Source organism: Pinus tabuliformis, chromosome 3_1 (assembly GCF_031772625.1).
Source record: "Pinus tabuliformis cultivar Carrire ecotype Pingquan chromosome 3_1, CPIR1, whole genome shotgun sequence".
Taxonomy (NCBI): Eukaryota; Viridiplantae; Streptophyta; class Pinopsida; order Pinales; family Pinaceae; genus Pinus; species Pinus tabuliformis.
This window is the reverse complement of record NC_142301.1, coordinates 660,053,702-660,125,790: the sequence shown is the minus strand read 5'-3', so window position 1 is coordinate 660,125,790 and position 72,089 is coordinate 660,053,702. Positions and strand designations below refer to the sequence as shown.

At 39.6% G+C, this 72,089-nt stretch overlaps 4 non-coding genes across 4 annotated transcripts; 1 reads left to right on the top strand and 3 right to left on the bottom strand.

The window, feature by feature from the left end:
* Positions 1–38,305: 38,305 nt before the first annotated feature.
* LOC149188822 (U6 spliceosomal RNA) lies at positions 38,306–38,408 on the bottom strand. The gene has a single exon (XR_016256617.1). It is a non-coding gene; the product is annotated as a U6 spliceosomal RNA (small nuclear RNA).
* Positions 38,409–38,773: 365 nt separating this feature from the next.
* TRNAG-UCC (transfer RNA glycine (anticodon UCC)) lies at positions 38,774–38,845 on the top strand. The gene has a single exon. It is a non-coding gene; the product is annotated as a tRNA-Gly (tRNA).
* Positions 38,846–39,119: 274 nt separating this feature from the next.
* On the bottom strand, positions 39,120–39,192 carry TRNAE-CUC (transfer RNA glutamic acid (anticodon CUC)). Its single transcript has one exon. It is a non-coding gene; the product is annotated as a tRNA-Glu (tRNA).
* Positions 39,193–39,444: 252 nt separating this feature from the next.
* TRNAQ-CUG (transfer RNA glutamine (anticodon CUG)) lies at positions 39,445–39,516 on the bottom strand. Its single transcript has one exon. It is a non-coding gene; the product is annotated as a tRNA-Gln (tRNA).
* Positions 39,517–72,089: the final 32,573 nt, after the last annotated feature.

Sequence of the window (72,089 nt, the reverse complement as noted above, 5' to 3'; positions counted from 1 at the left end):
AAATAATCAACATTTAAAAAAAATTGGGCATAATTAAGACGTAAGAAAATTTCAAGTGTCATAAATATGCCTTAAAAAAAAGGTTGATGCTTTTGAAACCCTGCATAAGCCAGCATAAAAATTAGAAACATTTAAAAAAATATATCTATACTTAATTATATCAAAAAATTTAAAGTGTCAAAAATAAGCCCTCTAAAAAAAGGGGTTGATGTTGCATCAACACTTTTCAAAATAAGCATGAAAATCACTAACATTAAAAATAAATGTTCATACTTGATACATAAGAAAAGTTGAAGTGTTAAAAATATGCTAAAAAAAGGGTGTATTCTAAATCAACACTTATAAAAATCGGATGATTTTTTGCTACCTCAAAAAAATGAGAACTCGGTATAGTTCCCATTTGAGAGTTTACAACATTGGTTTTATTTGCAACTTAATAATGCCTCATTCTTCCTAATCTTGATTTCTAGGCAGTGCTTCTTGGTGTTGTTTTATGTTTTCTTGGAGCAGAACTTCACAAACGTCTTCAACAACAACATCAATCTTGGAAAGATTTTCAATATTAAAATGTTCACAATAATCTTCAAACAAATATCCTTGTGAATATAATTTTATGTAAAAACAATTAAATGCCACATGGAAGTTCTTTAGAAAAGATATATTGTGACAAGGCAAGTTTTTAAACCAGACCCTAGCTTCCTGGTCCAAAGAAAATATAAAGAACTTCATTTTCACATATTCATGAACAATACCTTGTTGCTCCATGCAATCATGCAAATCTTTGAGGTGTTGAGTTGGGCTTTCATTTGCATTGCCTCTGAACCTTGGCAAATAAATATTCCATTCAAGAAAAGAAGGCACATAATGAGGACAACCATCAATACCAAACAAATCTAATGGTGCAAATTTGTTAGCTAGAAATGTAGGGATAGCTATTTGTAAAACCCAAAAAGTTAGGAGTACCCAAAGTGAAGCAAATTGGTGAAGACTTACAGCCAATGAGTAGTCCTTGTCACCTTCAAGAATCATTTCTTAATACCCAGGGAAAAATACCTTCGTTTCTTCATACCCTGACAACGACACCAATTTTATGTTGTAACCCTAGAGACAACCTCTAGTTGGAGGAGTGCCCAGGACATCTGCCAGCTAGTAAAGATTTAATTATAAGGCCAAATGGAAAGAATGGTTGGAGAGATAGATTATGAGAGTTGTAATGATTACTCTAATTCTAAAACCTGTTTTTGTAAATCAAGATGGCCATGAACAATGAGGATTGAAAATTTTAAATTAAAGAGGTGATTAGAGGAAAAGTAGAAACAAACAGGGTTTTAGCTCAGGCACTTAAGAATATGAACCTCAACTTTGTAGAAAGAATGGTGAGTAAAACGAGAACTTGTGAGTGAATTTGTGGAACATGGAGTGCCTATTAAAGGTTTTTAAATCAAGAAGTTGAGTACTAACAAGTAAATTCAAAATCATTAACTTAAATAACCCAAATGCATCATACATTATTCCAACAGAAGAATTACACAAATGAATTGAAAAATATAGAAAGTGGAAAACAATTTTTGCAACTTGCCCAGAGATGGAATCAAACTGGTCTCTATTCCTCGATTTCAGAGAGAAATTTCATTACAATTTTTTATGCATATTTAGACACCTACATCTCCCCCCCCCACCTTCATCTTATGAACACCAAACCCCCTTCATTTGGTTCTTCTATCTCCTTTTTTAAAGAAGAATATTACATGCAAGAATAGATACATGTAAATATCAAACTATATAGTTGTCTCTGTTTTAGACTTTTATTCTTCCCCTGGACCTAACTGTTCCTGTCACTCTCAAAATGATTCTTGAAAATAGTTATATGATTGTTCATTTCGAGAGAATTTACAAAAAAAAATAAAAAAAAATAAAAGATATATATATATATATTAAATATAAAAGTATGCTTTTAATAAAATAGGACTCGACCCTCTTAAAAACATTTACAATGTTCATGCATGGCTTTTTCAATAGTTTAAATAAATGAATAACATCAAATGGCCCCAAATAATCTATAACCCAATCTAAAGATCATTGTGGGCTCATGATCACGGTCTTTTGTCACATCGGAGTTGCACTAGATGCATGTCGGCCTTGGTGGAAGTTAGAAACTGTGCATGGGTCCTAGGTTCCACTAGGCATACGCTAAGGAAATTCACAACTGGTTTTAAAAAACCATAAAACCACTTTGCACCCCCTCCATTAGTGGTTTTTGAAGATTGAGGTGAAGGGTGGTGCAATAAATCGGAATCGTCGATTTTATCTATATATGGTTTCATAATATAGCTTTGAGCCTCTCTCTTGCTAATTAAAAGGTGATTACATCAACTCATTGTATTTTGTTGATTTTGGACAAGTAACATGTGGATTGTCAATATTTCTCAGATATGTAGTGGGTATAGTCTTTAAATTATTTGTTAATCTTCCAACCATCTTAGATGTTATTGTTAGACTCACAAGTTTTGGTAATGGTAAAGGAAGGGTAGCTATTATATTTCCTCTTATGGCAAGGCTTTATATACCAACACCAGTAGAAATCAATATATTCCTTACCTCAACTTCAATCAATAAAATATTTGTAGTCGAACTTGGCCAGTCAGTTCCATTATGTTGTTTGCAAATCAGATTATATGCCATCCATCAACTTCAACAATGTCTATCTCCCCGAATGAAAGTTTCACGTGTAACTTTTTGTGTTGCTACCATTTCTAGCTCAAATCTTGTTATGTCCATATCATTGATTGCAATAACCCAATGATTAGAAACCTTCATATCAACAAAAAATTATCTCTCTTATACCTTCACTTATATTATCAAATTCAACCTATATGATTGGAAAATCTATTTCACTCCATCCATCACCAATACCATTCAAACTGACACATCCTTATTGCACAAAATAGGTCACAAAATCAACAAGCTTTCCTTTTCCACAAATAAAATTTTCATCTTTCATATGTTTTATTTCCTTTGTTAGTTTTCCTGGTGTCACAGAGGATAGTGAAATATAGGATTTGAGTTGAGAGTGATTTCCCTTATTTCTTGTTGCGTCCACAACATGGGAAACATTTATGGTTCTACCAATATATGAAGAATGTGCAGATGGTAGTAGATAGACAAATAGAAGACAAACAACAGTTGTAACCAGAACAACAATTATAACGCTTCCAAACCATACTGGATTGGCACCTGGATTTCTATCAAAGTTAATTATAGTTCTAACAATATTATTCACCCTTGTATAAATACACTAGTAGTGAGAACCACAAGCAATATGAGACCAAGAATTAATGATGAAGGTTTCAAGTCTCTAAGCTTTCACAATCATGACAAAATTGCTTCCGCTAAACCATATTCTATTGCTGGTTAAACAAGCTAAATAAAAGATATGAATGAAGAACCAGCTTTAACACAAATTCCCAACATCAACATTAATAGCCACTAAACTAGGCAAACTTTAAGTAAACACCTTTTTGCTTCCCACTTGATGGAATCCAATTGATATTTACTAATACCCTCATTGCTATGAAACTTATGTTTTTTTTTTCTTCCCTAGTTGTAACAAGTACCTCTGCCGCTTAATGTATCCCAAGAGATGACAAAAAATATCCCCAAGTAATGTAGGTGCACTGAATAAGCCTACCAATAACTAGGGATTTTCTATATAGGGAAACGGTGATAAACATAAATGTGGCAATAGGAAAGCGATTAAGGCATAAAATCTCAGAGATAGGGCCCATGTCATCAAAATACTCAAGCATGATAATGAGAGGGACATCACATCTCGAACTCCTCCCTAAACCAATAAAGCAATCCAAAGCAACAATGGCTGCAAAATAACTGAGATGTATAGTGCATTTGCAAACTTTTGAGAGTAGACAGTCATGTATTTTCCTAGCGCATCAAAATAGATGACCTGGAACTATTTAGAACCCTTCTCATTTTTTTTCTTTTTTTGGTTTTGAAAATGAGGTGAGGTTAAAACTTCAAGTAATAAAGTGAGCATATTTTCTCCAAGATGTTGAAGGGAAACAAGCTACAAAAGTTACAATTTTTCGTGCCCATATAATAAACTATTGTGCAGTCCATGTAAGCAAAATCAATACGAGATAGCCATACAACCTCCTTGTAAAATTGGAAGTTACTCGCATCTTTTATCACTCCAGAATGAAATATATCTTGTGACTTTATCTGAGCATATGGGTGTTTGGCCACACGAGAAAAGTCTTCTACAATCCAAGGGTTAGTACCACCCTAATACTTGCCTCCTACACCCATATCCTCCAAATCGAAAACTTGAATTGAAGGATTCCACAACTGCAATCACCTGCACGTCCAGATGAGAAGATTGTATACATGTGAGAAGAAACTAAAATAACATTATTTTCTGCCTCTAAAGAATACTTGGGTGTGACTCTCATAACCACATGATTTAGATTACGATAATTCATTTTTCTCCCCTTAAATAAGCCTTCCTAACCAAAGCTTCAAGACCCATAACTCCACCCATCTATGCTTTCTATGTACTTCTATAGTCAAGGTGTAAAAGTCGAGGTAGAAGCTGCTCGAAGATTGGTATAGGAACACCTAGAGGTGGAGAGGAAACAGGGTGATGCCAACACTTGATTTAGGTTCTGGGGCTTGACGTGGATGATGTTTGTTTTATTTTAAATAGCTCCACATTGGTAAGCAAAAAATGTGTTTTATATACAACATCATTTGTGTCACTTGTCGACGTGTTGTGAAAATAGCTTGTGGTCCCTCCTCTCAACGCCATTGTGTGGTGCTTCCTTGTGATTGTAGTTGGTGTACTTTTATGGAATTGCAGCATGGAAGAGGGGCTAGGAGATTTAGCCTTTGAGCCCAATGTTTATGTTTTTTTTTTTTTTTTTTTTTTTTTTTTTTAATTAGAACACTTTTTTGGATAAAAGATCGAGAGTAATAAGAATGCTCTTTGAAACCCCAAAATTTTCCAAATTCAATTTTTTTTGTTTGGGAAAACATAAATCATAAAATTTTGTCATATGATAGATAAGACAAAAATGTTTGCAACCAAAGAAGGCTTTGTATAAACACCTTAGAATGTTTATACTTGGATTAATGGATCAAGGTTTATCTTGTTATTATATGTATTAAGTAGAAGGACTCACTTGACACAAGGAGTGGCAAGTTATTCCATGATAGAGAGAGCAATATGCCCTCTACGAGTGGACCATACCAGATAGCATATATGCTTTAGTGTATAGGAAGCAACAGTGGTAGCAACTATGATTGCCATAGAAGGATTTGTCTTAGTGCCAGAGGGAGAACCTAGTAAGGGTGACTGAAAATAAGTTGTCATGATGGATCTAGTGAAGGAAGTTGATCTATTTATGGTTGATACAAGGCATGTGGTTCAACATGTGTTGAAGTACTTGAGTGGTACAATTGGACATGGATTGAAGTTACGAAGTGAAACGACTGAAATATACAGATCTATATTGGGAAAAGAGTGTTGAAGATAGGAAGAGCACATCGTGATGATGATTTAGTTTTGATTTTTATTAAGAAGGATGCATACATCTGTCATACTCAGGACTATAAGAGTTGATTATATTGTAGCTAGTTTGGTGAAATGTGAAGTAGTTTGGCTTCAGTAACTTCTCGCATGAATGTTTGATCAAGTGCAGGAGACAACCATGATGATAGGTCAAAGAAAATACCAAAATATGGTACATAAGGAAGTAGTGAGGATCATAAAGCCTCTATCCCAAGGAGAAGTTTGTATACTTCAAGGACAAGCTTGAGAAGTTTGTATACTTCAAGGACAAGCTTGAGACATTTGTATACTTCATGGACAAGCTTGAGAATTTGGTATACTTCAAGGAAAAGTCAGAGTGGTTGAAAATATTTTCCTCGGTTAGAGGGAGTGATGATGTTGTTGCATCAAAGGGCAGACATTCTCCCTAAGTAAAAATATAGGTAGATCAAAGTATTGATTAGGGGGCACAAAATGTGGTTATCAAGAATGGCTTAGAGAGCATCAAGACCAAATTGCTCTCTAAGTGGGTGAGTGAATGCCTCTAACATTGGGCACGAAAGTTACCATTCAAATAGCATGCATGAATGGTAATAGCCCAAGGTTTCATCATAGGTCACAAGTGCTAACTAGGTTCCAAGTGATGACTTGGATAATCGATGAATTTCTCCAAGTGAAAACTTGTTGAGCATGATGTTTTCCACGTGTAGTGATTGACACATCAACATAGTTACATTATTTAGAGACAATCATTCTCTATGGGTGAAATATATTGACTAGAATTAGGGAGAATATTTTGATAGAGGACAATCATTCTTCTTGTGTCAATTATGTTGACCAGAATTAGGAAGAATGTTCCTAGAGGCCCATAGTCACGTAGTTGAGCGGGTTCCTTTCATTATCAAGATTAGACTCTCCAAATAGGTTGAATAAGCACATTTAACATTAGGCCCAAAATTTCTCATGAAGAGTGAGGCCTTTGGAGATTCACCATGAATCGACGATATTGACCAGATTGATAGTGAACCAAGACTAGTCTAGGTCAGGAGCACCGATTAGGATTATGGTGATGATACACGTAAGTCAGAGGTATTGACCAAAATTATGGTAAATAAGTCATGATGTTGATTTACCTTGAGCCAGGGTTGTTGACCGAGATTATGGTAATAGAATGATGTTGGTGTTGATGATAAGTTATGAACATTTTATTAGAAATTTTTTTCAATAAAATAACATCTAGATAGTTATTATGAATGCCTCCATAGCTAAGAGGGAGCGTTGAAATTTTGTAGCTATGGTTGGTCTTCATAATTTTTTTTTTACCCTTCAAATATATGTAATGACAAAATCAAGACATGTTCTCCATGTTGGTTTCAAGAAAGTGAATTTAAATAATTGAAATTTAATTTTATATCCTCACAATGCTAATTCATCCTTCATAAAGATAAATTTGTCCCAACAGAGTAAGCGTGAGCCTTGGGACACTCTTAACCTTTATAAATACACTAACCATATTCCTCCAAACTACAACCAATTCAGATCCTCTGTGTATCATCAAAGGAGCAAAAGGGAATATGAGTTCCTCTAAAAGGAAGAAGTCTTATGAGGCAGATAAAAGTATCTTTGAAGTATACGATTTATCTGAGGTAGATCTATTCTATGAAGGAGGCTGAACTATTGAGTAAACCAAAATTCTGAGCAAACTTATCTCTAGATAGAAGTTTGACTAGGTTTGACATGGGCTTTGTTATTTTTTAGTTTGATTGTTGAATAAAGTGGTGAGTTCCAGTATTGCAGCAATACTGTTGCAACTCCTGGGACTCCCTTCTTTACTTTTATCAACCCGGTAGTTCGTAACAAACTTGGAAGTGTCGGTGCTGTATGCACAAGTACTAGCTCTTGCCGCATCTGTCACTTGGTCAGCTGGCACAAGTCCACTAGGAGCTTAAGCCAACTTTTATGAGCTCTGAGGAGAAGTTTTTAGCTGATGGATGAAAGCTAACTCAAAGAAGGCTGATTTACTTGCGGAAGGAAACTAGAAAACTGAAAGGAAACGTAAACCATAGCAAACCCTAATTTTACCAGCAGGCCCTACTGATGCAAGAAAGAGGATGCAAGCTACTGAAAGAGATGCCATTGACTTCTAGGAAGGTAAATACATGTATCTAAGCTACTTCTACAGTAACATCTGAAAAAAATAAAATAAATAAATAAATAAATAAATAACATCTTTTTGTATTTTTGAATAAGTTGTCAGAATTATCATGCATGCGATTTGACTGTTTTGACTGTGCAGATGAGGATTGGCGAGAAGAAATGCTTGCAGAAGGTTGGGAAGGTTCAAAGAGGGCCTAAGGGGTCCCTAACACCCTTCCAGAGAGTTTCACAGAGTTTGGCCATCAAAAAACCTCATTCGTGAGCTTCTACAGGAAGTCTGCAGGGGTTCTACAGGATGTCTGTAATTTTCTACAGGTTGTTCAGAAATGGGATTTTGGAGGATGGATGGAGAGAGAAAGGTGAAGGAGTGAGTATGGAGGTAGGATAAGGGTTTGAGGTGGTCCAGGACTTGGTGGATGGAGTTGAGGAAAGATGTAGATGGCTGGATTTGTTCAAGGAGGACTGAAGCAATGTTGCACAAAAATTAGGGTTATGTGAGAAAATGGCAAACGTGAGGCAAGAGTCCGTGTTAGGGGATGGAGCAGATGGGATTGGTGGAGTATGGGCAGATAGAGAAGTGGTACAGGTGCTCTGCAAGTTGTTTTTCCAACTGAACCAACGAAGACTTGTAAAATCTGAGACCTAGTTACGTTGACCTAATCTGATCTAGCTAACAGTAAAGAGAATGAACAGAAGTTTTATTCGCAAGGAAACCATGCATAGTAACTATGAAATGAATCATTCAAGAATCTGAACATATAACCAACTTCTGCAAATGAAAATCAAACACTAATGATTGCATGGCAAAGCAAAGTCAATGTTTTTGTGTACAGCAAGGTCACCTTGATCCCAGCTCCTGATCCCACTGAGGGAGAGGTGAAATCAGAGATACTTGGTGGCCTTTTTCTGGAGATTTTCCCTATCAATAACCTATCAACTCAATCTGAACATAAAAAGCCTTTCTAATCTTCAACAGTGACCTAGTTAATCAGCAAGATTTAATCTACTTAACAGAAATGATTTTGCAAATACATAAAGAACAAATAACAATACATAAAGGAGGCCTTGGCACTCGGGTTGGGCCCAACCCCAAGAGCTGCCGGCTCCTATAAAGAACTCAAATCTGATGCCAAGTAGAGCTGCTTTTCATTACTAAAAAATAATCATCACAAGAAAGTTATACAACAGTAGATACAAAAAAACAAGCTGAGAAAATGACAGCACTATAGTGCAAATACCAACAGTTCCCAAAAGTAAACTATGAAGGTTGGGGCCTTCTTATTTATACACTACGAGGGGCCTAGCAGCCCCCCTAAATTCAAGGGACTCGGCTGTTCCAATTGCTAGTAAACAGTCACTCTCCCCAAAGCTGCTCGGCTGCCTTTAGGATTCGTTTTGGTGGCCTATTGAGCTCGGAGTTGAGGGTGGAGATTTCGAGGAAGGGCCATTTAATGCCAGAGACAACCTCCCTACGAATCCTCACCTCAAGCTTGGCTGTCACCTGGCCCATAATTGCTTGGTTTTGCTCCAAAATTTGTCCAAAAAACCTGAAATAACCACGTATTAGCCTCCTTGGTAGAGTGACCACCCTTATTCGTTCAAATAACATAAACATACTAAAAAAACATGCATAATATATGAAAAATGGAGGATTGAACAAGGAAAATTAGGCAAAATGAGCCCAATAAGTTACCCAATTCGGGGCTCATCATCACCCCCCTAAATGGGTTGCTCATCCTCTAAGAAACTAGTCCAGCTCATCATCCTTTATGGATTTGATCGCCTCCCTCACGTCCTAGGCCTCTGCGGTGATATCTTCTTCCCGGTCATGGAATCCTGCTTTCCTTTCCACTTTCTCCCATTATCTACCTTCCTCCTCTTCCTTAACTCCTTCTAGCAATCCCAAAAGCAAAGGATTACTGAATTTCAGGCTAATCCAATTGGCCTGCAGATTCTGCATCAACTGTTTGTAGAGAGGTACCCTTGCCAAGGCTTCCCTCATTCTCGTGGGAGAGTGGTATTCCTTTATCTTCAAGCTGTGAGGCAGTGTGTTCCACCGCCTTGTGCAGGCATGCAAGCATTTATCTCCCAACAGTCTCTCCATGTCCTCAAAGTGGGAAATAGCTTGAGCCTGTTGCTCAATGTATTCCGGTAGATCCTAAGGGATGTTGGCCAAGTGCTGGTGGGCACTTATCATTGCTGAGGGGTCATCCGGCTCTGCTCTAATCATTAGTGGCTCACTGAGTTCTCTGCCTATGATGCTGCGGACCTCTGCTACTCTCTTCTCCTCATGACTCATCCAAGAGGCCATGGCCATAAGTTGGACATCTCCTATCACAGTGTTGGGATCACATGTATTCATGTTCGGAAGGGCGAAGTTGTGCAAGTAGAACTATGATAATTTGGTCCTATCCTCTGATGAACTACTGCCACATAGAGCTACAAACTGATGATAATTTTGGAATGGGGTGATGCCCCTTTGGGCCAAGGTGTTGATTTGAAACTGTAACCATTGATCCTTGAGGTATAGGGCATAGGATTTGGCAGGCTGCCTACACTGCAGAGCTTCCATTGCCCAGCTGGCCATGCAGGCCAGTTGGGCCTCCTTTTCTTGTACCTGTTGTTTCAGAGACTGTATCTCCAGGCCTACTTGCAATTCTTTTTCCTGTAGCTGTCGATTCAGTGTCTCAATTTCAGCCTGCATCCCTTCCCTTCTCTGTTGTTCATCAGTGGTATCTTTGGCTGTTGTGGGCTCCTCCTGTTGCTGTTGTTCTCCCAAGATGTGAGGCCTGTCTTCCTTCCTCTGTCCCTGTAACTGTAGCTGTTGTCTAAGCAGCTCATTTTCTTCCTGTAGCTTGACCCACTGGCTGCTCTCCACATGTTGTACCATAGCCAATTCCCTTCTTGCCTCTTTGAGTTATTCCTCCAGAGGACCTATATCTACCACACCCTTGGACTTAGCGATCTTCATCCAAGTGTGGGTCCTCACTCTCTCTTCTTCTAGTGCAAGGAAAAGTGGCACTGTGAATTTTTGAGGAATGATCTTTCCGACCTCTAAGAAGTTATAGTAGGAGCCCAAGCTAGGTTGGGGGCTAGGTTCCATAATGTTCTCCACCTTTTCTTCCTCCTGTGGTGATTTAGCTGCCTCACCTTCCATTTCTTCGGTCTCCTTTAGCCTAGCCAGTGTTTCATGTAGAATAGTCTCAGCATCCTGTAGAGAGGCCTTTGTGTCCAACATTTTCATTATTTCTCTCTAAGTGGATGTCTTCGGGCTTCCACGTTCATAAGTGATGGATGCCTTGGAGGGAGACCTCTCCTTTTGTGTAGCTGGGGTGTCCACAATCATGATTGGTTCTTTTGACGGTGGCTGGGGTTTGCCGGTCTTTATCCTCACACTCCTTCTTGCCTTAAAATACATGGAAGGCTCCCTCTTCCGCTTCCCTTTCTGCTTTGGAGATGTGCTTAGGGTGGCCAGCACAGTTGTTGCCTCCCTGGCTAAAATCTCAGGCGATTTTTCCTTCTGTTGCTCTTTTTCCAGACTTCCTATAGAAAGTCCTGTGCTGATTGTTTTCTGGCTTCCTGTAGAAACGGTTTTCTGGCTTCCTGTAGAAACGGTTTTCTGGCTTCCTGTAGAAATGGTCTTCTGGCTTCCTGTAGAAACGGTTTTCACTGTTTTGGCCTGCTTGGCTGGGGGTGCCTTCTCTTTTAATTTTGCTGTGGTTGCCTTGGGTGTGCCCTCACTTGCTTGGACTTTTTCAGTCCTCTCTGCCCTGATTTGCAATCGTTTCTCCCTTGGTGTTTGTGCCTTTATTCCACCCACAGTTTTGGCCTCAGCAGCTTGGCCTTTCCCTCGTTCCTCTTCTTGTTCCTTCTGTGGTGGTCTGTCCTAGGTTTCCTTACCCTTAGCTTTCTCTTCTGCCTCAATATGCTCCCTTTCCTCACTACTGGATGAAGTGAGTTCCTCGGCCAGAATCCGGATATCATCATCCTTGGACATATTGTGGAAAATCTCCCAGGAGAGATGAAAATTATAGGTATGGAGGGCATCTTCCACTAGAAACTTGATAAGCCCATGATGGGCCAGCTGGTCCAGTGTCCCTTCCTTCAATTTTGTGCCACACTCAATTAATGATTGTAGGAGGAAATAGGGGATGCTTAACTTTTGTTCTGTGGGTAAATCCATCTTATGTCTGAGTTCAGTTAGCAACCGGAAGTGATAACCATATACAATATTGAACCGCCCCTCACAAGTAATGTATTTCATGATCTGAAGGCTGACCTTGCTCCAAAATGGATGTAGGCTGGCCCGCCAGACCCCATTCTTATCCTCTGAAAATTGTTCCTCTGGTAGGAAGAATTCCTTTTTTTCTTTTTGGCCCAATGCCCTCTCCTCTTTGCTCCAGGGTATCCCCAATGGCAGATCAGTGACTCGACTAATGAGTTGTGGGGTAAGCTTTAAGGTCAACCCTCTGAAATTTACGGTGGCCAGTATCTTGGATTTAGGCTGTAGGGACATTAAGAACTCTTCTGTTACCTCATCGTCATGACCTTGAATTCTGTCACAGAAGGTCATCCAATTGGCACGGGTAAATAGGTCTACCACCTCGGGAGTTTCTCGCAATTTCCTGGAATCTGAGGGTTCCTTTCTGATAAACCCTCCTGGCATGGTGAGAATGCTCTGTTTTGGCTTGTGCTCTGATCAGAAGGGGAATTCTGTGTATGGTTTCCTCCCCAGAACTTTGAAGACAGTATCCCTCAGGTGTTTATATTTCACTTTGCACCAATTCCCTGGTTATAATGTTGTTGCTGCCCAAAACTCGACTGTCAAAAGGGAATTAGGCTCCCACCGACAAAGTGCAGAGCTTAATTTCCATCTCCAACCACATAAAAGTCACATTCTTTGTGCACAGGTTAGCCCTTACAATGGTTTATCGTTTTTATAGGAGGAATTTGTTAACAGGAACCGTGGAGGAGAATTTGACGCAGAACCAACTGACAAAAATTTCGTGTATCACACAGACAAACTACTACTCTTGACCCACAGGTAGACTTGCTTCTAATTCTCCTACTCCAAACAGTTTAATTCACTGCCTTTCGAAATATCATGCATGGGAATGTTGTTTTCAAGCCTACCTTTCTTCGAAACTCCAATTTCAACGCAGAAAGTCCAGGTTTCTCCACTCCGGGAGGCTATGCCGTGTTTCCTGCAGAGCTCCTTCCTGTAGAGAGCTTTGTCGACTTCTGTAGGGCGTCATGGCGCTTCTGAATGAGCTTGGGATGCGGGAGGATTTTGAAACGGGCCGAGAAGCTCGGGCTAACAAACTGCAGAGGAGGAGGACGTGTACTTTTCTGAAAATAGTTGCAAGTGTAAATGACAGCGGTTCATCGTGAGTTCTTCGGCCGAGCAATTTGAATTACAGCGCAATTCATGGTGAGGGGGTGATGTGTCCAGGCCGATCCATTAGCCAACATCACGACCATCATTCCTCGGCATGTCTCTGACTGTCATTTCCTTTCTCTGTCATTAACCGCCGCCATTACTGCCAATCCGCCGATTCTCCCCGACTGGACACTTCCCACGTGTTGGTTGCATGTCTCTTTGGCGTAACCGAGCTCGTTCGGATCCCATGAGGCCATTCGACTGACTGTGGGTGGCCAGTTGACTGGCCACCGAATTCGTTCAATCCGCCCCATTTCACAGACATGTAGTTTTTAGAATATGGTCTATGCAATTTTACGAATAAGGTTAGACACTTACCTGTGTGGCCATGGACGCGTTCTGCAGGCTTCGGGACATGGAATGATGGCTTTGGTCACTGCTGCTTCGTGCACAGGCGCCGAAACTCCTTCTTTCATTGGTTGATGTTGTATGCAAGGCTTAAGGACCCGATCCTCTGGTTGTAAACGCTGCATGCACAGGCTCCGTCTGATTTCAGCTGTTGAGGAGGTTTTCACGTCCAAGTGGAGCTTGTTACATGTCCTCTGTGTCGATTTCAGCTGCTATTGACTCCATAGTATGTGCTCCAGACGGATCAACTGCTATAGGATTCCTGTAGGACATCCTGTAGTTGCTTCTCATCCTGGGACACATGCTGAAATGAGCAAGGTCGTATTTGCAGATGAAGGGCCCTAATGGAGTTTTGACAGGTAGAGTGTGTGAGCCTTTATGTGCTTGATTTGTCACTTGGGAAAAAAAGATTCAATCTGAGGAAAACAGGACTCTCTGTATAACTGTGCAGGAATACATAACCAGATTGTTGCAATGGCGGTGGAAAGAGATGAAATCGGTAATGGATGGAAGATAGGGGTGGCTGCAGGCCTCATCAATAGACTTCAAGCTTTAAATCCCTTTCTAGAATCGATTTTGGCCTGCCCGAAGGCTCTACAGGATGTTTCCTGTAGAAATGCAGAACTTCCTATAGAAAGCACCAAAACTTCGTGTAGAAAGCTCAGAACTTCCTGTAGGAGGTTGAATCTCGACCCCGATGTGTTCAAATCCTGGAAAGAGTGAGTGGCCATGGAGGGAGTGCCTGTGAGGATGTCTGGTAGCTTAGTATGGGCCCCCGTCCTCGTTTTGCGCAACCTTCTTTATCTGCATTGTATTCCCTGCAACCTGCAATAATTCCATAGATTAGACCTGTTTCTTTTTCTTTTTCTCTTTTTTTTTTTTTGAGAGATAGCAGGGGCGCCTCCATGAGGTTTTCACCCTCACTATCTGCCCTGGGCGCCTCAAAGAGGTTTTCACCCAAGGATATTTTTTTATTCCATTTATTTATTTTCTGAGAGACAGCTGGGGCACCTCCATGAGGTTTTCACCCTCACTGTTTGCCCTGGGCGCCTCAGATAGGTTTTCACCCAGGGATCTTTTTATTCCCCCCCTTTTTTTTTATGATCAAGGTGTGGCTGGAATAGAGGCAGAACCATGCTCTACTACCAGCACTGATTTTTCCACAGTTTCAATGAACTCCTGCCTCGAAAGGGGTTTCTTGTAGATTTTCAATCGATGCCCATTGACAAGCATGGGGATGGCTTCTTCATCAATGGTCCTGATAAGGACTGAACCATTGTCATTGCATTTCTCCACTGTATATGGTCCTAACCATCTTGTCCTCATCTTTCCTTTGAAATCCTTGTATCTTGAGTCATACAGCAGCACCCAATCTCGCGGCTGGAATTGTTTTTCATTAAGGTGCCGATCATGCCATATCTTCCTCTGGAGTTGAAATACTTCTGAGTGGAGGAGGGCTTGCATTCTGTGTTCATCTAATCCATTCAGCTACAATAATCTTTCATGTTGAGCATGGCTGAGATCTAGGTCCAGCTGAGCTGCCACCCTCAATGTGTTGTACTCGAACTCTATGGACAACAAAGCTTTCTTCCCGTAGACCAGCTCATAAGGTGTGAAACCTATTGTAGTCTTCCAAGTGGTGTTGTAGGCCCAGGTGGCCTCAACCAGGCGATCTGCCCAATCCTTTCTGCTGCTGCTCACCACCTTGGTCAAAATCCCTTCCAATGCTCTATTAGTGACTTCCACCTACCCATTTTCTTGAGGATGATATGGGGTGGAAGTCCTGTGCTTTATCTTGTGATGAGCGAGCAAGTATTCAATCAGGTTGGAGGTGAACTAGCTTCCTTGATCAGTGACTAACTCTCTTGGGTAGCCAAACTTGTAGAAGATATTTTCCCTTAAAAACTCAGCCACCTTTTCTTCTGTTGCTACTTTGATTGCCTTTGTTTCTGCCCACTTGGTTAGATAGTCGATGCACACAAGGATGTAAGATATTTGCTTTGAAGGAGGGTTGATGGGGCCCAAAAAATCCATGCCCCACTTCTCAAATGGCTCGAAGGTCACTTGAGGTTGGAGAGGCATTTCATCCCTTGGAGTCAGTTTCCCCATCCTCTGACATTGGTCACACTGGCTGATGTATCTTCTGACATCTTGATGAAGAGTAGGCCAATAGTAGCCTGCCTATAGAATTTTGAAGGCAGTCCTTTTTGCTGCAAAGTGGCCTCCACAAGGTCCGTCATGACAGGTTAGGAGGATGTCAAAGACTTCCTCCTCCCTAACACACCGCCTCAAGATTTGATCTGGGCCAAGTTTAAACAGGTTGCCCCCGATCCAAGTGAATGGGGCGCTCTTCCTTACGATTCTGCTCTTCTCCTTTGAGGATAGATGCGGAGGGAACTGTGCTAAGACCAAGTAATTTTCTATATCAACAAACCATGGAGAGAGTACTGAGATAGCAAACAGATGTTCATCTGGCATCTGGTCATCCACTATTCCTTCTTCACCTGCAGGGAAATCCAATCTAGACAAGGAGTCAGCAACAACATTTTCCTTACCTGGCTTATCGACAATAGTCAAATCAAATTTCTGCAACAAAAGTAACCATCTAATGATACAAGCATTTACATTAGGATTATTCATTAAATATCTAATCGCAACATGATCAGTGTGTACAAATGTTTGATAACCAGTGATGTAGTGTCTGAACTTATTTAGGGAATGGACTACAGCCAAGAACTCTTTCTCGGTTACAGTATAGTTCATTTCTGTCTTGGATAGGTTTTTGCTGACGAAGTATATGGCATATGGAAGTTTCTCCTCAACTTGTCCTAAGGCTGCCCCTATGGCTTTGTTCGAGGCGTTAGTGTGGACGTGGAAAGTTAGGGCCCAGTTTGGACCTCTCAAGATCGGGGCGGACACCAGCTTATCTTTCAACTCCTCCAGTGCCCCCTGACAGTCGTCAGTCCATTTGAACTCAACATCCTTCCCTAAGAGGCCAAACAATGGCAAGGCTAGCTTACTGAAATCTTTAATGAATCTTTGATAATATCTTGCTAAGCCTAGGAAACTCCGAACATCTCTTACCTTTTGAGGAGGTGGGACCTTTTGGATGATAACAATCTTGTTAGGATCCACCTATAACCCTTGCCGAGAAATGGTATGACTTAGCATGGTCCCTTCAGTCATCAGGAATTCACATTTTTCGGGACTGAGGGATAGGTTCATCTCAATGCATTTGGTTAGAACTTTTCCCAGATTAGTCAATGCTTCTTGGAAGTTGGACCCATAAGGAGTAAAGTCATCCATATAGATTTCTACCGAATCATGGACCAACTCAGAAAAGATGCTCAACACTTCTCTCTGGAAAGTGGCAGGGGCGTTGCATAGCCCAAAGGGAAGGACTCGGTAGGCAAAGGTACCCCATGGACAAGTGAAGGTGTTTTTATCTTGGTCCTCCAAGCTTATTTGGATCTGATTATACCCGTTGAACACATCTAGGAAAGAGAAGAACTTCTTCCCTGCCAGTCCATCCAACACTTGATCTATGAAAGGCAAAGGGAAATGGTCTTTCTTGGTGGCTTTTTTAAGTTCTCGGTAATCTACACAGATTCTCCACTTCCCGTTCTTCTTGGGCACAAGCACTAGAGGTGAGACCCACTCACTATCGGAGATAGGGTAGATGAATCTTGCATCCAACAATTTTTGCAATTCTTCTTTAACAATGTCTTTAAGGGCTGGATTCATTCTCCTCTGAGGTTGCCTGACTGGTTTACAATCTTCCTTAATGTAAATGTGATGGGTACAGACCGAAGGATGGACTCCTTTCATCTACTTATAGCTCCAAGCGAAAGCATCTAAATGATTGTTTAGTAAGCTACACAACTCCTTCTCCTGGGAAGGATATAGGGAGGAGCTGATCTTTAAAGTTATTTCGGGACCAAACTCCACGTTCTTAACTCTGGGAGAGGTCGGATTAGTCACATAGAGGTCCACTAAAGTGCTGGCTTGGGTATCTTCCACCAATTCCTCTAAGGACAGTGCACTAGGAGGTGGATTTTGAATCAAAGTCTCAATCAAATCATCCTCGGTTTGAGGGCCTCCCCTAGTGGTTTCTACTGTGCACAATGGTGCAGAGTAGACCTCATCCTCATCTCCTTCTTCCATCCAGAGTGGTAATTCATGTTCTAGCAGAGGTTGGGCAGGAGGGTATAGGACTAGCTGCTTGGACATAGGCCCATTCTTGATGGTCATGCTTCCAGCTCGACAACTGATGTAAGCATCCGCAGTGGCTAACCAAGGCCTTCCCAAAATGAGGGGGTATCCAGTGAGCTTTGCCTTTGGCTGAAGGACAAAGAAGTCCACAGGGTACTCTCAAGAGTCAACAGAGACCAAGACATCTTCCACAATCCCTTCGGGAGTCACGGTGGAGCGATCTGCCAACTACAGGATTGTCGAGGTCTTCCTTAAGGAACTTTGAAGGTTGAGTTTAAGCATGGTGTCGCTGGTCATCACATTAATGGCAGCCCCTAGATTGATCAAGGTATGGGGGATTATAGTGCCATTGATGTGGACATCAACTATAGGACTCCCAGGGTCCAAATACTTTGGACATATTACTTGCCCCAACATTAGATCGGATAGTTGTCGTATGACATTGATAGTCGAGGCATCTCTCTTTCACCTGCCTGGGTGCCTGAAACACTTCTCCTTAATCAATTTGTTGTATATTGGTACATCTTTGATGGCCTGGAGAAGTGGTATTTTCACACACAACTGTTTAAGTTCTCCCAGAAGTTCAGTCTCCTCTGGGTTTGGTTGCGTGGTTACTGTTAGTCGCTCAGGAAAGGGTGGAATGGCTTTGGGTTCACTTTCCTGTTTCTCTTCCCCGTCCTCTGGGGGAGGAGGTTGGCGATCTGGAAGGTTCTTCCTGGATTGTAGGTTGATCTCCTGGATCTCCACAACATAGGTAGGGCATGTCGTCTCCCCAGTGTATACCTGTTGGGCCTGTCAGTTGTTGGGGTTTGGGTTCGGTTGAGCAGGCATCTGGGGTTGTCTTGGAGGAGCAGGAGGTAATGGTTGTGGCTGAGCCGGTGGTGGAGGCAGAATGGCGGGAGGAGAGTTGTATTGGGGCCTCCACCCCGGTTGAGGTGCATTCCACTGAGGTTGCGGTTGGACATGTGAGTGAAACGAATGAGCAATGGGTTGAGTATGGTATTGAGGTGGATAAGACCATGGAGGAGGTGCAGACCAAGAAGGATGAGCAGGGGGACCCCAAGCAAGCAAGTGAGCAGATTGGTTGGGGCTATAATAAGCTTGGGATGTCCCTTGCATCCCCTGCTGGTAAGGTCTGGGCCCATGCGGCCTCCTTTGGTTGAGGAAGTAGAGAGGTTCAGTGGGTGCCTCAGTCCCTTAGTACATGGCTTTAAATCCGGGTAAGTTTGGGCATTGGTTTGTGGGGTGGTTTTCCTCACAAACGAAACATACCTCTACTGAGTGCAATGGACATTCGTTCTTAGGGTGCTTCCTTGTACATCTAGGACAAAAAATGGCCAAAGCCCTCTCAGCTTCCTCTTTCTTTTGTTGGATTCAGAAGGTATCGAGTTGCATGGCAATGGTCTGTCTCATCTCACTTTTGAGGTCTTCCATCTGATTAGCAAACTCATGCTTGGAGAAGGTAGTACTAGCTGAAAGTGGATTCCCCCTACCTCTTTTCCGGGCTGCCCTAGAGTGGTTTCTAAACACAGTCTTTATGTCCTCATAAGGTAGTTGGTAGATGTCTCCTCTAGCTAGCATGTGAAGGGTATCTAGAAGGTCTTCAGGGACTCCTTGGAGCAGAACCAGCTTTAAAGATTCAGGGTCAAGTGTGCACCTGGCCCGTTTATAGCTAAGTTGGAACCTTTCCTCGTAGTCTTCTAAAGACTCATCATTTCCCATGGTCATCTGAAATATTTCTCCCTTTGTTTCCTTTGACCTACAGTAGTCCCGGTATTTGTTGTTAAAGGCTTGCAGCATCTGAGCCCAAGTGGTGATACTATTTCCAGGTAACCCCATGAACCAACGTAATGCTACATCCTTGAGGGTAGAGGGAAAGAGTTTCAACTTTTGCTCGTCTTCTGCATAGTCATAAGTTCGACAAAGGACAGAAAACTCAAACAGTAAGGTATCAGGGTCTTCAATGGTCAATCCATGGAAATGAGGTAAGGCTGAGGGACTTATGTTCTTCATCTTCATGTCCCCGTTGGTCTCTCGGATGGGGAAGGTACTTTCTATTCTCTCATCATCATCTCTACCGTTTCTGTTTTCATCCATGGTCTCAAAAGTAATGTTTTCTTGCTCTTCTTCTATTATAGGATCTTCGTATATCTCGGGAGGTTCACCTATAGGTTCTTCTGGGTCACTGCCACCAAAGAAGTGAGAAGTGTGACTCAGTGAAGTGGTGGAGGTGTTGGGTAGGAATTTTCCGATATTATCTCTGTTCCTACGAGGCATGAAAATATTTTTGGTTGCTTTTGCTTCTTCTTTTTTTCTGCTTGTACCTGCAAAACTAAAATAGATTGAACTGCAACTAACTATATTGCTGAAATGAAAATGCGGAATTGAAATGAAAGCAGGAAATGACTAATCTATTTTGCTCAAATGCAATTGCAAGAATGAAATGCTAGGCTATGCTTGCGGAATTGAAATCCTATCCTACGCTTGCAGAATTGAAATTGCGGAATTGAAAGGCTAATCTATGAAAGCAGGAAATGTCTAATTTATTTTTGCAGAAATGAAATTGCAGGATGGAACTGAAATAAACTACTTAGCAGAAGGTTAGAGTAGGAAAATGGAAGAAAAGCAGCAATCACAAATATTCTGACGCTTCCCCGGCAACGGCGCCAAAAAGAGTGGTGAGTTCCAGTATTGCAGCAATACTGTCGCAACTCCTGGGACTCCCTTCTTTGCTTTTATCAACCTGGTAGTTCATAACAAACTTAGAAGCGTCGGTGCTGTATGCACAAGTACTAGCTCTTGCCGCAGCTGTCACTTGGTCAGTTGGCACAAGTCCGCTAGGAGCTTTAGCCAACTTCTATGAGCTCTGAGAAGAAGCTTTTTAACTGATGGACGAAAGCTAACTCAAAGAAGGTTGATGTACTTGGGGAAGGAAACTGGAAAGATGAAAGGAAACGTAAACCCTAGCAAACCCTAATTTTACCAGCTATCCCTACTGATGCAAGAAAGAGGATGCAAGCTACTGAAAGAGATGACATTGACTTCTAGGAAGGTAAATACATGTATCTAATCTACTTCTACAATAACGTCTGAAAAAAAAAAAAAAAAAAAAAAAAAAAAAAAAAAAAAAAAAAAAAAAACATCTTTTTGTATTTTTGAATAAGTTGCCAGAATTATCATGCACGCGATTTGATTGTTTTGATTGTGCAGAGGTGGATTGGCGAGAGGAAATGCTTGTAGAAGGTTGGAAAGGTTCAAAGAGGGCCTAAGGGGTCCCTAACACCCTTCCAGAGAGTTTCACAGAGTTTGGCTATCAAGAAACCTCATTCGTGAGCTTCTACAAGAAGTCTGCAGGGGTTCTACAAGATGTCTGTAATTTTCTACAGGTTGTTCAGAAATGGGATTTTGGAGGATGCATGGAGAGATAAAGGTGAAGGAGTGAGTATGGAGGTAGGATAAGGGTTTTAGGTGGTCCAAGACTTGGTGGATGGAGTTGAGGAAAGATGTAGATGGCTGGATTTGTTCAAGGAGGATTGAAGCAATGTTGCACAAAAATTAGGGTTATGTGAGCAAATGGCAAACGTGAGGCAAGAGTCTGTGTTAGGGGATGGAGAAGATGGGATTGGTGGAGTATGGGTAGATAGAGAAGTGGTACAGGTGCTCTGCAAGTTGTTTTTCCAACTGAACCAACGAAGACTTGTAAAATCTGAGACCTAGTTACGTTGACCTAATCTGATCTAGCTAACAGTAAAGAGAATGAACAAAAGTTTTATTTGCAAGGAAACCATGTATATTAACTATGCAACGAAGCATTCAAGAATCTGAACATATAACCAACTTCTGCAAATGAAAATCAAACACTAATGATTGCATGGCAAAGCAAAGTCAGTGTTTTTGTGGGCAGCAAGGTCACCTTGATCCCAGCTCCTGATCCCACTGAGGGAGAGGTGAAATCATAGGTGCTTGATGGCCTTTTTCTGGAGCTTTTCCCTATCAATAACCTATCAACTCAATCTGAACATCAAAAGTCTTTCTAATCTTCAAGAGTGACCTAGTTAATCAACAAGATTTAATCTACTTAACAGAAATGATTTTGCAAATACATAAAGAACAAATAACAATACATAAAGGAGGCCTTGGCACTCAGGTTGGGCCCAACCCCAAGAGCTGCTGACTCCTATAAAGAACTCAGATCTGATGCCAAGTAGAGCTACTTTTCATTACTCAAAAATAATCATCACAAGAAAGTTATACAGCAGTAGATACAAAAAAAACAAGCTGAGAAAATGACAGCACTATAGTGCAAATACCAACAGTTCCAAAAGTAAACTACGAAGGCTGGGGCCTTCCTATTTATACACTACGAGGGGCCTAGCAGCCCCCCTAAATTCAAGGGACTCGACTGTTCCAACTGCTAGTAAACAGTCACTCTCCCCAAATCTGTTCGGCTGCCTTTAGGATTCATTTTGGTGGCCTATTGAGATCGGAGTTGAGGGTGGAGATTTCGAGGAAGGGCCATTTAATGCCAGAGACAACCTCCCTACGAATCCTCACCTCAAGCTTGGCTGTCACCTGGCCCATAATTGCTTGGTTTTGCTCCAAAATTTGTCCAAAAAACCTGAAATAACCACCTATTAGCCTCCTTGGTAGAGTGACCACCCTTATTCATTCAAATAACATAAACATACTAAAAAAACATGCATAATCTATGAAAAATGGAGGATTGAACAAGGACAATTAGGAAAAATGAGCCCAATAAGTTACCCAATTTGGGGCTCATCAGAAAGTATCATATTGTATGTATTTTTGAATTACATAATTTCTCTAAGGAAAAGGTTGTTGGGTTTTTCCCCCATGTGGGTTTTCCCAACGTAAAATGTTTGTGTTGCTTGTTTGGCTATCTCTTTATGATCCTACTGTTATTTGTTCTACTGTTGAAGATGTTGTGTGTAATTGCTTAATGATTAACATGAATATAAGGAGACTTAAAGTAAAAATAATTATAAGTAATTATCATCTAGAAGCCCTATGGAAAATCAACCAATGCTACTACTAAAAATGAGGCTATGAATTTGAAAAAGTACTGTGCTACCCCAACAAAACTCCTAACCTCATAAACATTAGTAGGCACTAGCCATTTCATGATGGTATCCATCTTGGCGGGATCTATCTTCAGCTCTCCTCCACCTATCACATACACCAGATACACCAAATATTGTTATGAAAACTCACACTTCTTGAGATTTTCTAGAGGCTAGTGCTTGTTTAATGTCTCTACCGCTTGTGTCAAATGTGAGATGTGATCCTTTTAGGTGGCACTGTATACTACTAAATCATCCAAATAGGCAATAACAAATGAATCTATAAAAGGGTGTAATATATCATTCATTAACCTAAAAAATGTAGTTGGTGCATTGCATAGTTGAATGGCATGATCAACCACTCAAACTAACCTTTCCTAGTTTAAAGGAGGTCTTTGAGGTATCTTCTTCTTTGACTCAAACCTAGTGATATCCAAACTTTAAGTCTAGTTTGATGAAGTATTTTTCTTGTTGCACTTGTCGAACATATCATCTATTTTGGACCGGGGGTGCCTATTCTTGAGCGTAATATTGTTCAACGCCCTATAATATATACACATTCACCAAGTCTCGTCCTTCTTTGGCATAATGATGATGGGTGACCCACATGGTGATGTAATCGGTCAAATGACACCTTGTTCTAGTATTTGTTGCAATTGATTCTTCACCTCACTTGCTTCTATAACAAACTTCTTATACAACCCAATGTTTAGCAATGGGGAGTCTGACAATAGTTCGATCTTGTACTCCACTTCCCTCCTGAGTGGTATCCCTATAGGCTCTTGGAGCACATCATTGTATGCATGTAGAAACTCTTTCAGGTTTTTTTTTTTTTTTTTACACCCCTTCAAGGATGCCTTGTCTCTTACTGAATCTTCTACAAACTATTTTTCTCTTAAAAAAAGGAAGACACACTTTTGCCTATAACTCATGAGTTTCTTGTCTTAGTTGGAACTTCTTAGTGAATTTTTTTACTTGAATTTATGTGCATTGATGGTGAATGATTTTCCATCCTTAACGATTTAGTATTGGTTGTCTCTCTGCATGAATATTGCATCCTTCATTTACATGCAAGGACTTCCAAACACCACTATGTATGCAAGGTACTACATCTAGTTCTACTTCATCAATAAAATCAATAGCAAAACTAATTTTGCATTTTTTTTGTTACTTTTGCCTCTACAACCTTATTTACCCATCCCAATGGTTATGGGCTCGGATGATCATGAACTTCCAATAATAATTTATTGACTAGATCTACTGCAATGAAATTTATTTGTGATCTTTAGTCAAACAAAGCATTAATATTAGTCTTTATAGCCTATGTCTTTATATGAATGGTATTTTCTTTCCATTCTCATTTCTAAAGGCTAGTCAAATTCACCTCCTTTTACACTAATGTATGGACAATATTCTCATCTACATCTAAGTTGCTTCCAACCTGGTTTCTTGAATCCATGGCCATGAGATTCTTCTTCTTATTATCTTTCTTTTTGTTCTTTTGGTTAAGCTATGGTTGCAACTTCCAACACTCTCCTCTATATGTCCATCAATGTAAAGTGGTTGTAGTGGTTGTTGAGATATTTTCACTAGTGTGTTATGGCCCTCATATTTTATCTTCCCCCCTTTACACTTCTTCTTCCCATCCTTAGAAGCATATGGTTGCTCCTTCTGTTTAAATCTACTTGATTTCCCTTTCTTCAAGCCTTTATTCTCCAAGTATTGTGCATGTACACAAGCCTCATCCATCGATATGTGCTTGAACATCATCATTTTATTCCACAAATGGATGTGTGGACCCCCTACATACTTGAGGAGTACATCTAGGTTATTTGGGCATATACCTAATATTATAGCCAACTTTTTAAATTTTGTGGTGTACTCCTATACACTTTGCCCTTGCTTCTCCATGAAGTAGTGCCATTGAATCCACTAGTCCTTTACATACCTAATAGGGTAAAATTGTGACTTTATGAGAGTTTAAAATTCATCCCACTTAGTCACTAGAATATCTCTCTCCAACCTCAAGGTTTTTGGGTGGCTTTCCCACTAGGACATTGGATAGTTTGTCATAACAAATCTAAAAGATTATACTTAAAAATCCAAAATCTACAATGATGTTTTATTTCTCTTTAGATTTTTATATTTTTAAGTTATTTTTATTGCCTATGCATGCAAATTATAATTATGTATAAAATATGGAATAGAAAAACAAAAAAATAAAAACCAATTATTGACACAAGATATAACCAAGAAATCCCATTCGGGAGAAAACCCAAGTGGAAGGTGAGGTCGCTCTACTCTATTTCTTTGAATATAAAATAACTACAAGTACAAAGAAGTAAGGTTTTTGGCCTTTGGGCTACTTCAGTGCAAAAATCCTCTCTATGTGTTGTCTCCCTATCCCTCTTAGCTACTCTGCTTGTCTATGGAACAAGATACACGCGAAAAGAATGGAACCCATTTTCCTCCTAGTGGCCCACATCCTGATAGGCTACTAGTGGTTAGCTTTGAATCCCTAAACTCTTAAAAAAAGTTACCATATGGAATCTTCTTGAGATTTCTCCATCATGATCAAATGGATAACCCATTTTCAATGAATAATAGAGGATGATGTAGCATCCTCTCAAATTATTGTGGCCAAAATAGGAAGGTCAACTTCTGAGTGGCATAAATTTTTCACATGGACTTCAATTGAGGTGATTCTTATGTCGTTGGAAAGGTGTAAGTGTGTAAATATGAAAAAAGGTGCACCCAAGGGAGGAAAATTTTTACCCCAAAAAACATCATTTGATGCCTCAAAACACTCCTAGAAGGTTTTAGACATCGATTTTCCAAACTGGGTCCTGCTGATAAAAATGGTCCCATAAGTGGATTCCTCCACTTTTACCACTTTTAGTGCATCAAGATGGATTAAAAACAATACAAGGATACAATTTGGATCATATGCCAAAGATACACCATAAAAGTCCCATCTAATGGTTTGAGGATGCATCTGGTGCTATAGCTTGTTTAACTTCATGGGTTGTAGGTGTTATTCATACTTGAGCTTCATAAGATTTATTTAGGGTTTAACACGCTTGTTGTCATCCCTTGACCTAGGATATTCCTCAAGATCCATTATTGGTTCATAAATAACCTATACATGGTGTAAATATCATATTTAAAGGCGATTAATCCCCTACAAAGGTCATATGTGATGGTTTGAGGAGTTGCGTCCATGATGCCTGAGTCTAAGAAGTAAGGATTACTGTGGGGGGTTATTGTTTCCCTCCATTTCCTATCTATATTCAAGGATCCTAGACCCATCAATGATTCCTAATACCTTGCAGTGGAGTTTTTATTCTAGTTAAATGCCAAATACTCACTATAGAGGGCATGCGTCATAATTTCTAAGCAATATCACTGCTATGAAACATCAATGCAAATACAAGGAAATGAAGGAATTCCATGAGATATCATGATCACTTGGGTGTTAACACAAAGCTCCTTCTTGACAATTTATGATATTTCACGATTATTGAAGAAGGTGTTCACACAACCATGAAGAGTTGCAACATGTTATCCCTTCCATTCAATGGTCAATCTTTCTTTTGCAAATGAAAACAAATTATAAATAGTAACCAAAATAGATCATCAATGCATCTAAAAAATTGAATCACAAATCTAATTATGAGTCAATGGATTTGAACAAAATTTTGGTTATGAAATGAAATAATATCTAATTATAGTTCTTATCATAAATCAAAGGACAAGTAATCAAATACAATCTAGTTATAAATTATTAGTATGCAATTTAGATACAGAACAAAGGATCTATATGCAACTTAAATATAAGTTGAAAGAGTTACTCACATGATCTGTAAATAGGATACAAACAAAGCTACATTACAAAATTAATGATTTAGGCGCAACATGGTTGAATCGTTGGGCCCTTCTCAACCAACATCACATTTCTTGAGAAGGAACTAAATCACATGTAGGATTAAGCCAAAATCATCTCTCGAAAAACAGTAACAATGGATTTATATTAATCTATCTCAAAAATACATAAGAAGATGCAAAACTGTCTATCAATTAGATCAATGAAAATATATATTTAAAGCACTATACTATAGTTACTTATCAAACTGATGGATCTTTACAATATGAAAGTGTCAAGTTATGTAGTTTTTACATGGTGAAAGTAATGATCAAGTGGATTCCATGAATACCTTGTGTTTTGCATAGAAATTATCAATACATATAAAAATAAATCATGTTGGGTAATCTTGGTGGATTTCCATGCAATTTTAGAATTGAACCAAAAATACACAAACTGCAAATCGTTGGAGGCATGTGAATTTATGTGACCTATTGCATAGAACCAATTACCCTATTTAAATGCTCCATATTAAGGTTTGTTGATTATGATGTTTACTAGTGACTAACGCTTCCTTCAATAATCTCGGAGCTAATCCAATGAATGCAAGAGCTTCCTAAAGTGCCAGAAATAAAACCCATGTTTTGTTTCTTGCTTTGGAGGTCCACAACCATGTCAACCATGGAGGGGGATTACTAAATGTTGTGTGGGTTACAAGACCTGGATTAAAATCACCATTAGTGCTAAATAATATTAATTAATCGTTTTAAATAATTAAAACATTGGAAATACTAATAAATAGTTAACGCGTTACCTTGTATCCCTTTAGGTGGGATTTTCCCTATTAATGGCATGGAAAAGATTATAATATTTAAAAAAGAGTAGAGTTTATAGGTTCAAAAAGGGGTTGACTAATAATGATAATAACATTAGTTTAGAGCCATGACAATAACATCAATAATGTTTTTTTTTTACAATATCGGTTATGGTTTTATATATTCCAAGAAAGAAATAGGAGAAATCTCTTTTTACATTTGATGTTGGATGGAGTCATGCAGAAGGATATAAGGTCGGAAACGCAGTCCCAGAAACCTTTAGACATGATTCCAAAAATTCCAGATATTCCTATTACAATTCTGGCATACTGCCTTACAAACTGGGACAACAATAAAATACACTTACATAACATAATTGTTAATGACTAACAGACTTCTAAAATACTGAAATATAGTTTAATATTTGTTCACTGATTGGTCTTGCTGACATCTTTGTTTGCTGCTCTGGTAGTTTGAGTTTTCTCCCTCCTGATTCAGTGTAATATTTTTGAGGTAGTTGACTGTCTCCTCAAGGTGAGTGCATTTTTTGTTGAGGGAATCTATTTCTGCCTTCTGGCTCTCCAATTTTCTCTTCATATCACAGTTCTCAGCCCTCATTTGAAACCTCAGATCTTGAATTGTCTCTTTTATCTTGCTGATCATAAATTTATTGGCTCTGCAAGTGGCACATTTCTCATTTTAAGAGGCTCAATCAATTGGATTTAATTCCATTTCTGAGCGATCTTCAACTTTCCTTTGAAAAATGATTTGATCCTCTGTGTTGTGTTGATGCTTTCTAGTATCACTACTTAAAAAATGCCCAGCTAAAGTTCCCCTATCCTTGTTTGATTGCCACCAATGACCCTTTTTGCTGTAGAAACGCTATTTTACCTTCCCTTTGGAGAAGTAACAGCCTACTGGATTGGACTGAAACAAGGGGCAGAGAAGAGTAATCTTGGCAACACAGACATTGATGAAGTAGGGGAAATGAGGATTCTAGAGACGAGTTTAGAGATGCGTAGACAACCTTGAGGAAGGTGATTGGTTGTACAATGTTAATATTCGTGCTGTCGCAGTGGCAGATTGTGCGCAGAGAGGTTCATGTGGAGTCACGGGACCTCCATGCTGTGTCAATTGAGCGTATATCCTTGCAGAGATATGTAATGATGTTGCATATCTCCTTTGTTTTGAACCACAAATTGTCATAGGGATATGAGATTTTTTTCATGATTTTCTTGCAGGGTCAATAGCACTAAGGAATAGATGTATGATACACCTCCACATCCTCTCTTGTTTCCCCTTCGGGCCTGGACACTGCCATATTTGCATGGTGGTCCATTGTATTGTTGTTTTCCCACAGTATATGCTTGAATGTGACATTTCCTAGGCCTGCCAAATTTTTCCTTATTCTTTTAAAGATTTGATGCATGACAATGTTTGGAGGATTTCTTCTGCTGACCATGGCTTCAATTATAATTGTTGAGTCTCCCATTATTATTGGATCTATGATTTCCTTTTTTTTAGGATCTTGGTTCCCATTAGCAGGTTGTATGCCTCTGCCTTGTTGTTGGAGGTTTCCCCTAACCCCCACTCATAGGTGACAAGTTTTTCCCCCTGTCTCGAGAAGGATCCCTCCTACACCTGCTTTTCCCAGATTATTTTTGGAGGCCCCGTTGAAAAAGAGACAATTCCTATTTAAATTTCCTTTCCATGTTAAGAATTCTTCCTCATTTAATCTTATTTTCCAGTTCTAGATTGGAGGTCTGTCATTGGGATTGATATTCCAGTTACTTCTTATGGTTTCCATATTGATCCAATTCCTTTCTTCTTGCTGGAGAATACTACTGTCTATTGCTTTTAGTCCTTTCATGTTTAAAAATTCTGAGGTGAGTCCCCAAGTTTTTGACAAGACTCTTCCAATCTTTGGGACTTGGTCTTTAAGAATGCTTTTGTTTCTTATGAGCCATATCTACCAACATAGGAAAGAAGGGAGACTTTCCCAAAACCTTTTAATGGTTTGCTTATTCTTCATTGAATAAGGATAATTTTTTTTCCATTCAGTAAAGAACTTATTAAAGGTTCTAGAGAAGTTGATTTCCATTTCCAGGGGACTATAAAGCTTCTTCCAACACTCTCTAGTAAATGGGCAATCCAGGAAAAGGTGTTGAATGGATTCTTCCTCATTTAGGAACATTGAACACCTTGATGGGCTGGAGAATCCCTTTATTTTTAGATTCTCAGCGATAATAATTTTTCCTTTTATAAAGGTCCAACTGAATATTTAACTTTAGGGAGACTTTCAGTTTTCCATATGGATTTCCATGGTGCCCGATCTTGTTCATTTTGTTGAGCTTGGAGAGCATTATATCCAGACTTTACTAAGTAGGCACCTCCACTAGGATCCCATATGGTTGTATCTTCATCCTCCATGTTTGTTTGGGGTTGATCCTTTGAGGTGGTGTTGTAAGAGATCCCATTGTCTTTTTAAATTTGGAGGGAGGTTTAGAATATGCCAATCTTGCCAATTTCTGTTTTCCCAATGAGAGATAGAATGCAGGGAGGTTATCCCCTTGGATTGTATCCAATATTTTATCTCTTAGAAACCTACAAGGGAAGTTAAAGGTTCCTTCCCCATGATTATGTCTTCCCATACCTTGATACTTTTACCATTTTCGGGAATCTTCAAAGTGTACTTGATGATAGTAGGTATCATTTTTTAACTACCTTCAATACTTGCGTGCATGGCCTTATTGGGACACTTTCAACTAGCAAGTTATTTCTTTGATGGTTCATATACTTCAAAGCCAAAGTTTGTTTCCACTAGCTGTCCTTACTAGTTATCATTCTCCATATAATTTTAGCTCCTAGGGAAGCTTTCATCAATCCAGTCAGCGTTGTAGATAAGCCTCCCTTCTCGTAGGGAAAAATTACTAGTTCCCATTTTACCAAGCTGAATTTTTTGGTCTCCTTTTTCCTTCCCTACCATAGAAAACCTCTTATTATTAATTCCATTTGTTTTTGAATACTACCCGGAGCCAAAATAGTTGCATATTGGTAAATTGGCAATGCAGTGAGCATGGATTTGATTAGAGTCACCCTGCTAGCAATGTTTAGCCACATCATTCCCCAACTTTGGATTTTTTCCTTCATCTTTTCATTTTGTGTGCTCCATAACTTAGCCTTAAGATTTTCTTTAGATATGGGAAGTCCAAGGTAAAGGAAATGGTTCCAATTTGCTTGTACGTGAATCTCAAGAGTTTGAGATATTCTTTGCATGGTGTGAGATGTAGTGTTCCAACGATATATTCTACATTTTGCATTGTTTAAGAGACCACCCGAAACCTCCATAAAGTTATCAAGGATTTTCTTGAATCTTTGGGCAATTATGCATGAAGCTCCGCCCAACAACAAAGTGTCATCAACAAACAAGGAGTGATTTATGCTTCTAACTCCATGAGAGATGTGCAACCCAATTATAGTTCTTTCTCTCCTTCTCTTTTCCAAAGCTCTACTTAACGAGTCAGCCATTATTATATATAAGAAAGGTGAGAGAGGGCATCCCTACCTCAACCCTCTGGAACTTTGAAAGAACTCACTAGGTCTTCCATTTATCAATGGGGCTATCCAAGGTCCCATAATGTAAGCACTGATTACCTCGATGATTTCACTTGAGAAGCCAAATTTATTTAAGACAACAATGAGGTAGGGAAGACTTACCCAGTCAAAAGCATTGGCCATATCCAATTTTATGATGATTCCCTTTTCTTTTTTCAGCATGCTTGAGTGGAGAGCTTCCTGGACCACCAGAACATTGTCTATAATCTGTCTATTTGGTACAAAGCCTCCTTGATTTTTTGAAATAATCTCAGGGAGAACTTTCTTTATTCGGTTGGCTATTATCTTCGTTATTATTTTATAAGAAGAGTTGCACAAAGAAATTGGTCGAAATCTGCTAAAGGTGGAGGGTCTAGCATCCTTTGGGATTAATGCTAGATATGAGGATTTGGTGGAACCTCCCATTTTTTTTTTTAACACATTCCTTATCATTCTTACTAAATCCTTTTTTATTATCTGCCAGTGTTTCCTGTAGAATGCTATTGCGAAACCATCTTTATCCGGATGAAGGCTCCAAACAACTACCTCTATTTCTTCTTCTGCGATTTCTTGCATAATTTCCACATTTTTCCCATCACTTATATTTTTTGGTACATGCTGCAAAATGCTTTCATAATCTGTTATTTCTCCATTTGCTGTTAAGAGGTTTTTGAAATGTTTATGAGCCTCTTTTTTTAATTCAAGTGCTCCTCTAATTTCCTGTCCATCTACTTGGATTTTGTCAATTTGATTTCTGGCTCTTCTAATTTTCATTGTATTATTAAAAAAAGTTGTCTTTTCATCCCATGCTTTTAACCACAAGCTTCTTGACTTTAGTCTCGCCTCTTCCTCTTCTTTCTAATTCTCTCTATATATTTCCCAAAAGAGACCCTTTTCCTAGAGACGATCCTCTTTGTCCTCCTCCTCGTTTTCTTTTGCCTCTTGAAATTTTCCATCTTTTTTAATAGCTCGGATTTTCTTTTTTTGGCTTTATTTTCATTTTCTTTGGCCCATATTTTCAGTTCCTTTCTCAGATTTTTAAGTTTGGTTTCCCACACATAATAGGGAAACACCATGACTTTTTGAGACCATGCTTCCGCAATTGATTTTTTGAATTCTTTATTGTTGTTCCATATTGGACAATATATGAAAGGTAATGGACCTTGATTGTCCATCAGCCCCATAGTAATTACAACTGGCTTGTGGTTTGATGTCGTTGTATGAATGATTCTTGATCTTGCTGAATTGTAGTTGGAGATGATGTCGTCCTGAACCAAAATCCAATCTAATCTTTCCTTTATATTGTTGTTTCCTACCCTTTTGTTGTTCCACGTGTACTTACCATTGTTTGGAGGGATGTCTATTAGATTATTTTTTTCCATAATGGTTTCAATGGCATCCCTTGAGGGGTCTGCATGGTAAGTCCCTCCAAATTTCTCCTCTACATTTAGGACAAGATTGAGGTCCCCTCCCAAAATTATTTTTCTGTTATGAGTTTCATTTAAGGTCTCTTGAACTGTATTCCAGCATTGCTCTTTTTCCCTGAAGTGATTAGGAGCATATATGTTGACGATGCAAAATTGCTCATTGGTGGTTATCTCTTTAAGATCTGTTCTAATCCAATGTTTTTCCTTTTTTTGTTGTAGCAACTCCCACTTTCCTTTCATCCATAGTGTACAAATTCCCCCTGAGGCCCCTATGGCTTGTTGAGTTGTTCCTTCATAATTTTTTATATTTTTTTATCATTTTTTATGAGTCCTGGCAACTAGTTTTGGTCTCCTGGAGCATAAGGATATCTGGGTTTTCCTTTACTAAAATATCTTTTGTTGCGTTTGCTTTAAAAGTGTCCCCAAACCACGAAAATTCCAACAGACTACAATCATTATTTATTTGGTTGGTGAGTTGAGGGACCTCTCCCTCTTTGATGATTTTGGTTTTTCTCATTGTTCCCAGAGCTTTTCCCAAAAAAGGAATCCATGGGTTGTTGCGTTCCTAAAGCCATCTCTTTTTCTACCACTTCATCTCTAAGCTCTTTGTTAGATTTTATTCTTGCTTTCTTTTGGTGATCTAAGATCTGGAGAGATTCCTTAGATTGGTTCCTTGTCAAAATTCTATCCACTGATGAGGGAAGGGGGCTACGATGGGTAATAGGGATTGAGGGGTTGAGGGTATGGGATGGGGAGAGATGAGGGGGGGAGGTGGGGAATGAAGGAGGTATATTAGGATCATCAAGGGGTCCAAATGGGTTGGATTAATGAAGGATGAAGGGATTATGGGGGGATTGGTTGTGATGGGGGATGATGGACAAGGATCAAGGGGAACCTGTGGTTGGCTTGATGAAGAGAGGGATTGTTAGTTTGCTGATTTTTTATTTTTAACTTGTTCCCATTTTGCTTCAGACTCTTCTAGGTTTTCACTTTCTTGTTTTTTTGGACATCTATTTGTAAAATGACCATATTCATGACATACCTTACATTTTAATGGTATCTGCTCATAGTCCAACTATTGTATGTGCGTCCATTGATCTACTTTGATCTTTACTACCTCCGGAAGGCCTCTTCCTAGGTCCACTTTGACACAAATCCTTGCACATGCATGCATGTGCTCTTTTGGTTCACATATGTCAATATACTTCCCCACAACATTCCCGATGGCCTTGACAGATTCATCACCCAAGCAATGAAGAGGAAGGTGAGGAAGTCTTACCCATACCATCACAGCACTGGGAGCATTCATTTCAGGGTCGAAGTCAGGAGTCCATCTTTTTAGATACAACCCCACCATGTCCATGAGGTATGGGTCGTTTCTGAAGATTAAGTCTCGATCTTCCTTTGTTTCAAAGTGAAAGGTGTAATACCCTCTTCCACAAAATCTTATGGAGATTTTTCTGCTTAATGAAGAGGTTCGGTTCCTTTCAACCCATTTCTGAACCAAACGAGGGGATGGCCATAGTCCTATAAACTGGCCAACCAATCCCCTTTCTTCTAGAGACAACGCCGTCTGAAGAGGTAGAGACAAAGGGAGAGAGATCTCTGGGATATCTTCGAGTTTCTTCACAAACTTGGATATCGACAGTCTGGTTTTTGGAGGGCCAATGGTTGAGATCAAGGATGCAAAGGCATCTACATTTTCTTCTTGCTCAGTCTAACTTCCTAGAGGAGGATCTCCATCGTCCAGTGGCTCCGGTCGCTCCATGGACACATCAGAAGGCCATTGTTGGTTGATCTGAATGCAAGGCAGTTGAGGCCTTTGGGCGCACCAGGGGAGCTCACAGGAACGCATGCGCAGCAACAATTTTTTAATATGGGGAACTTTAAGTTAACTGCGGATTTCTGATGGGATCCGATGCATTAACGCTAGGATGAGCATGCATCTAGTGTTATAGCTTGATTAAATTCATGGGTTGTATTTTTTATTCATACGAATTGAGCTTAATAAGATTCATTTAGGTTTTAACACCCTTGTTTTCATCCCTTGACCTAGTATATTCCTCAAGACCCATTATTTATTCATAACTAACCTATATCATTTAGAGGTGATTGATTCCCTACAAAGGTGATATGTGATGATTTGAGGAGTTGTCGTCCATGATGCCTGAGCCGAAGAAGTAAGGCTTAGTGCGAGGGGTTCTTGTTAACCCTCCATTCCCTAGTTATAGTCAAGGACCCTAGACCCATCCATGATTCCTAATACCTTGCAATGGCATTTTTATTCTAGTTGAACGCCAAATACTCATTATAGAGGGCATGCCTCATAATTTCTAAGAAATCTCACTTCTATCAAAAATCAATGTAAATGCAAGGAAAGGAAGGAATTCTAAGACATATCGTGATCACTGGGGTGTCAACACAAACATCCTTCTTGACAAGTTATGATATTTCACGATTATTGAACAAGGTGTTCATGCAACCATGAATAGTTGCAACATGTTATCCCTGTCATTCAGTGGTCAGTCTTGCTTTTGCAAATGAAAATAAATTAGAAGCATTAACCAAAATAGAGCATCAATGCGTCTAAAAAATTGAATCACAAATCTAATTATGAGTTAATGGATTAGAACAAAATTTGGGTTATGAAATGAAGAATATCTAATTATAGTTCTGATGATAAATGAAAGGAAACGGAATAAAAAAAAAAATCTAGTTATAAATTATTAGTATGCAATTTAGATAAAGAGAAAAGGATCGATATGCGACTTAAGTATAAATTGAAAGAGTTACTCACATAATTTGTAAATGAGATACAAACCAAGCTACATTACAAAGCTAATGAAACAGGGGCAACATGGTTGAATTATCGGGCCCTTCTCAACCAACATCATGTTTCTTGAGAAGGATTAAACCAAAATCACCTCCTGAAAAAAAATCAACAATGGATTTTTATTAATCTATCTCAAAAATACATAAGAAAATGCAAAAGTTCCTAGTGATCAGATCAATCAAAATATATATTTAAAACATTATACTATAGTTACTTATGAGACTGATGGATCTTTACAATATGCAGGGGTCAAGTCATATAGTTTTTACATGGCGAATGTAACAAGCAGGTGTATTCCATGAATACCCTGTGTTTGGCATAGTAATTTTCAATACATATAAAAATAAATCATGTTGGGTAAACTTAGTGGATTCCCATGCAATTTTAGAATTTAACCCAAATTACACAAACTGCAAATCATTGGAGGCATGTGAATTTGTGTGAACTATTGCATAGGACCAATTACCTTATTTAAATGGTCCATATTGAGGTTTGTTGACTGTGATGTTTACTAGTGACTAATTTTTCCTTCAATAATCTTGGAGTTGATCCAATGAACACAAGAGCTTCCTAAAGGTGCCAGAAAGAAAACCCATGTTTTGTTTCTTACTTTGGAGGTCCACAACCATATCAACCATGGATGGGGATTATTGAATGTTGTGTGGGTTACAAGGCTTGGATTAAAATCGCCATTAGTGCTAAATAATATTAATTAATCCCTTTAAATCATTAAAACATTGGAAATAATAATAAATAGTTAACAAGTTACCTTGTATCGCTTTAGGTGCAATTTTTCCCATTAATGGCATGGAAAAGATTATAATATTTCAATAAGAGCAGAGTTTATAGGGTCAAAAGGGGGTTGATTAATAATGATGATAGCATCAATTTAGAGCACTCACAATAAAATCAATAATGTTGATAACAATGAAAAAAATGATCAATAACCATGAGAAAAACAACAACAATGAGTATTTTTCATCATTGTGATCACATTCTTCACTTTCGTTATTAGTCATTGATTTTTATCATTGTTATCATCATCATTGTTATGTGATTTATATGAGATAAATTCCATTACATTTAAATGCCAACCCGGGGCTTGTAAGCTTGCAAGATGCATGCACAGTATGTGTGGGATCAAAGCTCATGAATCATTCTAGTTGTAAAGAAAAGGAATCATTCTGTAATATAATCAAATATGAAGAAACTGATTCATGAAGGAAACCTAAGACGATCTCATTTTCTTCACATAACTGATAGTAAGTGTGACCAGAATTCAATTGCTCTAAATATCATGTCTAGATTGCTTATATATGCACGAATATGACTATAGTATGATCTTGTGTTCTATGCCATTTAGTGAATTTATAAACCATTTGTGTCCAAAGGAAATTAAATCTTTGATGAACAAACTAGATTCAAAAGTCAGTGACTAGTTCTTTGTTCTAGACCTCCTTATGAGGCATAGGAAGTAGTCTTTGACTTAACAACTTAAGTGTTCTTGCTATAAAAACGAGGTTAGATTTGAGCATTAGATAATTATAGATATTGTTCACAATCAACTGAAACATATCACTGAAATGTGAAATAAGGTATCGTTTAGGAAAAGTATAAAGGCCGTAATAAAATTGATTGCTAATTTCTTTACAGCTAACCTCCCAAAGGGATTTGAAGTACAATTTTTCACCTTGATTTTTCTTGTACATGTAGAAAGTGATTATTCATTTATCAAAATATGACTATAATAACTCTGAATTGCATTAAATTATAGTAGCACAAAAGAAAATGCAAGAGACAACATATCAAACCAACATGAAGACTATAAATAAATGGGTAAATATATGAAAAAGAAAGGAAAAATAAAATGCTACAATTTACCTAACTGTATAGCTACAAAGATAAAATCAAGTGCTACAATAAGATGATCTAAATGCTACAATATAAAACCCAAATCAAAATTGGAAACTAATTTAAGTAAAAAAATACAAAACAATGGGATGTTACTTGGGTCGAGGTTTCCTTCCTGACCTATGAAACGTGCTTGGAGGAAAATTAGATCAAGTCACAACCAATGAGAAATGTCTTTGGAAATCAACCAACCTCATATATTAAATATCATACCTCTAATTACAGAATAATAGAGCTCAATTCTTTGGACTAAAAGAGCATGTTGAATTCATTTCCCCAATCTTGGAATTGGGAAGAAATTACAAAATACCATTTACTCAATCTGAAAGAATATGAATCAATTAGGTATCTTTGAGAATAAATTACAACCTAATTTCTAACCATAAGCCAATTTTATTTTGCCTATTCTGCGAATATGAGCATAATTTGTATTTGCCTGTTTTTTTTAAATATGGGCACAACATGAAATCTAGGAAAACCTTAATTAAATAACCAACCATTAATCTCAAATCATGCCTTATTTTGTCAAATGGCCCTCACCTTACTCAATTTGGGGCATCCTACCAAGAAACCCATGTTCTATATCCTTTAAGATTCACCTTCATTCGCACATAAATCACCTTCAAAGATCATTTCTTGGAAATTGTTGCCAACTTTGACCATAACCATGAGTTGGAGGCTCATACATGCATCCTAGGTGCACTTTGAGTATCAAAAAATCATTATTATCGAGGGTACTAGCAAGAAAACCCCTATTCTAGCAAGGGTACTAGGAGTGATTAATTAATAAATAAAAGACGATAATAAAAAACGCTGTGATTAATTAAAATAAAAAAAGCTGTGATTAATTAATAAATAAAAGAGGATAATAAATAAAGAAATGCTGTGATTAATTAATAAATAAACGAGGATAATAAAAATAAAAATAAAAAGAAAAAGAAGCTGTGATTAATTAATAAATAAACGAGGATAATAAAAATAAAAAGAAGCTGTGATTAATTAAATTAATAAATAAACGAGGATAATAAAAATAAAAAGAAGCTGTGATTAATTAATCAATAAAAAAATTTGGACCATTTCTCGATTTGTGCGTGTCATCCTTGCGCAGGGGCCATGCTAATCTTCTCTGTATCGTTCCAATTTTATCGGATGTCTCCGAAGAGACACTAGAGACTGCACTCTACTTCATTATCCAAAGGCTAAATGTATTTCGCGTTACGCATGTGGGAATAAATTGCAACGTTCTGTATGTACGTGTCACCAATAACAAGAAGCCGATGCCGATGATGTTTGTGTCTAACTCCCAATCAATAATATTATTCATTCATTGGTTTGCGTGAGATTTGGGGTTTGAATCTGAGGGGGAATTTAGTATTATCATCAACTATGCGCTCTCACATTTACATTTTGTGGTTTGCAAGACGGTTACCATAATTGTTACAGCGAGAGCGTTTGCGGTCCAACGGTTACGGTTAGAGCTTCCTTCCTTCCTTGTGCGGAAGGTGAGCAGGCGCAGGTGTTTGCCGCAAAGCGTTTGTAGTCCAACGGTTAGGATAATTGCCTTCCAAGCAATAGACCCGGGTTCGACTCCCGGCAGACGCATCGGTCCTTGACCTTTTTTTAAATTTGTATTAGGTTGGATTCCAATACAAATACATACATACATTTAAATCCCAGAAGATCTCCGCTCCGCGATGTTACAATGAAAAAAGTAAAATCCGATTCCAGCTCTGTCCTCCCTCATACATACAAAAACGGTTTTGAAACCCCGTTGCCGCGATGAAAAAAGAACAATCCCATTCCAGCTCTGTCCTCCCTCATACAAAAACAAAAACATTAACATTTTTAAAACCCGCAATGTAAAATAAAATTAAAATTCCGTTGCCGGGACTCGAACCCGGGTCTCTCGGGTGAGAGCCGAGTATCCTAACCAGCTAGACTACAACGGAGCTGTGATCGCTTTGTGCATGGACGTTTCTGTGAAACCCAGAGCCACATCCATCACTCACTCTACTCTAATAATAGGTTGCCTCAATCTACCAAAAAGGAGAAGTATGGACTTATTTTATTTCATCATCCCACCGCACCGCACCGCACCGCATTAAAAGAAAAACAAACACAAAGTGCTCAAATCTTATTTCGCACCGCATTAAAAAAAAGAAAAAGAAAAACACAACCATTGGTTGTGAAACAGAGCAACGAGGTTCCACCGAGATTTGAACTCGGGTTACTGGATTCAGAGTCCAATGTCCTCACCACTAGACCATGGAACCACATGAAATGCCAAGCATAAATTATCCCAACAATTCCCCATACGAATTTTGCAATGAACAGAAATTGATATTGATGGCACCACTACTTCTCAGATTCACAAGCGTGCTTTGGCCACACATCTTACAAACTTAATTATTCCCATTCCCATTCCTATTCATGTGTCGCAAATTTTGAAAATCGTGTGGAACTAACCGTTGTAAAAATCCCACCATCTCTAACCCAAATGCGCTTTTGTCCAATGAGTGCCTCTCTCTCATATTAAGGTTTGGAACCTTCACCCAATAATAATGGTAATCGTAATCGTGCACAATAAATAACATAACTCAATATTGTCGCAAAATTTTGCCATTCGGGTTAGATTTCCATTTCGTTCATCAAAAATATACACACAAAAAAGGCTTTTTCCTCACTTCTATCTTTTCCATCTGATGTACTGTTTTCACCTTTGCTCTCGTGCTTTTATCTTTCGTTGTCACCTTGTTGATGGCCCTTTTACTAATAACTCCCATTTCCATGGAGTGCCTCTTTGAAGATGGTCTTCGTCAACAAAGCTCATGGATATCTTAAATAAGGTCACGCACCTACACCTTGGCTTTTCACTTTACTCAACTTGTCAACTATCAAACAATTAATCATGTAACTCAAATGCGATTTCTCTATATATATATATAGTGTACTATGTGAACCATAGGAAACATAAATTCTTCTCTTAATGTGTTTTCTTACTAAATAATGTACATGTCATTTACACAATGATTAATGAATGAAAACCTTTGAATTCAAAGGAGAGCAATTTGTTCATACCCAAAATTGGCTACTTCTTGGTTGACAAGTAAGTGTTATATTGTCTTCTATGTCTTAATCTACAAATCATATGGCTACATTTTGCAAGGAAAGAAACAAGCTTGTTGAATCAACAAACTTCCTTGCATGGAAGAAGAGTATTGACTTAACACTCACTAAAAGAGAATTCATGGAATATGTCCTTGGTGAAGTAGTTTTACCATACAAAGAGAAGATCCAAGAGTTATAAAAATACACAAAGGGAGAAGTGAGGGCACAAAGGATCATTGTTGAATCCATTAAAGATCATCTTGTTCCCTTTACTATTGATTTGAAAACATCCAAGGCTATGTATGAAAAGTTGGTAATGTTGTAATCTATAAGTACATCAGGTCAAAATATTTCCTTGAAGAATAAACTATATAGAATAATAAAATCAAAGGATCAAGACATAGAAAATTATCTCATGAAGATATCACAAATAAGGGACCAATTGCAAGGGTTTTGGGAAACAATTTTCAGCTCTGAAATGACCATTTGTGTATTAAATGCTTTGCCACTTGATTGGAGAAATTTTGCAACTATATCTACTCTAAGAAGCATACTACACCTTTTGATGAGTTATGGGCTCAAGACATCTTGGCAGAATATAGGATCAAGGCAAAGGATGACACCAAATTGAATGAAAGGTCTCAAGCCTTTACTACAAGAATCAAGAAGATGAAGAAAGGGAAGTTTTGAAAGTCCAAGAAAAAGATAGATAGTTCCAAGAGTCAATGCTTTGGATACAATGAGTATGGACACTTTAAGAGGGATTGACCAAACAAGGTGAATAACAAAAGAAAGGAAAGAAGTGAAGCTCGCATAGCTAAAGAGAAGGGAGAAATTGAGAAGAAGCCAAAAGGAGAAGATCCAAAGGATATTTACTATTTAAAGAAGCTTTATCCATACCAGGTTCTTTATGAAATTTGTCTTTCTTTTGTTAAGTATAAAGTATAATAACATCTCTTGAAGTGTCTTGATTTTTGTAAAAACATGGCATCATAGAAAGAAGCATATGATAGTAGAATAATTAGAGTCTACCTGATTAAGTTGTTTGGTAGGAACCATCTAGATTTCAAGAATGAGAATATTGTGACCACAATGCATATTATTGTTCATTCAAGAATTTTCCATCATATACTTAGAGGTAGTCATTTTACAAAGAGGGATCATCAAGATCCTATACGAACCATCATTTTGGAAGGTTCTTGGAAAGAACATTATGACATGACTGATATATATTCCGTCTAGTATGGAAACGATACTCTTGAAGGATGAAGGAATGTAGATGGTCAAGTTGTAGTAAGAAAGGCAGAATGAAAATATTTCTTGGAAAAGGAAACCTATCTTTGACAGGTATAAGAAGCAGGCTCATTCAAGAAAAGTTGACTACATGGTTGTATGGAAGCAAAGGTACACATATTATAAGTATCTCTTCTCTAGAGTAGGGTTCATAAATATAAGAATATAATCCGAAGTTAAACAGGAACACTACAACTTACAGATATAATCATAAACACAAGGATGCAACAGAAAAACACTTCATTTCATTAATAGAAAAATATTGACCTATGCTTACAATCATAATGGAAATAAGATAGCTTGGGCGATGGTAGCTTATCTCTAAGAAGAGATGTGGCAGATACATGCCTCTGAATTGAGTTACGATAGGGCTCAAGGGAATTTTTATTATTGAGCAATAGGAGAAAACCCTAAACAACCAAAACCATAACCTAAGGAGATGTAACACCAAGAGTTTATGGGTCCCGTTGGGGTTAGTTGGGCAACCAACTTCCCAGGGTCATGACTTTGTCATATTATCTTCGTTTGACGCGTATGATACCTCGTTGGAAAGATCTCTCCGAGGACTACAATTGTCAACACGATTTCCCCAATAATCAGGAGACAAATTTTGCCAAAAAAACGTCGTTTAGGGCCTCAAAACGGCTTCGGAAGTTCAATACCCAAAAACTGCCAAAAATAGTAAATTGTGCTACAATTAAGGAAACCGAAAAGCTGAAAGAAACAATGGTGAGTGTCCAAGTGGAATAGGCAGGTGACCACCAATATCCACCTAGATTAGTCCTCCCCCCTTAAGAAGCAATAGTCCCCATTATGTTGATTTCCTCCATGAGATGAGGAAACATTTGTTGAACTTGGTCCCTGATGAGCCATTTGCCTTGGTGAAGGAGTTGGCCTACTTCAACAACTCGATAGAGTTGTATCCTATGTTGCTGATTGTTCTTGATCTGTGTGTCCATGATCTGATCAGTTGTGGCATGTTCCATGCAGTCCAGGTTGAACTCTGTTGGTGTGAGTTGTTCTGCAATGTTAAATGTGTCCAACAATGGTGGAAAGTATGGTCGAAGGCAATCTACAATGAACATTGGGTGCAGACCAGGGAATGATGGGATGCTGAGCTCAAAGGCATTGTCACCGACGGCCTTGGTGATGGTGTATGGCCCATATCAGAGTGGGCGAAGTTTACGGTTGGGTCCAGCAAGGCGCTCCTTCTACAAATGTAGCCAAACTATCACCCAATGGAACTTGTGCAACACTCGATGTTCATCATGGTGTTGCTTGTACTTAGCATTATCTTTGTCTAATATATCATGGACCTGTTGGCAGATGTGTTGAATGCGCTCAATGAAGTTGCCAACCCTTTCAGCTTCAGACTGCACATGAGTTGAATCTACTTGAGTGGCTGCAAATGGTATGGCCACATCAATGGGGTATAATGGTTGAAATCCCAGCCCTACCTGAAAGGGGATGTGACTTGTTGAGCTGTGGAGAGCTCTGTTATAACTGTGTTGGACATAGGCGAGACTTTCATCCCATGTGCGTGGATGCTTTGAGTTATACATGCGTTGAATGTGTATGATCATCTTGTTGACAACCTCTGTTTGGCCATCAGTTTGGGGATGGAAAGCCATGTACTTATTAAGTCTTGTATCCATCATCAACTAGAGACTTGACCAAAATGCACTTAGGAATCTGTTGCCTTGATATGAGATAATGGACTGTGGGATCCCAAGGTGTAACCACACTCGCTCAAAGAAGAGTTTAGCAATGGCCTCTACTGTGATGCTCTTCTTGCAGGCCACCATGATGGCCATATTAGAGAATCTATTGATGACCATGAAAACACAATCATTTCTGTGCTTAGTAGAAGGAAGGCCTGAATATAATCCATGGAGACAGATTCCCAAGGCCAACTAGGAGCAGGTAGAGGAGTATACATGCCTTGCTTCTTGATGGTTGGTTTGGCAATGGCGCAGGTGGTGCAGGATCTAAATTATTTCCCAACATCTTGACGAAGTTTCTGCAATATTGCTATTGTTTTCTCTACTATGAAATGTCCAACGCCCCAACTATAGTGTGCATCCTAAATCATCTTGGCGCGCTCACTTGAAGGAACACAAATGTGTCCAAGTGGCGTAACATTGCATCCTGAAGGTGAAAATTTGGAACTTTCTTCCATTTGAGGAGTGTGTGGTAAATGTTTCCGAATTCAGGATCACTCTTGTAAAGATGCGGCCATCCCGATGTCTCGTGTCCACAGGAATTGAGCACAGTGATTAGCGCCATGACCGGTGGTTGCTTGAGGCAATCAACAACATTATTGGTGCTTCCCTTATTATAATTAATGTTCAAATAGAACTGTTGCAGATAGGTTGGCCATTTATTATGGTGATCGTTCTGAAACTTCCCTTGTGTCTGTATGAATTGTAGAGGTTGGTGGTTTGTGTGGATGACTGTTTCCTTCCCTAGAATGTAATGCTTCCATTGACGGCAGGCCTACATAAGAACGCTCGTTGTTGGGTTTCTAACAAAAATGATCCAGGTTGATATCGGTGGCCACCGACCTATTCCACTTGGACCCCCAACATTGTCTCTTTCAGTTTTTCGGTTTCCTTAATTGTAGCATAGTTTACTATTTTTGGCAGTATTTCGGGTCCTAAACTTCTGGAGCCGTTTTGAGGCCCTAAACGACATTTTTAGGGAAAACAAAGATCTTTGAAACGAGGCATTATGATAGCCAAACGGAGATCGTATGCCAAAGTTACGACCCCGAGAAGTTGATGTACCAATTTAGCCAAACGAGGCCCACAATTTTGGCGCTTCATCTCCTAAGGTTAGGTTATTGGATGTTTAGTGTTTTCCATTATTTCTCAATAATAATTGGCCTTTGAGCCTCCATGCAACTCAGTTCAGAGGCATGTAGCCATCACATCTCTTCTTAGAGATAAGCTACCATTGCCCGAGATTTCTTATTTCCATTATGTTTGTAAGCATATCTCATTGTTTGATATTAATGAAAGGAAGTGTTATTTCTGTTGCATCTCAGTGTTTATGGTTATATATCTAATTTGTTGTGTTCCTTTTTAAGTTTGGATCACAAAAGAAATTTTCTTTCACTCCGCCCTTGGTGACTTGACTTAAACACCAAGTGATATGAGAGAATCCCAACAGGAACCTACGGTAGAAATTGGCAAGACCCAAAAAATTGCGGAGCTCTGTTAGAGTGGTTAGGGCTGGCCAATCCCGAATAACTTGTATCTTGGGTGGGTCCACACGTACACCTTTCTCATCAATGATGTACCACAAATATTGAACCTGGGTCAGGCCAAAGGTGCATTTCTCCAAGTTAGCACACAACTTGTGTTGTCGAAGGATTTGAAGGACCTATGGAATATGGTTGAGGTGCTCTTTCCAACTCTGGCTGAAGATCAAGATGTCATCTAAATACACCACCACAAATGCATTGGTGAAGGGTCACAAGATGTCGTCCATCAGCCTCATGAAGGTTGCAAGGGCATTCTTCAATCCGAACGACATGAACAACCATTTGAAAACTTGGCCCTCCTCAGATTTGAAGGCAATATTCCACACATCGGAGGGTTCGATAAGCACCTGGTGATAACTTGACTTCAAGTCAATCTTGCTGAAATATTTTTCCCCCTTGAGCTGGTCTAGAAGGTCATCAATTCGAGAGATTGGGTACCTATTCTAGACAGTGATCTTATTCAATGCCCGATAGTCAATATAAAGTCTCTAGGTCTCATCCTTCTTTTGTACCAATACAATTGGGCTCCCATAGGGTGATGAGCTTAGCCTGATGTGCCCTTTATGTAGTAGTTCTTGAATCTACCTATTGATCTCATCGTTCTCCATAACAAAGCGTCTATAGATTGGTCCATTGGGAAGTGGTGCAACTAGGTTCAAATCGATGGAGTGTTTGACCTAACAGTGCATAGGTACCCCTGTGGGTGAGGCAAAAATATCCATGTACTCCTCCACGACCTTGTCCATCTGTTGCTGCTGTGAAAAGGAGCCCTGCTTGGAAGCCGTGGCCACAACCTTCTTCTTCCCTTGGGAGAAAATCATAAGAACAACAAATTTCCTAGTTTGGGAAATGATCTTACACCATTGCTTTTCAGTGATCAAAGAGATGGCGGTAGGCGGGGCTACCTCTGGTATCCTGTAAAACTTATTATCCAAAGTACTAATCACAAAATGAGGTCTAGACTCATATATAGCATGTTGCTTCCACAAGTATGGTTGTCCTAACAATATGTTAGAAACTTCAAGAGGAGCAATTTCACACAGTACCCCACCCATGAAGGGCTTGATGTTGTAGGCAAGGCAACACTGCTGGCTGACGCGAAGATCTCATCCTTGGTGAAGCCACACAATGGTGTATGGCTATGGATGCATTGTAGTCTTTAGGCCCAACTGCTTCACAACCTTTTCTGAAATGAGAATCTTTTAGCTCCTGCTGTCGACAATGAACTGCAGCAGAGAACCCTTCACCAACATCTATGAGTGGAAGAGGCGCTCCCCCTCCTCTGGATCTTCAGACTCATTTTTCTGTATATTTATGGTAGCCACAATTGCACTAGGCTCCGTATCAATGCTCTGCCTCCCTTTTTCAATTCCCTTATCGGGTTCTGATTCAAAGTCAAAACCTGCATCTTGGCCACTAGGGACAGATTGGCCCGACACTCACTTGTATTGTGAGTGCAGCTCTTATGGAACTCACACCATTTTCTTGTGTCATTATTCATCTTTGTGGTGTTTTTCTTTGTTTGTACCTTTGGTGGGTTGTCCTAGGTAGCCTTGCCTTGGCTCGGTCCTTTGTTTTGTGGTTTGGGGCTCCTTTTCCTTGCTTTGGATTCGCAGATCCAAAATCCATTTTCTTCTGTTTAAACTTCTAGTCAATCTTTACAATGTACCGAGTGAGGAGATGTCTAGGAACTCCATCTCGTCTTGAATGTACTTGTGTAGACAGTTGTGGTACTTGAGCACCAAATGTTGCTCAATATCCTTGATACCCAGCTTCATGCAAAGGGAATGGAAATCATTTGTGAACTCTGACACATCTTGGCCCCTTCCCTACAGTAGCGTGGTCCACTTTATGTATTTATATCATAGTTCCCGAAAGGGTCATACTATTCCTTGATGGAATCTTAGAAAGAATTCCAAGTGGGTGCGGTTGAAAACAACGAGGGTTCACTCTCGTCCTTTTGTTCACAGTACATTTCCCATGAGTTCTTGACGTGTGGGGTGACTTTGAGAAGTGCACAAGTAATCTTTTCTCGTTTGGAAAATTCATGAACTAAAAAATATCCTTCCAATAGATTTAACCATTTATCTACGACGTCTACATTTATCAGGCCTTCAAATATGGGAATAGTGAATTTAACTTGTACCTTAAAAGGAGTAGCACCTCCAGAGTGGTTTCTGGATGAATATGCATCACTTGTGGGTAGTCGTTGAAGGATCTGGGAAAATTTATCCATCATTGCGTCCCTCTATCACTCGAGGGCTTCCTTGAGCAACATTTTGAAAGGATCTCCTGCCCCCTCATCTTTCTTTTCTTCCGCCATGGGAGGTCGTTGGGTTTTGCGAGTATGATCCTGCAATGCTTCAACCAGATCGAGCCCTAACTCCTTATACCATGACCTTGTTGGGGACATGCAAAGAAAAACATAGAAAGAGGAGACCCGCTCTGATATCATTGATCCGAACTTAAACAGGAACACTACAACTTACATATATAATCATAAACAGAGAGATGCAACAAAAAAACACTTCATTTCATTAATATAAAAATGTTGAGCTATGCTTATAAACAAAATGGAAATAATATAGCTTGGGCGATGGTAGCTTATCTTTGAGAAGATATGTGGCGGCTACATGGCTCTGAACTGAGTTACAATAAGGCTCAAGGGCCATTTTCTTATTGAACAATAAGAGAAAACCCTAAACAACCAAAACCCTAACCCAAGGAGATGTAACACCAATAGTTTATGGGCCCCGTTGGGGTTAGTTGGGCAACCAACTTCCTGGGGTCATGACTTGGTCATATTATCTTTGTTTGACACGTATGATACCTCATTGTAAAGATATCTCTGACGAATACAACTGCCGATGCGATTGCCCTAATAATCGCCAGAGGAATTTTGCTAAGAAAATGTCGTTTAGGGCCTCTAAACATATTTGAAAGTTCAGGACCTAAAAACAACCAAAAATAGTAAAGTGTGCTACAATTAAGGAAATTGAAAAAATGAAAGAAACAATGGTGAGGGTCCAAGTGGAATAGGCGGGTGACCAACAATATCCACCTAGATCCAAAATATTACAAGAAATAGATGGTTGGTAAGTCTCACATATGGTTACATGATGCTTGAAAGAAGAAATTCGACATTCTTTGGAGTGGCTAGAGATCAAGACACTCACACAAGATTGCATGGCATAGATATGACAATATTGATCAACATCAAGTATAGTCTTCGAATGAAATAAAGGGAGTTGACGATGACAACTCTAAGGAAGATGTTATAGCTTGGTAATCAAGTTGAATCCTTGGGCACCCTGATCAAAATGAATGCATGGAGAAAGATTCTTATGGATATGGATCATGTGAAAGGATATTGATCTCAAAGGATTTATTTGATCAAAGAGGCAATCATGATAAGGTAAGTCTAATATTAATATTTTGATTGTGGTTATCTAGTTAACATATTGTTTTGCTACCTATAAGGATGTTGAAATACATAATGACAATTGAGAAAAGTTCAACTGTTGATGTTAAAACTTGATTCAAAGAACATATGGATTGAGTGATTGGTTTTGGTAATCCTTAAAGGATTGTGAATTCAAGATGTTTATATCATCATCTTGGAATTGAAATGTAGCAATGTAAGAAGATAAATTGGTTTTCATGTTCCTACATCAATAAAGATCACACTTAAGAGGGAGATATGACTAGATTGAAGTTTGATAAGGCTCAATATAATGTCTTCATTGGTGATTTCTAGAGGAAATTGATATGGAAGATTGATGGCCTAAATCTTATCACAATATTAAAGATGACTCTATGACATCTAGGACGAAAAAAAACTCAATATGATGAGATACAAAGGAAAGGAGCCACGTAGTTATCTCCAAGAAGAACTGGTATGTGATACACTTATAAAGAAAAGCTAAAGAACCTTTGGTTATGAATTCCCAATTGAAAGGAAGTGAAAAATTCTCTTTATGCTTTAGAGGGAGTAGGAAGTCTCCCTTAATAAGTTAAAAGGAGCAAGGATCAATTCCTTAATCAAGAGGGAATGATGATCTCCTCTTTGATTGAGAGGGATTGGTGATGAACATCACATTGTATTCTTTTCTTCATGCGTCATGCACTTTACTAAGACTAAAAATTGTACATCCAAGTGAATTCCATGGAGGAAGAATGGAGAACAAAGAATTGGACAAGCATATGTGATTTTCTCGAGGATAGAAAAATCCAAGATATGAAGTGGACTGACACTCTTTTAAGATTGGACATGTATCCAAGACAAGAGTGGTCAAATATGACCTATATTCTTTGAGGATTGGGAATCCAAGACAAGAATAGTCCTTAAAGGACATACCTAATGAACATTCAGATGGGGTATGTACTTTGAACAGGTAGTGTGGTATTTCACGTAAAACTTCCTAACATTATGTTCTTATATAAGAAAGAGCTTATCAAGTTAAGGCCTTACTATGTTAACAATGTTGGTCATGATATTGATGCTTAAGATGGCTTGCCAATCTGACCCTTCTTATGAGAACTCTTCAGTTTGAGAATAACCTTGTACCAGGTGTGCAATTATGAATACAACCCTAGTTAAGAGGGAGTGTTGGAAAATGTAACTAGTTTTGGTCTTCATAATTGTCAATGTACTCAAGTCATTATTTATATCTTATGTTACAAGAAAAAAATAAAAAAATAATAATAAATAATATATATATATATATATATATATATATATGTATATATATATATATAGATATATATATATATATATATATATATAGATATATATATATATATATATATATATATATATATATATATATATATATATATATATATATATATATATATATTATTTTAAGCATGGGTTTCATGCTCTATTTTGATGGTCATGTAGGTCAAGCATGTTTTTCATGCTTTTATGATTTTTCATGTCAAAAGAATATTTTTCTTGAGTCAAGAGAGTCCTTACCATTTGTTTAAGACCCTATTTACAAAGTTGTAACATGTAAAATATATTAATTTTGAGTCTAGAAAATCCTATGAGCCTCCAAGCACAAGTCGAGCCTGGCAGTGAAAAGTCAACCTAGAAGATGTTATTTGACCTCATGGAAAGCCTATAAATACAAGAAGCTTCAATCTCATTCATCATTAATTCTATCATCTCAAGAAAGAAGTTTGATTTGAGGCAAAGAAAAAGGAAGAAGCTAGAGTGAAGATCAAGGAAGCAAGGAGGAGTCAATAAAAAATGCTTTTGGGTGTTATTCTCTCACACATGTGAAGGTTAGGGTTTCTACATCTACTGATGCTAAGAATTGTGAGTTCGAATTGCAAAAGATCGAGAATTGTAGATCCAAGTTGTAGGAGGGTCGAATACTCTGATTTGGTCTAGTTTGGCTTTCAATGACTTTGGAGACTTGGGTTTGTTTGAAGGAAGACTTATTGAAGGATTGACATGTGCCAGAATTAAGGTTTCTATGACTTCTAGAGGGTTGAAGATTGCAAGTCGAATTTGAAGGTTCAAAGTTGGGGGCCGAAGTTGAAGTTGGAAGATGGTTGAAGCAGAATTGACCTTTGTTGTCTTAGTTGATCTTTGACCTAATTGGAAGGAATTCTTGGAGGGTTGACTTGGTTCTTGGAGGAGGACTTGGTCTAGGGTTTTGGGTCTTGGATTTTTATTTGAAGCATATCCTATAAGAAGAGAATAAATTCTTTCTAGGTTTTCCCCTTGGAGGGGTTTTGTCCTAGCTTAGAGCCTAATACTTGTGTCCATTGTCTTTATTGTTTTTTCTCTTGATAATTGTTTGATGAAAATATCTAATAAAGAAACACAAGAAGATAACTAAAGTTCACAAGCAATTATTAAGGTTAAGGATAATTTGAATTAATAGTTGCCCTACTACATTCTCCAACAAATCAAGGTGAAATATCTCAAAATCAGATCCAATATTTGAATGACACAAGCTCTAGTTGAATTTGGTGAAAAACTCCTAGGTGAAAAAAACCCCATTTGTAGCTTGATTTTGAAGTAAAAATTTTGGGCACTCCAATGGACACTTTTTTATCTCATTTCTTCCAGGTAAGAGCTATTGAGCCCCTCTCCATTTTTGATGTCATTATTTTTAATTTTCGTGATGATTTCTATTATTTTCAAACTTATATTTAGGAAGAAAATGCACTCTTAAAAAGTCGCACCCTGCCCATATTGGGAACTACAACACTTTAGAGTTGTCGTAGGTTGTGAAAAGGAAAGGTGTGACATTGTGACACTATCACTAACTAGACAAGTGTGACATCTACAAGGAAAGAAGGGTTTTTAACTTTTAAGCGGGAAAAATGAAAAAATATTCATGTTGGCTAGATATTCAATTTTCTCCTTAATGTTTAAAAGTTTTTTTATCATCAAGATGTTAGAGTGGAGAGAAAGACAACATGAATGAAAATATTTGGTAGCAACCAATGATCCAAAAAAATTCTTGGCCTTTCCTGAGTGTTAGAAAGTGTAGCAATAAAAACTTAATTTGACTTTAGCCTTAGCCAAATTGAGTAAATCGAATGTCCACATCAGCGAGACAACTTGGAGGCAGTTAACTATTGTGACATGGATCTTGTCACTTAGCTGGCTCAATAAATTCGAGTTAGTGGGCCTACAGTTTAGTCATGCATGTGTTGATTGCTAAATTTTAACAATCTAGTTCAGTTATTTTTAGTTGTACTTAGTTAACTAACCTCTAACTATTGATAGAGTCAGTTGAAGGTCAGTTGTGCAGTGAAACAACAGTCTAACTCAGAGATTTGTTAGCTAACTAATCATTTATTCTAAAAAAACTCATGCATGCATGGAATTTGAATTCCTCATCTAGGGTGGAGGAAATAAGGCTATTGAAAAATTATTTGTATACTAGTTGAGTGCACAATTGTAGCATGCAAGTAGTTGATCAATTCTTGGGAATTGCAAAGGAAACAAAGACCTTTCCTATTGTTTAGGAGGTCAAATTAGCTAAGATTTTCACAAGGAAATAGGAGGCTAGAGGAGGCATAAATTGGCTAAAAGTGTTGGCCAAAAATTCTCATTCAGTAAAGAGAACAGTGTTGCTTTTGCAGGTTGTGGTCAGAACTGGAGAAAGAAATTGTAATAGTTTATCTATTCAATTGATTAATGCAAATAGGATTGAGGGGATTTTCATAGTCGTGTTCCCCTAGAAATCACTGTGTACTTGTGGTTTGCTTGTTGCATGTATATGCATGTGTCTCTAGATTTTGATTTCCTTTCCACAGAATTGTAGAGTAGAATTGTGTCTTTTGTTTTTTATTTGGAAATCTTGATCAATTTCAATTTATATCAAATTCATACATGGTATTAGAGCCCTGAAATCACATTAAAACCAGTATTTTGAATTCCCCCCCTAGCAATTTTGAATTCGTAGCTTCAGTGCAACAATTTTCCTTCAGATTTGGGAGAATCGATTTCAACGGACTAAGATTGGATTATGCCCTAGAGGGTAGCTCAAATTTCATAGCCTGAAAGGACCGGATGGAAGCAGTGCTTGATGATAATGGTGTGTTAGAATATGTTAAAAATGATATTGCAAAACCTCCACAGTCGGATGAACAACTATTAAACCAGTGGAAGAAGGATGTTGCAAAGGCCAAAATAATTGTTTTGGAAGCTCTGAGAGAGCATGTGGTCTCAAATCTCCATGGAAAAGAGGCAACATTTTATATGTGTAAGAAACTAAATAAGCTATTTGAAAATAATAGTGACCATAGAAAATTGGCCTTGAAAGAAAAACTTTGAAACATTAGAATGCATAAAAATGACAGTATTCTACAATATCTCTATAGGTTTACACAAGTTCGAGATGAGCTTGGAGGGGTTGGAGTGAATGTTTCAGAATATGATCTGGTGAGCCTATCTCTTCTCGGCCTTCCAAAATCTCGGAACAACTACAAGGACTCTGTGAATGGAAGGGAAATAATACCAAATTGGGAAATGTTGTGATCCAATCTGGTTTAAGAAGAATTAAAGAAAAATACCAGAGATGGAGTAATATCCAAAGGAGAGGAAGAGGAATTTTCTCTAGTTACAAAAGGAACGAAGGCCAAGGGAAAGAAGTCCCAAGGTGAGGCTAAGCCCAGCCAGAACAATGGAAAGAAGAAGGATATAAGAAAGATAAAATGTTTTCACTACTTTGAATTCAGACACTATGCAACAAAGTGCCTGCAAAGGAAATCTACAAAGGAGTCTACAACAGGAGCAAGAGGAGATGCCTTGGCTTCTTAATTTGAGCTAGATTTCACCCTCCTTGCTTGCTTGGACAACACAATATGAGGGAGTGATTGGTACCTAGATTTTGGTGCCTCTTATTATATGACATGAAATAAAGAATTTTTCAGTACCCTGGAGGAGAAGGATCTCCATATGCATATAGAACTTGGGGATTATGGGAGGTACACTGCTACAGGAATTGGTATTGTAACCTTTAATATGGATTCTAACTTCCATATTCACCTCAAAGATGTTATGTTTATACCTGGGCTAAAAAAGAACTTGATATCTGTAGCAATATTAGAGGATAGAGGCTATGAAGTTACTTTCAATAAGGGGAAATCCTTCCTTAAACATGTAACTACCAGGAAAGTGAAACAGATTAAAGTTAGAGTGAAAAATATCTAGAAGCTAGAGGTATATTTTTCCATGCATGCAACTATACCTCCAGGAGTGTGGTGGGGAGATGTAGAGCCTTAGTTCAAGAGTTGCAGAGATTTGGGTAGGGTCCATTAAGGTGTCCTCCCCATGGATCATTACCTTGCTAAAGAGGCCCACAATGTTCAGTAACAAAAGGATTTGTGTCAGTTATTGTAGTCAGATGTTGAATAGCACAAAGGAGTGTTGATAGAAGTGTAGGAGGCACAATGCAGAATCAACAACAGTGTAATTTTTTTCCAGTAGACAGTTGCAGAGACACAACTAATTATGTATTTTGGAAGCTTCTCAGTTGCAGTTGTTGCAGTAGAAACAACAACAATGAGAGGTATTGCTACAGTACATTCCATAGGTGCAAGATAGGGATAGTGAAAAACCCCTTTCTTCTTAAGAGAGAGTGTTAGACAGTGTAGCAAAAATGGCTCAATTTGACTTTAGTCTTAGTCAAATTGAATAAATTGAATTTCCACATGAGTGGGGCAACTTGGAGGTAGTTAAATAGTGTGACATGGCTCTTGTCACTCAGTTAGCTCAGTAAATTCAAGTTAGTGGGCTAGGAGTTCAGTCATGCATGTGTTGATTGCCTAATTTTAGCAATCTAGTTTAGTTATTTTCAGTTGTATTTAGTTAACTGACCTATGACTATTGATAGAGTCATTTGAAGGTCAGTTATGCAATGAGACAATAATCTAATCAAAGATATGCCAATTAACTAATCATTCAGCCCAAAATAGCTCATGCATGCATGTAATTCGAATTCCTCAGCTAGAGTGGAGGAATTAAGGCCAATGAAAAATTATTTGTATACTAGTTGAGTGTACAACTGTAGTATGAAGACATTGGATCAATCCTTGGGATTTGTGCAAGGAAATAAAGACCTATCCCATTATTTAGGAGCTCAAATTAGCTTATATTTCCACAAGTGGTTGAAGGGAATTTACCCCTAGGGTCCTTTGGGCTAAGACTCTACCAGACTGAAAATTGCTTATTCAAAGAAACACACACACACAACCATCATTTTTACTTTTAAGAAAATTCTAATGTTTAGGGTACGTACCTAAGGTCCTACCTTCGAGAAGGCCTTTAGGGTCCAAACCCTTCTTGGAGTTCCCTTCTTCTTCCTTTGACCTGCAAGACAAACAAATCAAAGAACACAACAGTACATGTACAGATACTTATGTATAAACCATCTTTATGCTATAAAGTTAGTTATAAAAATCTTTAAGTAACCACTTGCATAAGAATTCAAAACAAGAATCTCATAAGCATAAAGAAAGATTGTTTCAGGAACAAAGACGTGTTTCTTTATATATAAAGGCAAATAAAGTACATATAACGGAAAGATATCACCTGAACACCTTCAGCAGGCTCCAAGCAAAGCTTCCTCCCGGATTCGTTCCAGCCTCAAGCCTCCAACAAGAGCTCCTTCCAAGTCTTACTCAATGATGATATCAAGGATGAATGATCACCAATACACATGGACACAAGGGTTTCCTATGCAAAATGGGGGAAGTGCAGAAAGCACCAAGGACTTCAGACCTGGGCTAAGGGAAAAATCTCAGCATAATAATCTTGCTCTCTTCTCTCTCCCCTTGGCCTTCCCTTTGATGTCTTTTTATACCCTCTCCAAAGTAGTTTTTTAGTTAGGAGTTGGTTGGGAACAGTTGGGACACGGGCACTAACAGGTGATCCAGCAGGTAAAACCCACGATCTCTGCCCGAAAAAGAGGAATTTATTATTTTTTTTTAAGTGTTTTAATAGATACACGCGGGTTGGGTATGACAGACCCGCGTGTACACGCGTTTAACTCAGGGAAATGTCGCGTATAGGGAATAAAACATTGTTTTTTAAATTTTTGGACCAGGTCTGGAAGGAGGGGTTGCCCTAGGCCATAAGTGCAGCATCACAAACCATAAGAGTGAGATTTGGAGCTATAACAGATGCTCCCTAATGTATGAGGTCAGAAGGGGAACATGATGGCCGAAATATATTAAGTAAGTACAAGGAAAGGAACTCTGCCGAAAAACCGAGGAGGACTTCACCAAAATTCAGCCTGCCAAGCCACCGAAAGGAGATCAGAAAGAAACACTGTCTGAGGCGGGCATACCCATGCTCAGGAAAAGTAAAGCATGTCCGCATATCAAGTACAAGCAGATCCACTAAGTATACAAGTATAAATGACTGGAAAATACATAATGGATCATCTGATCATAATGAGTAAGTACATGTCTGAATATCACATATAAGACTGTCAATGATGCTGAAAGATGCAACAGAGCACTGATATCAAAGACTGATCCCAAAAAGGTACCAACTGAACATGATGGAATAGGATGGTACTACACTGCAAACTCAGGTGCCAGCATATAGAATGTCGCCGTGACTGACTGCAACATATAAGGTGGAGTGGTATCAACTAGCAGCAACAGGAGCAACTGTCAAGTGAACCAATGACTGCTGATACAACCTGAGGTCTTCACCAACCGCCGTGGTACATATCTACACCATGGGAATAAATGATCTGAAGTCGACCATGTGAGAAATCGTTTGATTACCGGTCATTGATGTATACCGTTAACAAACGCGAGACTACTCACCGATAATGATAACGAGCGTCAAGGTACCCAGTACAATCTAACAAGTGTGAATAGATGAGCTGAAGTCGAACACCTGTAAGAATCTATCAATTAGGAGACAATGATGGTTTCCCACTGTCGATAGCGAGGAATCTGCCACTAATGACTGCAAACCCCAAGGTACTGCCAAATGGACTCTAGATCCTTGCCCCAGAGCAATGAGTCTGAGTCGATAGGGAAAGATCCGCTAGAAGGAAGGCATTAAGGCATCCTTCATCAATCTAGCGCGAGTGTAACCCGTAGGCCAATAATGTGGAAGGAATCAGACGAAAAAGATGTAGTAACCCAACCGAAGTACGTTTCCGGCGTACACAAGATGTGGCTAGCGCACGGCAGAAACCCTCTGAACCAACCAATAATGAAAGCCGACACAGAGGCGAGGTATCCACCAATAGGGTCAAATGGAAACCAAGGTACTGCACGAATCCCAATGTGTGATAATGTATGCTGATGTCGAACACAAGGGAAACCACTCAGTCAAAGACCCATGATACTGATCGATGCTGAGCACAAGGTGACCTATCAATAATGAAAATAGGGCCAGGGTGCGGCTCTAGGCCTGTCCTCAGAGCAAGGTGTCGTCGTCGATAAGGACAAGACCCGCCAACAAGAAGTCAATGGGGACCTTCTCAAACTGGCATGAGTAAAGGACCAATATAACTGATGTGATGATAGACATGACACTGACAACCAGGGATGGCCGACTGAAAAATGAGTCAAGAGACACCGCAGAAAGGCCGACTCAGGCTAACTTCCCTTGAACAAAAGCACGACTCAATGTGACTATGTGGCAGCATATGATGAATCTGTATAAGTTCGTCATGCAGGAGGCATGAACGAACCCTCCATATGATTGGAAGAGATAACCAATCGGGGGAGAACTGACTCGATAACAAGGTTATGGCGTACCTAAGTCAAACTAAATCCCACCCATGTGGAGGAGACTTTGTTTTGAGTGCTTTGTTCAAGGGCGACACAACTGACTCTAGCTGCCAACAATAAATGGAAATAATGTCCCTGTTCCCGCTCTTTTTGGAATATTTAATTTTTTTTGTCTTTTTCTGATAAGCCGGAAAAAGAATAAAATAATGCTATGGTACAGTGGAAAGAACGAGTGTCGGTGAAACAGATGATCTAGTTCCTGAGAAAGGAACGTTCCTATGCTCAATGCAGGGAGGTGAAAAACTGGTCAGTGACACTCAGAGGTAAGTTCCTTCCACGGATCTGTGTATGTCAAGCTGCAGAAGTCAAGGGTATGCAAGGTTGATTTTGCAGATGTCATGGTCAAAAGTTGGCTTAAACACGAGTCCAAGTGAAGCTGGCTATAGGCCAAAAGGTGCAAATGGTCAACATGCAATGCAGAAGTACAACTCAACACACATAGGAGCCTCTAGGGTATAAGGCCAGAATGAAGCGAAGAAGCAAAGAAGAATGAGTCTTCAACGCATAAGTCATGGCGGGACTACAAAGGACTCCCGAGCCTACTCAAAACGAAGCAGCATGGGCAACAAATGTCAGTGAGGTGCTAACTAGGATGCCCATGAAAAAGGATGGCTCTACCATCATGTCATGATTTAAAGAATCGGCGAGTGAAAATGGCTTACGAACCATAACATGATGGGGTCGACCCTACGGCAGATGTATCGGTCAAATGGAGGCTAGTATGCATAATGCAACGGAAAAATGGGTGTCTCTAACCTATATGCCAGTGAGAACACGATACTTGCCATGACGGGTCAGCAGTCATGGAACCGTCTCGAACCGTCGAAAAATGTCCAAAATGTCCTGAAAAACAACCCAATCTCGACATTCCAAGCTCCCAAGTTAAAAGTGACATGAAACCAAACAAAATAAAATTTTGAAAAAATTTGCATTTTCAAAACTTATAAAAAGAAATTTTGGACTTACCATTTTCACCGTTTGACTTGGAGAGCAAAAATTGTGGAGCAAAAGGAGCAAACTTCCCTGTGACTTATTCAACCGTTCAAACTTGCCGAAAACTTCCAGGTAAGCACTAAACTTGTCTTGCAATTAATTGTGATAGTTTTTAGGAAGTTTAATTAATGTTTCACCGTTAGACTTTTGCAAAAAATTGCTCTGCGGCGTACACGCGGGTTGGCTGTATAGAACTCGCGTATACGATGGCCCTACACGCGACTGTATACAAGGGAACCCGCGTGTGCGCAACAAACTAATTTTATATACAAAACTAACGGATGAAAGTGATTTTTTCTTCCAGGATGACTGTCACATGGCGTGAAAGAGAGCACTCAGCTGTAGATAATGAAGTTATGAACAATGATGAGGCATTAGACGCCCTACGGGGATGCGGATTGTTAAAATTCTTCAAGTTGCCAAATATGAAAGCAAACGTGCGTCTGCTCGAGAGACTCATTGATTATTGGGATGTCGAGGAGGAAGCTTTTGTGATTGATCAGATGCCACTCAGGGTAGAAGTGGAAGATATATATTTCATCACGGGCCTTTCCCGAAGGGGAGAGGTAGTACACTCCCGGGGCAGGACCCGGAATAGTCTCAGTATAGACGACTATGTTCAAATTTACTGCCCAGGTCATCGGAAGGTCGGGAGCCAGATCTCTATCCCACACGTGGAGAGTTTGTCACTGTGGATAATCTTGTTCACCATAGCTCGAGTGAACGGATCATCCTCACTACATTAGGCATCACGGGTCAAAATGAGCGTAGCAGTGGACTGTCTCACCACGGTGTTTGACTGGTGTACTCCTCTACTTGCCAACATGAAGGAACAACTTACTTCTATCAGGAGGGGACAGACCAAGAACTTTGGGTACGAAACCATTTTATGCACTTTCTTCTTCGAGAAGGTTCCCGCACTCTGCTCCAGGGTAGCAGTTCCCATCAGTAGTCCACGTGATCCACGCATGGGCCGGTGGGCTGACTTGATGAAACGTCTGGGGGGTGGGGAAGTACCTAGGAATGCATTCGACGATGACTTTTTTGCTTGGTGGGAGCAACAGATCATCGCCATAGATGACTACCCCTATGCTGGGCTGGATTTCCGAGGAGATCCTGATCTAGTGTTACCACCGGATGCAGCATGGGGCGAGATTGGTAAGATTTTTGATTTTTATGATTTTATGATTTTTTGGATTTTTCAAATATAATGATAAATTTTGAAAAATATTTTTTGATGAGATTCAAATGACTAATATGACGATCATGTTCCAGACATTGGGCCCGTGCGACCAGATGGATTCCCGTGGCATGGACGGCGTGGCCGAGGAGCCGAAGAGGCGGCTGCGGATGCGGAAAGGACCCTCAACAACGTCCAACGACACTTGGCGAGACTGAGCTGCCATGTACCGATGGCCGAGATAGAGGACCTTCCTCCAGACATGTAGCGTCATGTGGTTGGGATGCCACGTGACTGGGTTCGCGTCTTTTGGCGCGTGGCCAATGCTATAGTTACATATTTAGCTGCTCATCCAGAGATGAGGCATTAGATATGCCTGACATGATTATGGGCATTTGAGTCCCAATTTTGTATATTTTTGGACACACATATGTACACTCGAGATGCTTTGCGATATATATATATATATATATACAGTTTGACTTTTTGATGCATGATTTTATGATGATGAATGATTGATATGCCAGTCCAATGCTTGATTAGCGATAGAATCAGCTAACCAGTTTTGAGATCTTGGAATGTGCAAATAATTAATGTAAATAAATGATCTTTGCAACAACCTCACCCTTAAATATTGGCGATATAATAATGGATCTCTAACCCGATAAATGTTATTTAACTAAGACACTATCAATTGAGAATCAAGATATACTACCAACGAGTCGATCCCATAAGAGATTGCCTCGGATAATAAATTGATAACAGCTGTATATTCGGCCATATTGTTCGAAGTAGGACCGATACACACGCCTCTCGATATCATCAACTGACCAGTTGGGTAATAAAGTACCCAAGCTGCGGAAGCAAGATTCCGAGTGTGCCGACTAGCACCATCGGCGAATCCAAAATAAACCAAATCATCCATCAACACCTGCCAAGGCAGACCAAAAAGTGCTGATATCAAAAAACGCTCGATAATATATGTACAAATATACATAAAATACAAAGAAGCCATTGCCTGGTAAAACTAAGCAAAATACTTCTTTAAATAGAGCCCATTTCGGGGCTCCGCCAGCTTGTTTCCTTCGAAATCAATTAACTCATACGATCCCTTTTCTAAGACTCGTTTGATAATGAAAGGACCGTACCACATAGGCTTGAATTTGCCTGCCCCCAAGGCGTCCTTATCTTGGTCATAGACCAAGACAAGGTCACCTTCAGAAAAGACACGAGGACGGACAGACTTATCATACTGAGTTTTGACCCTTTTCTTATGGGCCTCATTCATCGTGGCGGCATCTCGACGCTGCTCATCGAGATGTTCCAGGTGAACTAGGCGCTCCTCGAGACTCGAAGTCTCAGGAAGAAGGTCGACAGCCAATTTCAGAGATGGGATTTCACATTCGACCGGAAAGATAGATTCCATCCCGTAAACCAACTGAAAAGGAGTAAAACCAGTAGCCGTTTTGACGGAGGTTCGGTATGCCCAAAGAGCCGGATACAACATAATGTTCCAATTGGACCGATTTTTATCGATTGTCCGTTTCAGTATCGTCTTAAGAGTTTTATTCACTGCCTCGACCTGTCCATTGGCCTGAGGATAGTAAGGAGACAAATGCTCCTGACGGAAACCTAATTTAAAAGCCAATTCGGACATTAGCTGATTTTGGAAATGACTGCCATGGTCAGTGACAATCTCTCTTGGGATACCGAATCTTGAGATAACCTGATTGAAAAGAAACAAAGCTGCCGTGTCACTGTCGTTCTTATAAGTAGGCATGGCCTCAGCCCACTTTGTGAAGTAGTCTACAGCCACGATAATGTACTTGTGATTCGCCGCTGAAGGTGGATTACAAGTTGTAAAATCAATACCCCACTTAGTGAAGGGACCGACGGTGACAACGGGAAAAATGGGAGCTGGATGCGCGCGCATCTTGCGAGTAAAAATTTGATACGGGTGACAGTGTTTGACCGCTTCCACACAGTCCTTAAAGAGTGAAGGCCAAAAGTAGCCGGCACGTAAGATGTGTTGGGCTGTAGCAAGCCCAGATAGATGACCACCACAAGCTCCACTGTGGAAATCATTAAGCACAGACTCTGCTTCCTCTAAGGTTAAACAACGTCGAAGAATTGAATCAACCCCTCGACGATATAATGTGTCACCAATGATAACATAGTTTTTAGCCAGGTGACGTAACTTGCGATGTTCATCCTTGGAGAAAGTAGAGGGAAACTTCGAAGTCTGGAGATAAACAATGATATCTCCATACCAAGGGTCTTGTGAAGAGATGAGGAATATATGTTCGTCGGGTAAACTTTCCTCATAAACAATATCCTCTCCACAAGGAAGCTCAGAAATTAGCTCCGCGAAGACCATAGATTTCTTAGACTTGGCGGACAAGAACTCGAGGTCGAATTCTTGTAAAATGACTATCCATCTATTATATTTGCCCCCAATCACTCGCCTACTGATGAAAAATTGGAATGGATTGACCGCCGCTAGGACAAAAGTTTTGCGTAGCAAAATATAATGACGGAGCCTCTGGACAGCATGGACAACTGCCAAGGCCAACTTCTCAACCGGAGAATAGCGGAGTTCAGGGCCTATTAAGCCTCGGCTCAAATAATAAATCACGTGCTCGACGAGAGCATCGTCTTCCTGAACTAGAACCATACCAATGGTAGATTCTGCTGCAGCAAGATATAAAAGGAAGTCTCTACCATAATCCGGTGGACTCAAAAGCGGGGCAGAGACTAATGCCTTTTTCAAAGCATCAAATGACCGCTGCGCAAAGTCATCCCACACAAATGGAACTCCTTTCCGTAGCAAACGCATGAACCCTTTAGTGATCTTGGCGTAGTTTGCTATAAACCGTCTCAAGAAATTGGCCTTCCCTTGAAGACTTTGAAGTTGACGGATTGAGGACGGGGGAGGCAACTGAACTATTGCCTCAACCTTGAAGGGATCAACCCGAATCCCTTCATCGGACACTATAAACCCTAACAACCGACCGGATGTAACCGCGAAAACGCACTTATTGGGATTCAACCGGATTTTATAGAAACGACATCGCTCAAAGACTAATCAAAGATGACTAGGGTGATCTGTTCTCTTTCGAGAACGAGCAGCGAGATCATCTAAGTATGCTTCGATGACATGTTTGATGTCGTGGAAAGCGTAGGACATGGCCCACTGAAACGTAGCTCCAGCGTTTTTAAGACCAAAGGGCATCTTTCGATATGCAAAGGTACACCAGGGACATATGAAGGCAGTCTTATGCTGATCCTCAGGACGAATAGAGATTTGATTATAACCTGAGAAACCATCCATAAAGGAGAAAATCTCATTACCCGCACACTCGTCGATAATCTGATCAATGAATGGCGTGGGGTAATTGTCTTTTGGACAAGCCTTGTTTAAGTCCCTAAAATCGATGCATACGCGGATTGTTCCTTGCTTTTTGTCCACAGGGACTGGATTCGAAACCCAATCCGTAAGAGGAACAGGGTATATAAAACCCGCCCTTAGCAGCTTCTCAACCTCAGCTTTGATAGCCGCTGCTTTCCTAGGGTTAACCGGCCGAAGCCTTTGACGAATCGGTTTTGCGTTTTCGTACGTCTTGATCTCATGTTGGACTATAGAAGGATCAATGCCGGGCATTTCCTCATAAGACCAAGCAAATACATCACGATATTCCTTGAATAGGTCGGTATAAATTTGAATTTCTTCAGGGGAACACTCAATTCCGATGAAGATATTCTCGATGATGTTAGGATCCTTAGAGATGTTTATAGGTATCATCTTTGAAATTACCGACATATTACCTTCGGCACGTGTGTGTGTTGGAGCCAAAGGGTTCGACACCGTACAAACATCACTACCAACGAGCTCGGAGAATCTAGATTCTACTTCCTGCAATGGAGGAAGAAAATATGAGCGATGGTGTAAGTATTCCCAAGGTCGATCTATACCCATCATTACTTCGAGGATTGCTTCTTCAGAAGGTAGAACCGAATCTAAGCAGTCCAAGGCAGAGGTAGAATCAAAGCTCCAAGCGGGGGCCACATGACCATCTAACTCCTCTTCGGAAAAAGGAGTAGAATGGTTATCTGCAGAGTCTACGATAGACTGATATCTAAGCTCAGCTGCAGATATAGGAAACGCCATTCCATTCACTTGTCCTTCAACTAATGTGGTCGTAGGTGAAGGCAAGGTCCAAGGGTCGGAAAAATAATGAGTTCGAAAGAACTCTTCTCGAGAAGACTCCTTGGATGATGAAATAGCATTGATTCTTGCAAAAGGAGAGGGAAGATCAAACGTACCCATCAATGAGGAATACATCCCTACTCCTAAATTCTCAGTCGGCGGGCGAGGGTTATCCACCAAAGGAACAGTAGAGTCGGAGGTTGCTTGAGGATCGATTGGAGAATAGTCCAATTGATCAACCTTAACGATTTTCCCCTCATGAGGAAAGCAAATGACACGAAACAGAGTCGATACGATGACTTCCATCTCGTACACCCAGTTCCTTCCTAATAGGAGATTATAGTCTAGGTTAGCATCTACGACTTCAACTTCGATATTAATGACCTTCCCTCCAACACATATAGGAAAGGCCGGGATAATCCCATGCGGCTTGTGAGAATGGCCATCAAATGCAGTTAAGACGGTTGGTGAAGGAACGGCCGAAGGTGAACCAATAGCCTTCCAACATGACATGGACATGACGCATGTGGAAGCTCCTTCATCTATAACGGTGCGAAAAATGTTGATTTTCCGGTATGTTTACTTTATCTGAAAAGCCATATGATGAGGGAGTCTCTTTTTGACATTTGACATGTCAAAAGAGAGCACTAAAGAGTTAGCTGGATCGACTGCTCCAATGGCGGAGAGTAAAGCACTTCTCTGAGACGGACACGATTGGAGAACTTCCAAAGTGGACATAGCACACGGGCTTTGAGCCAAATCCTCCACAATGGAGTAATTTTGGGCGGCCCTAGCATTAGGGTTAATCATCGCGCGTTTGTCGGAACCTTTCGGTATCCTAGGTATAGTCTCAACAAGCGGTCGCTCAATATGAAGGTCATTACTTCCGGGAACCATTTTATCCTTAGATGTTTCGGATTCACCATAATCACGTGACCGAGTAGTCACGTTAACGTTTGAACCCATCATAAAAACATTTGATGCTTTTTCCCCTTCCTGGTTGCCCCCTGAGGAGGTCCCAGGATTCGAATTCGCGCCAGCAAGAAGTTGCTGCCTTTGGGGAAACGGGTTAGTTAACACAGCTTGCGAACTAGAAGTCCCTTGCTGTCCTAACAAGCACTGAGCGTCTTCAATTCTAGGGCAAAGATGAGTTAGATGGTCCCCACTGCATAACTTGCAAGGGAACTTAACTTTCTTTCTCGACTCACCTTTACCACCACCAGCGTTGTTGCCGGATTTATTTGCATCGGGCTTCCCATCCGAGTTCTTCTTCTTACCACGTCCTTTCTTTTTCCCATTGGAATTTTGATTTCCTTTGGGGTTATCGTATTGGACGGCGTTAATGGAAGAATTTTGGGAGGCTTGAGGATTAGACATTGTGACTTGGTTGTTAGGAGCAGTTTGTAATGACAACTGCTGCAATTGATTCAACAAGTTCACTGTAGTCGAGTCTACTGACCCTACGATACCATCCGCGTGCGGACCTGGCTTTGGCTTAGCTAAATCAACCTTAGATCCAGGAGCATCTGGCAAGTACTTTTGGAGGATCCCAGACTAAGAGTAAATCAGTTCTAACTGATGGGCCCTGAAAATGGCTTGCTCCTCAGAATAGACCCCAGACATGGAGACATCCTTGGAGATCTCGGGTTGCAAAGACTTCAAAAACCACTCTAGACGGTACTCCGGAGGGATTTCGGCTTTAATGAGCCTTTTTCTCCGTCTCCATTCCTGAATGTGATCATAAATGTGGGTTTCCTTATCCTGACGAAAGGTAGCCAGAAGTTCAGTTCCGGCATCATAGCGGACAGGCAACTGGAAGTGATTCAAGAAGATATTGGCTAAGTCTGCGAACGATGTAAAGCTGCCCCCTGGCAACTCTATATACCATTTAGCCGCATTACCAGTCAAGGTGCGCTGAAAGAGTCTCAACCTAATCGAATCCTCGATGAGGGAGTTGGATGAGCACCACAAATGGAATGTGGTTACATGATCGCCCGGATCTTCACCACTCTTCCCTTCGAATTTTGGTATATCCGAAGGGAGTTTGGTTGGGACCGGAGGCCAGGCCGGATTGTATCTGATAGGGTCATTCGTTAGCTTAGTGAGATCTGGCAAGTTTAACGTTGCCAGAAACGGAAGCCTAGGAGGACCTAGGGGATTCCACCCAGACTGGGCAGAACTCCCAAAGTTCTGAAAAGATTGTCCTGGGATTTGGGAGGCACCAGGCTGCCCGAAGTGACCAGTAGAACCGGATGAACCAAAAGGCAAGCCTTGTGGTCCAGCAAAATTCAGAGTTTGACCAACTCCTGCCGTATAACCTCCATAGCCTGCAAAGTTTCCTCCTAAAGAATGGTAAGGAGTTGATAACCCCTGATATGGGTTCCAAGCCGAAGCAAGGGGAGGAATGCTTTGAAACATGCTAACCGTGGAATACGGCCTACTTCCTTGTTGGCCGATAAATGGATTCGCAGTTCCTGCAGTACTAACCCCAGGGTTATTCCAACCTTGGAAAGGATTGCTGCTTTGTCCTATTGAAGAAAAAGGCATGGATCCTACCATCGGGTTGGAATGTGGTATATGACCACTTCCGAAAGGAAAACCCTGGAATGAAGCCGATCCGCCCATCATGGACGTAGCGGCACTGAATGGAACCGATGGAATACCCTGTGATTGGGTGCCAAAAAGGAAGGAACCAGTACTAAAAGCATTGGTTTGGGCATTTCCACTCGTGGACGGAATGGAGGTAGACCCAATTAAAGACGTGCTAGCAAAAGATCCGAACAAGGAAGCGGAGGGGATGGAAATGGTTCCTCCCCCTTGCACCGATGTTGGTGTTTGCATAGTCGCAGCACTCGTAGAAGCCATGCTTCAAGTAGTGATCATAAATGGTAAGCGCGTAGCGTAACCTGGACTCGCTGGTCTATGTGACGGAGTCCCAACGTATTGCAATACGTCTGGATAACTAGATGGTAGTTGAGAATTTGGAATCACCAGTGATTCTGAAAGTTCTTCTACCTCTACGTTATTCTCCGCTTGAAAGTGAACTCGAGAAAGGACTGGAGTGTCCCTCTCTTGCTCAGAAGTGCCAGGCCTTGCTTGGCCGCTAATATCCCCGAGAGGAGGATCAATCCCCGATGCGTCAACCGGCGTGGGACGGACCCCACCGGTAGTATCCCCTCTGCGCCTTCTTGGAGAAGGCTCTAAACTAGGTGACGAGAGACCACGAAGTCTTCGAGACCGTCTTGGAGACTGGTCAGCCACTTTGAATTTTTTGTTATAATCTAACTAAAGACTCAAAAAATTAAAAGCTAAGCCGACTAGGAGCACAGAGCACACACTATAAAGTTCCTAAAGATACAGCCAGTCAAACAACTTCCAAGTATTTCCGCTCCGGGTGATTAGGACCCAAAATACGAGAAAGTGAATCAAAGGGCCTTACGAAGATAGTTTGGGATGATGAGGGCCCAGTCCTATCAGCGAAGGTATCAGAGGAAGTTACGCTGACCTCCTAACAACAGCCTGTGCCGGTGCAAGCCCCCAAGCTTCGCAAGGGTGCCCTCCAGTAGTACTGTCGAGAGTGATACAACGTCGACCTCAGGTGCCATGGGATTCCCCTCTGCAGCCACCTATGCAGAGCCCTAGGAGAGGCAACTATGGGTACCAACTCGTCACAGAAGCCAGGCGGAACAGTCGTGAGGTAAGTTCGGACAAGTAGGAGAGGGGGTATCTCTCTTCCCTGTCTTCACAGACCCTCGTGCTTAACTCCCAGATCCGGAGCTTTCCTGGTCTTCCTAACGCTATTGGATTTACTCTCGTTAATTAGACTCTTATGTTTGACGTTTTATGTGGCCTTGGAGAGTTAACTCTCCACTCGCTTAATCCAAGGCCCTAAAATCCTAGACTTGTTGGTGTAATAACTAAAACAAAAAGTTCTAATGGATTTTAATTTAGCGCTTGATTTTATTAGGCTATTCTTTAAGTCACAAGGTAATGGAGATGAAACTTGTGGTGTTTTTATGGACACAAAAGAAATTAATAAAACTTAGCTACATGCACATGCACTTTTGTTTTCGATGAAGAGCAATTTCTATGAGGTTCAGAGGTACTTGTAATATAAACAAATTTTCTTTTTCTTTTCAGACTCCACACTCACAAAAACTAACAAAACTAAATATGCCTAAAAAGAGATGCAAATCTTACCCTAATGCAAGAACTATATGTGGATGCAAGATTCAAAGACTTCTAAAAACAAAGAAGGAAAGTTGCTGTTTTACCAAATTTTGTCTTGCCACTAAAATGCTTAGATAGAAGATGATGTGTTACCAATCATTTCGTCCAAACATTAAAAACAAGTTCTAAGATAAAAACAAAGCACTTTCACTTCGCAAAAAAGGAAATCAAATGAGAAGCAAGTTTAAGAAAGTGAAACTCAAAAACTTTCAAAAGATTTTCTTTCAATCAAACCAAAAAGTCTTTTTCAAAGGAAAGCTCTCAAAAAATACTGACACCAATGATTGATAAATGGGCAACCAAACACTTTTGTGAATCGACACCTTTCAAATGATGAAAACTCAACAAAAATAAATGTGTTTGAAATCGCTTTTGACAATCAAAAGCAGCAATGAAAGTCCCAAAAGATCAAAAGACAAGTTTCAAGAAAATGGTAACAAACAACTTTCTCGAAACGAAGGAGCAAGTGGTCACAAAAATGATTTCGTTAAGCAAACAAAAAGTGTCATGAAAGCAAAAATGGACACAAAGATTGAACCCAATCTTCCTACTCTGCCGAAACAGAGCAATCAAGATTCTTAAACAGAAATCTTGTGTGTCAAAAATCAATGACGCTTGCAATCAACGAAAACAAGACTAATACTCCTTATGACTAGAGAGAGTTCAGAACGAGATGCCCCCTGTCAAACAGAGAACTGTTACTGGAAAAGTGACTGCTTGACACTGACCCAAACCACCAGACAAACATTCAGCAAAAAGAAAATTTATAAATCTTGAAATTTATGTAATATACGCGCCTGCAATTAAGTGCAGAATGCGTGTACACGCGACTGTAACTAAGGAAACCTGCGTATACGCGGGTTCACTTAGTGCAACTTGCGTATATACGCTTCTGTAATCCAGGAAAAGAGCGTATCTGAAGTCTTTCAAGAAAAATAAAAAAAACACAGACTGAAAAACTGGAAAAGCTTGGAGTTCAAGAAAAGATCAGACAGTCAGAGCCAACAAACAGAGGGGCTGAGCCTTGATTGGCTTGAAGACTACCCAAACTAGGAACAACAAGAGTGTTGTCCCCAGCGGAGTCGCCAATTCTGGTTGAAGGGAATTTACCCCTAGGGTCCTTTGGGCTAAGACTCTACCAGACTGAAAATTGCTTATTCAAAGAAACACACACACACAACCATCATTTTTACTTTTAAGCAAATTCTAATGTTTAGGGTACGTACCTAAGGTCCTACGTTCGAGAAGGCCTTTAGGGTCCAAACCCTTCTTGGAGTTCCCTTCTTCTTCCTTTGACCTGCAAGACAAACAAATCAAAGAACACAATAGTACATGTACAAATACTTATGTATAAACCATCTTTATGCTATAAAGTTAGTTATAAAAATCTTTAAGTAACCACTTGCATAAGAATTCAAAACAAGAATCTCATAAGCATAAAGAAAGATTGTTTCGGGAACAAAGACATGTTTCTTTATATATAAAGGCAAATAAAGTACATATAATGGAAAGATATCACCTGAACACCTTCAACAGGCTCCAAGCAAAGCTTCCTCCCGGATTCGTTCCAGCCTCAAGCCTCCAACAAGAGCTCCTTCCAAGTCTTACTCAATGATGATATCAAGGATGAATGATCACCAATACACATGGAAACAAGGGTTTCCTATGAAAAATGGGGGAAGTGCAGAAAGCACCAAGGACTTCAGACCTGGTCTAAGGGAAAAATATCAACAGAATAATCTTGCTCTCTTCTCTCTCCCCTTGGCCTTCCCTTTGATGTATTTTTATACCCTCTCCAAAGTAGTTTTTTAGTTAGGATTTGGTTGGGAACAGTTGGGCCACGGGCACTAACAGGTGATCCAGCAGGTAAAAACCGCGATCTCTGCCCGCAAAAGAGGAATTTATTATTTTTTTTAAGTGTTTTAATAGATACACGCGGGTTGGGTATGACAGACCCGCGTGTACACGCGTTTAACTCAGGGCAATGTCGCGTATAGGGAATAAAACACTGTTTTTTAAATTTTTGGACCAGGTCTGGAAGGAGGGGTTGCCCTAGGCCATAAGTGCAGCATCACAAACCATAAGAGTGAGATTTGGAGCTATAACAACAAGGAATAAGAGGCATAAATTGGATAAGCCTTGGCTAGAAGTTCTCATTCAGGAGAGAGAACAACATTGCTTTTGTAGGTTGTGTTCAGAGCTAGAGAAAGAAATTGTCATAGTTTCTCAATTCTATTGATTAATACAAAGAGGCTTGATGGGTTTTTCCTAGTTGGGTTCCCCTAGAAATCATCGTGTACTTGTAAATTTTCTTGTTTCATGTCTATGCATGTGTCTCCAAATTGTGTTTTCCTTTCCACTGAATTGTAGAGTAGAATTGTGTCTCTTGTTTTTCAATTTGAAAAGTTGAGCAGTTGTAATTTCTATCAAATTTATATTGTGAGTGGGGTTTAATGAAATTTTTCTTAATTCTGAGCATGAGATCTCAATTGCACTTATTGGAACACTTGGTGAGGATGTGGGATGAAAATCTACAATTTGTTTGAGTTGGTTTCAATATCCTTACCATTGATGTGGAGTATAAATATTTTTTACTGAGCTCTCAAGAAAAGGAGCCTGACTTTTACTAGTCGGTTCAAGAAGAGATGGTGAAAATAATGATGAGTATATTTCTCAGTACTTTTCTACGGGAACAAGAAAAAAATAGCGGTAGAATTCCAATAAAAAATGTAATGGATTTTCCACTCAGAACTATTTTGTTCACCATAGCCCGCATATCACGAAGTGAAACTCCACATTTGGCTACCAAATCACAAATGTAATATGCATTGGAATGTATCGAGCCTACAATTTTCAACTAGTGTGAAGGGAAAGCAATAAACATGAATTATTAATTGACTAACTGGAAGATAGGTTGACTAAAGCAATTCAGTTATGGGTCCATTTTGGTGTCTTTTTTCCTAGAAAGGATGCCCTTGATATGTACACAACGTATAGAGGTGGATGATCATCCACTGTGAGTACCTTGCATGAGGAGATGGGTTGAGTTGTTGGCACACCATGGAGGGGGTCATATGTCCTCATTTGGTCTTGAATTTCAAATGGTTATAGAACCAACTATTCATGATTGAGGATTTTCATATGACAACATGAATTTCTGAGGAGATCGAGGTTTAACTTTTCCCGAGGGAGAGTGGTGGCATGCATCATGTGAAAAGGACTTTTGAAATATTTTATTTTTATGTATTTTTTTGTTTTATTTTATTTTTATCATGTTAAGAGTAGGGAAAATTTTAAGGATGGAAATTTATCTTAAAGTTTAGAAACCTTAGCGAATCTCACTATTTTCTAATATGAATTCTGTAAAATGCTTGTTGATATCCTTGTAAGCATATTCAAATTTCCAATGATTTTGTATATAGTCTTTATAAAATTTTGGCAATATCAAAGGTAAAATATTTTTTACACTATAAAATTTGGGCGAATAGTTTTTAGAAAAAATGGAAATTGGCGAATCAATTTCTTGGAAAAATCATGGAAAATTAGCCCACCTACGAATATTAACCCCCAAAATTTTCCTCCTTTAAGAGTAATACAATTTTTACATGCATATATTGGATCGATTTGGCTAGCTAGGATGTCACCAATCCATAGGTGGGGTCAACAGGATTCATTAGGTGATTATGACCATGAAGCAACATAGGAGCTCTAAGAGGTGAAACAAAACCTTAAGGGTCTTACTCAAAGTATAGAAGATATGGATGATCTATACACCTACTTATGAGTTTGTGAGTTTACATGGTATATGTCTTGTTCATACAACTAATAATATTTCAGAGTATAGGCGAGTGTCATAAATTGTTGGAAACAATGTTAATACCGAGAGGGGGGTGAATCAATATTAACACTAATTTTAACTTGTTATGCCAATTTATTTTTCATTCAATCTTGGCATCCATTATATGATAGAAAATTTTAACCAACCATAAAAACAACCATATAAATCAAAATAATCATATACATCATGAACAAAAAACACGTGAGACACAGAAGTTTTATGTGGAACCCCTTTCGAGAAAAAACCATCAAACCTTGTTGTTGTTATTGACGTAAAATAAGAGCACCTACTCTATTACATCAATATTTTTGTGAGCCACCACTCATAGGAAGCACCAACTCCCTCATTTTACAGACACCAGTCCAGCTTACTAGAAGCACCATGTGAAACACCAACTTGTTGTGGCCACCAACAACCCCCCTCTTTGTTTGGTATTAGCGA